The sequence below is a fragment of the Phodopus roborovskii genome, unplaced genomic scaffold (assembly GCF_943737965.1).
Source record: "Phodopus roborovskii unplaced genomic scaffold, PHOROB, whole genome shotgun sequence".
Classification (NCBI taxonomy): domain Eukaryota; kingdom Metazoa; phylum Chordata; class Mammalia; order Rodentia; family Cricetidae; genus Phodopus; species Phodopus roborovskii.
The window spans coordinates 19,583,185-19,648,632 of NW_026126407.1; the positions used below are offsets into that span (position 1 = coordinate 19,583,185).

The following is a 65,448-nucleotide window of genomic DNA, read 5'->3' on the forward strand; positions in this document are numbered from 1 at the left end:
GTGAGTCTTGGGGACAAAACTCGGGTCATCGGGCTTGGTGGCAAGCCATCTCACTAGCTAGGAAAACATTTTTAATTATCTTTATGAAGTGAGAATAACTAAGAAACACAAAAACAATATCATGGACCAATATTGTCAATAAATGTCACTGAAAAAATACTAAATATTATGCAAGGGACTCAGCAGTTCCCTAAAAGAATATCATAACTGGAATAGTTTAACACGAAGAAAATAATGATTTTCAAGAATCGCAATAGTTCCAAAGAGAGAAGTGATGGAACCATTTCTAAGAACACTAAAATGATATGTGACAGACCCTCCAACCTCTTGCTGGAAACAATAAAATAAATTGCATAGATATTTTCTGAACATATTATTATAAAAAATTACACAAATATATATTAAGATGAGTATATGTGTGTGCATGCATTTCAGCCTCAGATCAGCATGCTGCTTAGTAGAAAAACATTGAAAGCATCATCACTTCTGTTACCATAGCAATTAATTGTACTATTATTGGCATTAGTCAAAAGAGGAGAGGCTATTGGTGGTGACAATAAAATCTGTAGGGTTAGAGAGATGGTGGGTAAAGGGATTTGCTGCTGGGCCTGACAACCTGAGTCTGATCCCTTGATCCACATGGTAGTGGGTGGGAGGGCACTGACTCTGCATATTTGCCATGATGCTTGTGTATACACATGTACATGCATACAAGCAGACACAGTAAGTAAGCATAGAAAAAATCTGTTAGAATATGAATTTAAGATTATCCATAGATAATAAGGCTATATATCTGGAAAACAGTATCAACTAAAAATTACAGATAAGAATTCAGAATTGCAGTAAATGCAAAACTTATATAGAGTAATTAATGGCCTTCATGTATGTCTTAGTTACTTTTCAATTCTATGAAGAGATAACATGACCAAGACAATGTATAGAAGTGTTTATTGAGGCTTAAATTTTCAGAGAGTTAGTCCATGACCAGACAGACAGGCAGGTATGGTACTAGAGCAGTATCTGAGAGCTTACACTGATCTACAAGCAGGACAGAGAGTTAATCAGGAATGCCACTGGTGTTTGAAACATCAAAGCACACCCTGAGTGATAAACCAGATACAAGACCACATCTCCTAATCCTTCCCAAACATTTCCACCATCTGGGGACCAAACATTCAAATATACGAGCTTATGAGGGCCAATCTCACTCAAACCATCATACTGTATAATGTGAAGGACTTTAGGGGCTGAGGGTAGAGGGCACTAGTAGAGCACTTGCCCAACATGGGTGCTCCCCTGGGTTCTAATCCCAGCACTGCCAAAAGGATTCACAAAAAGGGCCTCCATAAGCTCCCACAGCAACATGAGCAGTGAGCTTGTATAGGCAGAACACAAAGCACAGTCAGGAAGGCATTGATTGGCCTCATCCAGGTTTATCTTATTTGAGCATGATGTTGCACAAGTGTTTGTGTGGAAAAGATCCCAGTGGGAGCCTATGATTGGCTGAAGCTTAGCTATTTGTGATTGGCCAAATTTTGGCTTATTGTCACAAAAACATAAATTGTCCCTTCATTAATAGTCTTAGTTTGTTTATTTGTGAAGCTAACATCACAGTTAGTGAAAAACTCAGAGCACATAGGGCGTTGGAGTAAACTGTCTCTTGATGGATTGGGAATAGATTACAAATGGAAGGGGCGGGGCTTCTCCTACACACAAAAGCTTTATGAGGCAATGACTAAAATATGCCTGTTCAAAAGTTGGCATTTCATCACCTATGAGAAAAACATTGAGAAGCACCCATTCCCTAAGAAGCTGGCTTGTTGGGACTGGCCAAGATATTAACAAATGAGTTTACCTGCTCCCACTTAATTTCAATGGTTTTTTACTTATTTTTTGCCTAATTTCTCTTTAGTTCTAACTTCTAATACTACACTGAATCCAAACTTTATCTTGATTCCTACTTTAAGAAAAATCTTTCTGTCTTTCACCATTTTTCTGATTTTTTTCCCCTTGAGTTGAAAAAAGATTAGGCTTATTTAATTTTATGTGTGTGTCTGTTTTGCTTGCATGTGTGTATGTTCACCGTATGTGTGCCTGGTGCCCAGAGAAGTCAGAAAATGGTATTGGATTCCCTGGCCCTATAGTTACAGGTGGTTGTGAACCACCATGTGGGGTCTGGGAACTGAACCCAGGTCCTCTGTAACCACTGGACCATCTTTCCAGCCCCAGTTTCTCATAAATGGCCCCTTACCATTTGATGAATCTTCTTCTAAGTTTTTCTTTACCATTTCATTTTTTATTGATATTCTTGGCTCTGCATGGCTTCTCAACCTTATAATCTACAACACTCAGAGGTAGTGGGATTGACAGCTCAGGGCTAGCTTGAGCTATACAGCTAAATCCTGTCTCAAAAACCAAAACCTAAAGCAAAATATAACAAACAAACCATACAATAGACTGTTGTATTCATCGTAAGTGCAAACTTCAGTGGTATTTGGGGACATTCCCGTCAAGTTGCTATCTGCTTCCACTACTGTCCAGTTCCTGAACTTTTTCATTACTGAGAGTGCAACTCTGAAAATATTAAAGACCTCATCCTACAAATGCGCACAGTGGATCACTTCTACTTTCTGCCTCTGTGTCATGGCATAAGTGGAGTGATATGACACTTATCTGGTTTTTATCTTCAGCTGTTTTGTTAAATGCCCTCTGTTCACACCTCTTGCTCACTTTATCTCTCTGTTTCTTCTTTGACTTCATCTCTCTTAAGTTATTCTTTTCCACTTCTTTCCTTACTTTTAAGCCTCTGCCCTTTCCTTATTGTCTTATCTATTTTTCAATCTTATCATCTTCCTTTGGGGTTTCCTTGTTTTCAAAGATTTTGTTTCACTGCCTAGAGATTGTGAAAATTATGCCATCTGCCATCTGAATGCTTTTTTTGGGGAGGGGGAGGCTTGTATCTTTTCTTTCTTTAGTTATCCAAGTGTGCTCTTTTCTGACTATGATTGGTATATGGACACAAACAGCCATATATCAAAGCTAGTATTTGCTAAAGAATATAATGAGTGCTAGGAGAGGCATCTAAGGTGTCTAAGACTCCAAGCCCAATATGACATCTTCAACACTATTCATAAAATCTGTTGGGTTTTGTTGTTGTTATTGTTGATTTTTCTTTTTCTTTTCTTTTTTAATTTTTTTTCTTTTTGCTTTTTTTTTGGGGGGGGGGAGACAGGGTTTCTCTGTGTAGCCTGGCTGTCCTGGAACTCTCCCTCTGTAGTCCAGGCAAACTCACGGATCTGCCTGTTTCTCCTGCCCAGCTAGTTGTAAATACCCATAGAAACACCTGCAAACTGAAAAGGCCATCACTCTCCTTTTTCCTTAGTGAAGTACAAATTGAAAGTCACAGTCAGGTATCATATCACTAGGTATCACTAGGATAGTAATTTTAAGATACTGATATAACCAAATGCTGGAGAGGCTGCTGTTAGAGACTGATGGGGGACTATAAATTGGTATAAACATACTGAAGATATATTTGACTATAAAAGTTAAACATGTATTTGCTATCACCTGGGAATTTTGTAGGAACAACTGAGTAGAGGAATAAAGATACATATATATGTAGGTTAACTTGGAAAAATTTGTATATGTTTAATAACTAATAAAATACAATCGCGTTACAAAAACACTATACTTCCATTTCCTCAGTTTCTGGCAGAGAAAAATTTCAAGGCCAGGGAAATGTACCTTAATGGTCTTAACCATTGAGGGCTGAGTGTTTGTCTGGGTGTCCAGGGCTGTCTTCCTTCTTTCTGGCTCTCCTTCCATGTCCTAGGAAGTTGGGTGTGATTTCTCAGGACCCATCTCTCTGTGAGAGTATATTTGCTGCTTAGAAATTGTCAACAAATTTCAATGGATAAATGGCCTTAATTTCTACCACACATATCAACTTTTAAGATGTTTGGATTCTTCCCACCCCATACTGGTGTTAATCCAAGGGCCTGAAGTTTGGGGTTCTCTCTATATTATTGGCTTTATTTTTATAACAAGTGTCAACTCAAACTTTGGATGCCTACAGTTTGGAAATTTATCAGCTCATGGACACGTGAGAGCAGAAAAATGTACTTTAAGCTTCAAGCTTGCAGTTCAGTCCAATCTTACTAAGACACTGCCTCGAGTTCTGCTTTCTTTAGTATCAAATTTATTCTTGGGACTCATTTCTTTTGGTTGTTGAAAATCAGCCACAGTGTGTTCTGGAATCAAATAATCTCTCTTCATGACTCTTTCATGAGAATCCTAACAAAAGTTCAAGGGAGAGCTTCTGGGTCAGGTTTGGCTCACCGGTATACGGCTGACATAATCTATGTGCTGAGGATGTGCTTCTGTCATTTCTGTCCTGAACAGGCTCTGAGATTGTGGTGGGCAGGGGCAGGGGCAGGGAATGACTCACCCTCAATAAAGAAAGTATGCTTTAACTGAAAAGGCCTTCTTAAATTACCAGATTGCCATCTTTCCTGGAAGTAGTTTGTGGGGAGATACCCCATACCCCTAATCTTGAAATGATGATGTTATTGATCCCTGGTCACTTAAGTCAATGAACATACCATATTCAAAACAAGAAGGGAAAATATTTCAGTTGGGAATACATATAATTCTAGTCCTTTTTTTTTTTTTTTGCTCCATAACAATATTGTTTTGCTGAAACATTTGGATGTGCGTTTTAAACATATTCAGCAGAATGCTCTCAATTGCTCTGCTGCCTATTTTATGTCAACTTGACACCAACCAGAGTCATTTGAGAAGAACGAAATTCAATTGAGAAAATTTGCCCACCAGGTTAGCCTGTGGGCAAGCCTGTGGTACATTTTCTTGACTGATGATTGATATTGGGGACCTAGCTTACTGTGGGAGGTACCACGGCTCCTAGGTCCTATAAAAAGATAGGCTGTACAGGCTTTGAGGAACAAGCTAGTCAACAGCAATCCTCCATCGCCTCTGCATCAGTTTCTGCCTCCGGGTTCCTGCCTTGTTTTGAGTTCCTGCCCTGGCTTCCCTCACTGATGGACTGTGATGTGGAACTGTAAGCTGAAATAAATCCTTTCCTCCCCAAACTGCATTTGGTCATGGTGCTTTATCACAGCACTAGAAACCCTGAGACAACTGGTTTCTCCAATATAGAGACTATTTAGGAGACAGTGCAGTCAAACTTTCAGTGATTGTGCACAACAGAATCATGATATATTCTGTTTGTTTTCTGAGACAAGGTCTGCCTTGGAACTTTCTAGGTAGACCAGGCTGGCCTTGAACTTACAGAGATCCACCTGCCTCCCAAGTGCTGGGATTAAATGCGTGTACCAATACAACAATATATTCTTGAGGAACCCTCATATCTTTTTCTCAGTAGGAAAAGCAGCTTGCTGCCACTCAGATCAACTTGCTTTTTGAGATATGGATTTCTGTCCCAGTTCACACTAAGTAGAATTCTATTACTTACATTTCTTAGCTCACAGCACAATATGTACCTCGATTTATCTTATATAATTCATGCTCACACAGTGCTTCATCCTTCTGTGGTGAACTTCGAGCTAATTGCAACATTGCAGCACAGTAGATACTGACCTTCGGCCACCTGCTTGCTATGCACAGGAAATTCTGGGTTGTGTGTGGGGAGGCTACTGATTTGTTTTGTAACATCAGAAGCCTGCTCCTCTTATATTTTCTCAGCTGCAGTCCACCAGTTTCAACCATGAAGCCTCCAAACAGAATGTTGTGGTGTTTGTTTTGACTTGTTTTACCAAGCGAGGGCGAAGCACAGTGGATGCCTTGCCAATTGTCTTGCTCCACCAAGAAGCACCTCAGATAAGCCTCAACTCACAGGCTATTGTGAAAGCCACACAATTGAGAAAGTTATCTGGGCACTCCAGACAAACGACGCAGAGTGCCAAAAATGTGCTAAAGTGTTCAGTAATCAGCAAGGGAGCCACTCTGACTAAAACTCATTAAGTGGGTGAATCCTACAAGCACACCCAGAGGGCAGGGCATGTAGGGCTTACAGAGGATGGTGTGTGCTTTGAGTTTATTCTCAGTGTGACAGGAACCTGCTGGGGAGTTGTGAGCAAAAAGGTCAGCATGTGTTCTGAAAATATCAATCACAGCTAGGTGAAGAGCAGGAAATAGCAAAGCGTTGTAGTCCGGAGAGAGAAACCAATCCAGTTATTTCACGCAGGAGAGAGATCAGGAATAAACCATCAGAAGGAAGAATGGGGTGGTATAAAGATCAGAAACTGCTCAAAAGGTTCTTGGCTGGAGATGCTATGACTGTCATCCTGTCTACCTGAGGAGCCACCTAGTGGGAGTGGTCTCCACTGGTCCCTCAGAGCTCCTGGGGACTTGCTTTGCCTGTACAGGCAACCCTTATTCACTGTGACCTGGACAGGGTCTCCAGCATGAGCCTCTTACCTTACATTGGATGTGGTCCACCCCTCCCTGGGTATACCTCCAGGACAGCCATACTCACAACACATAGTGACTGGACTTCTGTTGGGTCCCCAAGACCTCTGGAGTCATCACAGGTAGCAGAGGTGGGCGTTTATGGACATCAGATTATCAGTGTCTCATGGCCAAGGAATTCCTAGAGGCAGGAATACACTTATCTCCCATCCCACCATAGAAATGCCAGCATGTGCCACACTATTAAATACAGAGAAAAACAGAAATTTTGATTCTGGTTTTCCTGGTAGCCCATCCTCCCTCCCTCCCTCCCTCCCTCCCTTTCTTCCAGTAAAAATTCCTGGGAGGCCAAGGAGGGAGGAGAACCTCCTATGGGTCCCTGAAGTACATAGTATAAAAGGATAGGTGTAGCACTAAGAAGTTACAGATTCTAACCTCCAAGCAATCAAGCAAGGAGCCTACCAGGATGCTATTGCTATATATAGTAGATATATATTATAGTTTGAACCATCAATTATGGGATTCAACATATATTCTGAAGTTAAGATCAAAGAGATAGGGAACACTAAAGGAAGTATGTTTGGTGAAGAATAAATCAGAATTCTAATGAAATTAGCGGTAAGGCACCCATTTTAAGTCTAAATATTGAAAGACTTTTAGTCATTCCAGAAGATGAGGACAACCCTGAATGACCACCATTGCTGAGCAGCCCCAGACGGTCTGGATGCCCATCATTGTTAGAGAGGAAATTTAGGGGAACCTGGGTGGTACAGGTTCCCTCTCTGGAGCAGTTCTGCCAGACAGGAGAAGAGAAAAATTGGATTAAAAACCAGAGTGGGCGATGACAGTGTGTACACTGTATCCATATCCGTCGCGCCCGTCACCCTGGCCGGGTCCCTGGGATTGCCCCACCCTAGCACCCGGCCTGTGACTTCGCATTTGAGTCTTAGGAGCCAGGGTGGGGAGTTGCGAAGGGAGGCCGCTTTCGGCCGGGCGAGCACCCCCACCACTACACACAACCCGGGTGCCTCAGTTCCTCCTCCTAGAGGACGCCCCGCCCTTTTCTGAAGCCGGAGCAATCTTTCCGCCCGCGGACAGGGATCGTGAGACTCTGCGAGTTGTCGGGGGCGGGGCTTTGCAGTCACGTGAAGAGTTCCTGCCAATGGGCGTGCGTTGCGTCGTTGGCTGCAGAGAGAGCCCTCCGGTTCGGCTTACTTGGAGGCCTGGTCTGGGCGGGTAGGTGGGTGGGAAGTGTAAGCTGAAGGTGGCACTCAGCACCTGCATCTGCCCCGCGTCGCCAGGACTGTGCCGCCACACCTGCCCGGCTCCGCGTTCTTCACCGGCCCGATCATGGAGCGTCAGGTCCAGCGGCTTCGCCAGGCGTTCCGGTCCGGCCGATCGCGACCGCTGCGCTTCCGAATGCAGCAGCTCGAGGCCCTGAAGAGGATGGTGCAGGAGCGCGAGAAGGACATCTTGGCAGCCATCGCGGCGGACCTGAGAAAGGTGAGCGACCTCGGGGTGGGGTTGTAGTAGGTTGTTTTGTTTATCCAGGAGTAGAGAGGAAGTAGTTACTCCATACTCTCCGGCCCTGCTTAGAACCCAGACTGTTTTATTTGCACTTAAGTTGAAGTGTACGCTTTACCTGGTGCTCGCAGCTTCTCTTCTGCGAATGCTCTTTATAGACTTGCCCATTTCTACTGCGTTGGTAGTCCCTTTCCTTACAGTGTGCCCTTAACTCTCTGGATATTCTGGATGTCAGTACTTTGTCCGCTTGGTAGATTTAGATATTTTACTCCCTGTCTTATTTCTTAACTTTTTAAAATAGGTTCTTCTTGTAGACAGTGTTACTATTTTTTTAAAAAAATAATCGACACTCATATTTTCCTCCATAACTTTTGTGTATCATTAGATATGTGTTGCTTACACTCTAGTACACTGACAGTGACTCCGGGGACTCTGAGGTTTCTAATGAGGTCCTAGGTGATACGATATGGCCTCTTTAGAAACAAGCTTTGAATGCAAAGGTTTTAAGTAGTATTTGAGGTATAACATATTCTCCTGTACTCTCCAGCACTATTGTTTTTTCTTTTTACTTTCTATTTGTATTTCAGGCATAGTAAGACCTTTATTTTCAGATTTGCAATCCTCCCTTCCCCAATCAAAGACTATTGCAGAAGGTGGTAACAGTAGTTGGAGTACTTCTGCCTTCAGGGTACTTTTGGTAAAGAGGGGCTGTGATAGTAAACAAAGATAGGATAATGAAAATTAAAACCCTATGAGTCATCCATTCTCTACCACTAGATATTTTGTGTGTGTTTGTACATACATAGGGTTACTGAAGAAATACAGTAAGTCCAGATTTTAAACCAGACTGAGAAATGGGACACATATAAAGTGTGACTATGGCTATAAACCATGTGCTGGGGTGCAGTATTAAGATACTGCTCAAAAGCAAAATTGCCACAGTACCTAAATTGTGACTGAGGCAGGTTCTTATTAATCAGGGAGGTGTTGCTGAAAGAGATCATTTTTAACCCTAATTTTAAAAGGCTTGGGTCAGTAGAGAAGAATCAGAGGCATTGAATATCTTCGAGAGGTATATCCAGCAAGAGTATCCAGGGTGTGTCTTACTGAGAACAAAATCTGATAGCAAACTGTGGGGAGGGTTGCCTAATAACACCAGTTGTCCCTGCAGATAGAATTGGTGAGCCTGTGACATCCTAAGCCAGTGGTTCTCAACCTTCCTAATGCTTTGACCCTTCTGCTGTATAATAAATCAGCTGCCTGAACAGGAAACTTCTACCTACACCCTTTAATACAGTTCCTCATGTTGTGGTGACCCCGATCGTACAATTGTTTCATTGCTGCTGCTGCTTCTTCTCCTTCTTCTCCTCCTCCTTCTCCTTCTTCTTTTAAAGATTTATCCATTTACTCATATATGCAGATATCATTACAGGTCCTCTGGAAGAGTAGCCAGTGCTCTTAACCTCTACAGCATCTCTCCAGCCCTCATTGCTACTTCTTAACAGTAATTTTGCTACTGTTCCAAATCAAAATGTAAATATCTGATATGTGACAGCTGTGGGGGTTGAGACCCACAGGTTGAGAGCCATTGTCCTAAGCCAAGTGGACTGTACTCTCCTTGTAAGATTAACTGACTTTCTTTTTCAGAGTGAACTCAACGCATACAGTCATGAAGTTATTACCTTACTTGGGGAAATTGATTTTATGCTGGCAAATCTTCCTGAATTGGCCTCTGCTAAACCAGCCAAGAAGAACCTTCTAACCATGTTGGATGAGGCCTATGTTCAGCCAGAGCCTCTGGGAGTAGTACTGATTATCGGAGCTTGGAACTACCCTTTCGCTCTCATCATGCAGCCCCTGGTGGGGGCCATCGCTGCAGGTCTATTGCCAGTGGATATCTTTATTGCTGTGTAGAGAATCATACTGTGCCGTATTGGTTGTAATCTAATGATGGTATCTAGTTAAATACATTTACTTTGGTGATTTGCCATGGTTGACACCAGCAATTTATTGAGAATTCATATCTGTACTTCTGTTTATGAATGTGGAAGTACCTAGGAGATGGATCTGTGTAAGCCAGAGGCATCTGAGTCAGTAGTTCCAGGATCTTAGAGTCAGGCATCCATATTCTAATGTAATTTTAGTTGCTATCTCAGCCTTTAGAAAACAAGCCATTTGGTTTCATTTGACCAGTTTCTTTATTCAAGTAAAGGTATTTGGTATAAAACTAGCTAGAGTATACAGCAGATCTCAACAGATTGATTTCTTAGTTTGTCAACAGTTTATGTTGACCTAGCCTGTTTGCTCAGTGATTCTAGGGCAGAGAGAAAAAAACATGGTAGAACTGCAAAGCAATAGACATCTGGGCAGAATGAGAGGCTGGGAGAGCCTATTGTCAGTGACCTGAAGATACTGAGATCTAATGGGTTAGCATTTGGGAAGGAAAACATGAAAAGAAGGAGGACACGTGATGTGAGGTAGGACAGATGTAAGAGCTGCAGAAATAAATGAAACTTAGCATGCACTCTCCACACGTGTCATTTTGGAAGCTGTTAAAGTTATTCAGGAATTGGATGATGATGTTCTGCTATTCATTTGATTCAGGAAATGCTGCGATTGTAAAGCCTTCAGAACTAAGTGAAAACACTGCCAAGATCTTGGCTAAGCTCCTCCCTCAATATTTAGACCAGGTAAGAATATCTTAGTCCATCTTCAACACATCTGTTTATGGTAGAAAACACAGATTTGACTCTTCTGCTAGTGATGTCATTGCTGGCTACAGATCAGTCTGGTTTCCTTAAGTCTCCAACAATTGGTTTAATAAAAGAAGCCAGGTTCCATCAATTGTGGCTACATAGTTTATTAAGGCCTGTGGCTTTATATGTGTCTCTTACCTTTTTCTACCATTTGACACTTCCTAGGATACAATTTTAGACATCATTCTTTTAGTGAGATAGTTAATGAGAAGCTAGCATGTTTTTGTCACTATCTTTTTTTTTCCTAGTGGAACATCATGTGTGTTATTACATGAGTACTCTGCTTTTTAAAGGCATGTCTGTGGCCAGGAAGAAAGTGCCTTTCTGAACTAGCACTCTGAGTTGAATAGGCACTGGGAGCATCGAAGGCTGACCAGGGAGATTGATACCCCACTTTTGGATAGGGGATTAGATTCAGAAGTTCTCATGATCTCTAGAGAGGAAGTTGATTGCTTCGTGACTGCTGGGTTCCACAAGCAGTTTTGCAGGGGAGATTATTCATTTAGCTTTCATCAAAAGGCAACTTTAAAACACCAATTTGTATTGTTTATTAATTTGTAATGTCCCTGAGACCAACTTTAGCACTTAGAGTCATTTTATTGTCCATATTGTCTTACCACTGTCATCATAGTTCTTAGAACAATTTGGTCCTAATAGCTTGGTTAGGAGTGCATTGGTGGTTCAGTGGCAGAATTGTTGCCTCCCTAATAGCTTGGCTATCCAATCTAGCAGGACTAAATGGAAAACAGTAAAGTGTCATGGATTGAGTAGGACTTGAAACCAGAAGATAAAGGATTAGGGTCTCCATTTGCTCCTCACCAAGTTGACTGTCCAAATGGGGAGATAATGATTTACCTGCTTCACTTAAGTAGTTGGTGAATTTACCTGTGGATTAAGCATAGAAAAATTAAAACTTAAAGTACATTAGTCAGTTGAACTACAAAGTGACTAAGAACTAACTAGTTTAATGAGCAAGAGATCAAATGAGGACTAGAGGTTGATAAGGCAGCTTATCCATCATCATACAGCTTAGACACTTGCAAACATCTCATGTTTTTCTTGCCATTTGTTGTCATTACTTTTTGTCCCTGCTGTTATTATTCAAAGTATCTTCTCTCAGAGTGGCTACTTAATGGTAGCATAGTACATGTGATGGGCATTGTGCAGATCTACTTCAAAAGCAAGTGCCCTCAGCTACAATGCTCTGTGTCCTGTTCATTGGGCAGATACGGACTTATTTGCCCTGGGCTTAGACCTACTATACTTTGTATTGTGTAGAGAGAGAACTTTGGAATTAAGACGTGTAACTGTAGGGCTGGAGATGCAGCTCGGGAGGTAGAGCGATGCCTAATGTGTGTACTAGGCTCTGGGTTGGATCACCAGCACTGTACAAAACAGCAATGAAAGTCCCTCACAATACCCTCCCCTCATCTTCCGCATTTTCCCTGTTGAGTCCAACTGTTTGCTCTCATTTGTGCTTTCATTGCCAAACTCATGTAGAAAATATTAGACTCTGTCTCTGAGTCAGTCTGAAGTTGATGGTTCCTGGTCCCCAGCAGATCCTTTGTCCTCCATTTGATCTGTCCCTCGCAGGAAATGATCTTCATCTTTTGGTTTTACTGAGTGCTACTTATTTGTGTTGAAGAATTGCTGACATGAGATAGTTAGATTGATTTGACAATGCAAGAATCTGTTTCTCTTTCTTGAGGACCTGTATGCGGTTATTAATGGTGGTGTCGCGGAGACCACAGAGCTCCTGAAGCAACGGTTTGATCACATTCTCTACACAGGAAACACTGCAGTTGGAAAAATCGTCATGGAAGCTGCTGCCAAGCACCTGACCCCTGTGACCCTGGAACTCGGGGGAAAAAGCCCATGTTATATTGACAGAGACTGTGATCTGGACATCGCTTGCAGGTGGGACTGGCTTTACTCTCCTGAGGTTAACCATTAATAAATAAATATACAAAGCCTTATCAGATGATCAGTTAATCTTTGTCATCAATGTGATGACATTTAGAATTACTATGGAAGGAAGCAACTCTCTAGACATGTATGTGAGGAATTGTCTAGATTAGGTTAAGTGAGGTGGGAAGACCCACCCTAAACATGGAGTTCTGGGTGGAAAAAAATTTTTGAGTCAAACTGAGCATAAGTACTGGTTGCTCTCTCTTCCCTGGCTGTGGGTACCATGTGACCAGCAGTGTTATGTACCCACTGCCTTGACTTCCCCGCTGCTGTGACGCAGTACCCTTTAACTGTGAGCCAAAGTCACCTCTTCCTTTCTTTAGTTGCTTTTGCCAGAAGTTTTGTCACAGCAATATGCAAAGTACCTAATACATTGGGAAACAAAATAACGATGAAAGATGACTGAATTGTATAGGTATTCTGGTTTTGTTTTTGCTTTTTTCTCCCCAGACGCATAACCTGGGGAAAGTACATGAATTGTGGTCAAACCTGTATTGCTCCAGACTATATCCTCTGTGAAGCCTCCCTCCAGGATCGGATAGTGCAGAAGATTAAGGAAACGGTGAAGGTCTGTATTCGATGTTCTTATCCCACTGATGAAAGCCAAAATGCTTTCAGACAGCATCTCTGTTCACGTTTACCCCAACCCAGACAATTCCAGCAACATATGTGTCTGAATTAACTTAGTGTGTGTCTGTGGGAACAAGGCCAAGTTGATGCAAGACCACTTAAATTGTGTAGTTGATTTGTTGATTTAAAAGTAAAAAATGTTTTCTGTGCTTTTGAGAGAATGCTTCCAAATCACTTGAAGAGAGAGCCGTTGTTGCTGAAGACAGTTATCAGTTGTCATGTGTATGGAGGGCCAGATGGCCAGTCATCTGAAGGAGTGAAGTAAATACCTACTTAAAATGTACCCTGTAGAGCAGTATTTCTCAACCTTCCTGATGCTGCTACCCTTTAATACAGTTCCTCATGCTGTGGTGACCCCCAACCTTTCATTGCTACTTTATAACTGTGATTTTGCTACTATTACCAATCATAATGTAAATCTCTGATATGCAGGCTGTCAGATATTTGACCCTTGTGAAGGGGTTGTGACCCACAGGTTGAGAACTGCTGCTGGAGAGGGTTATCCATCTTTTAGGGTACGTAAAGGAACTAATGAAGACTGTGCTCTGGTAATAAGCTAAGGCTTGAAGGAGATGTGGGATGTTCATTGTTAAAGAATGTTTGACCAAGGGTACTGAGTTCAGGTACAAAGACTAACTAGTAAGCCACCTTGTTGAGATAACTTCTTGTTAATTGAAAGGATGGAGCGTACCACAAAGTAATTAATGTATGAAGAGAGAATGAAAACTGTACCAGGTAGAGAGAGAGGGTAAGTGAGAGCCTCATTAATTATGAAGCCTGAGGATCCAGGAAAGGAGAATGTGAAAGTTGTCTAGATCTGAGAGATAGGAGTGGGAGGGAGGGTTGAGGTTGCTGGGAGACTGAACTCAATTGGAAATATGATGATAAATTCCAGAGGATCAGTGATCCCTTTACCCTACCTTTAAGAAGTTTGTGCTATGACATGAGTTCTCAGCCAGATAACATGCTGGGATAATTAGGGAGCCATTTAAAAATAAGTCTGGAGAGATCGCTTAGAGGTTAAGAGCACTCACTGACTGTTCTTCCAGAGGTCCTGAGTTCAATTCCCAGCAACCACATGGTGGCTCACAACCATCTATAATGAGATCTGGTGCCCTCTTCTGGCCTCAGGGGATACATGCAGGCTGTATACATAATAAATAAATGAGTAATCTTTAAAAAAATAAAATAAAAATAAGTCTCTAGCCCATATCATCAAAGATCATGATTGATATGATGTGGTCCCCACCCCCAGCTTGTTCGTCTGTGAATCAGTCAGTTAGGAAACCTGGCTGTGTTGGTGGCCTTGGACTTGGACAGAACATGCATTTCAACAGGCTGCCCAGTGAGTTCAACCTTTGTGGTTCAACATTAGATTCTGAATTCTCACAGGGCTGTCAGCTTCCCAGCAAGTCCACATTACCTGTTTGTTTTACATGGTAAATACTGGTTATCCTTATTGAGGGTGTTTTCTTTTGGTAATTCAACAAGACTGTATCTTTATACATTGAATAGTTTTGCTGTTATCAGTGACTGGTGAAAATACCAGTCCAAAGAAGACAAAACCAACAACATAGAGCAAAGGTTAGCAAACTTCCTTGGTAAAGGCTAGATTAGAGTTAATATTTAGCATTCAAAGACCAAAGAGTCTCTGCAGTAACTGCCCAACTTACCTCTGGGAGAGGCCAGCTGACATGCAAGCCAGTGGCCTCTTCCCTGACATCTTCCAAAAAGGGCTATGAGGGGACTTCGAGATCTATAGGCACCTGAAGAAAAGTATAGGCAGAAGGTGTGTGTGTGTAGAGGATTGTGTGTGTCTGAGTGTCTACTTACTTGTTAATTCTTGACTTGTCTAAAAGCTCAAAGTTACTACTACTGTACTATTACTAAATAATTTGAAGAGTGGGTGTTGGGTTATATGAAGATATAAACCAGGTCAACTTTTAGACACCAGTATTTTTTTGAACTTATTAAAGAAATTGAAATATGGGTTTTGCGACAATTAAGTAACTAACTCCTGCTATTTTTAATAGGACTTTTATGGGGAAAATATAAAAGATTCTCCTGATTACGAAAGGATCATCAATCTTCGTCACTTTAAAAGGTTACAGAGTTTGCTTGAAGGACAGAAGATAGCTTTCGGCGGGGAGACTGATGAGGTCACACGTTACATAGGTAATGGAAATTCGCCCTTTCCCATGGGAAGTAGCAGTTTGGCATTTTTACCAACATTTACTAATCCTACATAAACTGTAAATATTGCTTTTTCTGTGTACTGTTTTTTAATGCATATGTGCATGTAACTTTAATACTGTCTTGTATTTTCATGTATATTACTCGACTCTTTTATTCTAAAGTCATAAGAGACAGAGTGGATTTTACATAATTATTCCCATTCATGGATAAGAAAGCAGCTCATAATCCCACAATTAATTCATGCCAAGTCTTTCCAGAAGTAGTGCTTTGACCTGCTGTGCTTATCTTGTTGCTTGTCACATTTCATTCTTTGTGTACTTTGCCTTTTGCCATGACTATGTCTTGTATCAAGTTTCATTTTATATGGAACCTAAGGGTCCCATGCATGCAATGCCGTCCTCCACCATTGCGCTCTATCCCTAGCCCATGTTACATTGAATTTAATTTGTTTGTTTATTTTAATTTTTCATCCTTTTTGGTGTGTGTGTGTGTGTTGTGTGTGTAGGTATACATAGAGGTACCATAGTATCTTAATTTTCTGTTGCTATGATAAAGCACCATGACTAAAAGCAACTTGAGAAGGAAAGGGTTTATTTCATCTTACAACTCTCAGCTCATACTCAATCACTGAGGGAAGTCAGGGTAGGAACTCAAGGCAGGAACTGATGTAGAGGCCATGGATGGGTGCTGCTTACTGGCTTGTTCCCCATGACTTGCTTAGTCTGCTTTCTTAAACAACCCAGGACCATCTATCTGGGGTTGGCACCACCTAGAGTGGTCTGAGCCCATCCACACGAATCATTAATCAAGAATACGCGCCACAGGCTTGCCTGCAGGTCAGTCTGGGTAGGGGCATTTTCTCACTTGGCAGTTCCCTTTCCCAAATGACTCTAGCTTATGTTAAGTGACATAAAACTAAGTAACACTATTGACCACTTGTCAGCTTGATGCACACACACATACTATTTATTAAGCCATAATGTTCCCCTCCTGGTTCATTCCCAAGATCTCACATTAATATCAAAGTCTCATCGTCTTTAAAAATTCAGACATTTTAAGTTCAGTTTCATTAGCTATCCAGAGTTTCTGTAAAACTCAACTCTTTCTAAAATGGCAAAGTTTCTCCAACAATCCAAGTTCTCTCAGCTGTGGGTTTCTGTAAAATCAAAATAAATAAAATCACATACTTTCTACTCCAGGAGGGAAGAATCAGGACACAATTATAATTGAGTTTCAACAGTGTAAAGCTCAGCATCTGGGACCCACGCACCATCCTCTGTTCCAAAGGCCTTAGACGGCCGAGCTCTCCAGCTCTGTCTTGCACAGCACAGCACAGCACAGCCTGTCTCAGGATCAGGCCAGCTCCACTGAACTGTTCTCAGCATTTACTTCCAGGTTCACACAGGAGCTCAGTAAGCCTTGAGCAATCAGTGGCTTTTCCAGCTCAGACTCCCTCCACAGTCCTCCAAAACCAGACCTCGGTCTGACACTGTAATATGCATGATGTAGTACCAGGTTCTATCTTAGTTACTTTTCTATTGCTGAGCTAAGACATCATCACCAAAGACAAAGAGGAAAGGGTTTATTTCATCTTATTACTTATTACTCTTAAGTCCCACTCCATCACAAGGGAAGGCAAGGCAGGAGCCTGAAGGCAAAAAACTTAAGCAGGGGCTATGGAGGACCACTGCTCAATGACTTACTGCTCATGGCTTGCTCAGCCTGCTTTCTTATACATCCTAGGACCACCCGCTCAATGTAGCACATCCTCCTTGTGTGCTGGGCCCACCCACATCAGTCATTAATTAAGAGACCTGCTTACAGACAATCTGATGGAGGCATTTTTTCGGTTGAGGTTCCTCTTCTCAAATAACAAAAGTTGACACAATATGGAAGACGGGGGACAACTTGAGGGAGGCATTGCCTTCTATGTGGGCTCCAGGGTTTGAAATGAGGTTATTAGGCTTTAGTGGTGAGTACCTTTACTGGCTGAACCATATCAGGGCTCTTACTTTAATTTTTAAATAAAATTCTCACATTTGGTGGGCAAAGAAGCTACCACCAAATTAATCTACTTATCTTTTCTTATCAGCCATTAAAAAAACTTGAAAGGATACAAATAATTAGAAATTCATAGAGAGTCTCCTGGTTTGGATGGTTCAGTGGTTGTTAATACCATCAAAAACACAAAACAGAAAACCAATTCTTTCTTGCTGCTCTTCTCATCTCCTAGGTAGCAATGTGACCCATTTCTGGGCCAATCAAAGACAAGATGAAGGAAGAGCTATTGAGATTAGCTTGGTCTAGTTAGGACTTCTCCCTGAGCTCAATGGTAGATTTGAAAGCAGATTTTGGGGGCAGGTGAGGTTTCTGTGAACCAAAGCTAGGTCTGGCACACTGTGAGAGGATAAGCCAATAGGTATGCCTAGTGGATGGCTGACTAGTGAAATAAAGAGAAGATAGAGTTTTTTTTTTTTTTTTTTTGGTCTGTCTTAAATTTGACCATTAATGGTACTTTATTTTATTTTTTAGCCCCAACCATACTTACTGATGTTGATCCTAATTCCAAGGTGATGCAAGAAGAAATTTTTGGACCAATTCTTCCAATAGTGTCTGTGAAAAATGTAGATGAAGCCATTAATTTCATAAATGATCGTGAGAAGCCCCTGGCACTCTACATATTTTCTCATAACAATAAGGTAAGCTTTATAGAGAATAATTCCCTCTCAAGAGTCGGGTTTCTTTATTGCTAGAGAACATAGATGGTTATTTACATACCAGAGTTGACTGACTGTATTCACAGTTTGCTGTCTTAGATAATGGAGCCTTGGGTTATCACTGTACTCCTTCCCTTACTCCCTGGAGTTAGAGCTGAATCCACAGGGGTGAATGTCACAAGGCTTCTGAGTAACAAACACCTCCTGAATAATTAGAAAACTTACATGTACTAGTGTGTAATGCTTTTGTGGCGTAGACCCATAGAGCCTGCCCCTGTGACACAACTGGCCTTCCTAGCCACTCAGTCAGGGCTGGGGAAGTCAAAGACCTCTGGCAAATCATATAAATGGTTGTGAGAACTTGAGTTTCTGCTTCCCAAAGGATGACAGCCCTGTACCACTGGACAAGGAGCTTTGTCTTTTCCTATGTGCTCTGTCATTCATGTTACTAAGTGGCTTGCTCTTAGCAGATGACTGCTTCCAAGTGGCCATGTAGGTTCAGCATCCTTCTGGAAAAATAAAAATGAGAAGGGAAGAAGGGACCAGCCGTTGTGAGGAGTTCACTGACCAGGTGCCATGTGCAGTTTCTGATGGAAGGTGCTGTAGTCACAGGGTGGCTTCAGGAGCCTGCAGTGCTGGTGATGTTCTCATGGCTACAGGTACTTGAGATACAAGAGCATGATTCAGCAAGGTCACTAGCAGGATGCATCTGTGGAGAGCGCTTCCCTGAGGCCACTGCAGTCCCATTTGACGTTCACCTTGAATTCTCAAGGCTTACATTACTTCAGTGTTATTGAGGGATTTTTTTTTTTTTTTTATCTTAGGACAACTAACTATTTTTTGAAAAATAGAATAATTCTAACATCTTTTGCACTTCATATCTGTTAATCATTATAATTTAGATCAGGAATTGAGAAATAATTTTTTATTTGTTTTGTTTTTCAAGACAGGGTTTCTCTGTGTAGCCCTGGCTGTCCTAGAACTCAATGTGATTAAAGGCGTGTGCCACCACTGTTCAGCTGAGAAATTATCATTTTAATATACCATTTTATTTGCCCTGAGGATTTCATACATGTGTACAATGTAGTATGATCACATTCATTCCTCAGTCTTGCCCCTAACTCTAATTTGCCTGTTTACTCATGGGTGTGGGGTCATCCACTAGAGCATGGTTGGATATTAAGGTCCATATCTATAGAGAAAACTGATTCTCCCTCTCCCTCTCCCTCTCCCAAAATCTGTCAATATCTCTTCAGCTACAGCATAGGGACTTATGAGTCCCTTTCCCTTCCATGCTGGCGTGTTGACTAGCTTGATCTTATGTGGTCACTTACAACTGTTGTGATTTCAGGAGTGCAGTGGTCTTTTCTGAAAGACTGTTTTGCTGCTCCCCATTCTCTGACTCTTAACAATCTTTTCACCCCTACCTTGATGATCCTCAGTCCTATTTGAGGCTGAGCATTCTGTAGATCTGAGAAGCATATTAATTATGGGTATGGAAATGCAAATTTAGAGGGTAGTTTGACACTAAGTCCACTTAGCAAATCTAGTAATAGGTTCATCATTAGGGCCTCTGAGCTCCCTGGCCATGAATTCTCCATCAGATTTATAATGCCAGGAATGTTTCCTCCTGTGGAACTGGAAATTAAATCCAAGCAGAAAGTGGTTAGTTACTCCTATAACATTCATGCCATATTGCACCTACAGGCATATCTTGTGGTCATTATTACAGTTCATAGGATTCACAGCTGGGTAGACTCTCTCCATCCCCCCAGCCCCCTGTAGCCTGTTTAGCACTTCCTGGTATTGTGAAAGCTATTCAGCAGGGCAGAAGTCTTTTGGTCAGTGCCACTTGAGAGAAGTAGTCATTTCTAAACTGTCTCTTGTTAGTACTGTTTTGGAGTGTAGATCTTGATGGTGATCAAGGAAACAGGCCCAGAGATTCAGGGCCACCCTCTTTATCTAAAGACTGATGTGCTGAGGACCAGAAGTGTTTAACATTTTAGATTTTTTTTTTTTTAAACATAGTATCTCACTGTGCACCCTAGGCTGGTCTTAAACTCATGCTCCTCCTGGTCTCAAGTGCAAAGATTCAAGTATGTGCTACCTACTACCTGGCTTGACTACGGGTTTTTAGATTTTTGGAATATTTGCCTATAAATGAACTGTCGTGGAGACAGGAGCCAAGCAAGTTTAAGCATCTTCTGTGTTTCATGAATCAGTATACACATAGCCTGAAGATAATTTTAAACAATATTTTTAGTAATTTATGGCATAAATTTTGTGTCTCCCCAAACTTAAAAACTTGCCCCAGCACACAAAGCCAGGATGCATGTCCTTAGAGCCCACAATGAGTGCACTTCCAAGATATAGGGTGACAGAACATTAGCTCTGACATGGTGCCTTTGGTGTGTTCCTCAGCTCATCAAACGGGTGATTGATGAAACATCCAGCGGTGGAGTCACAGGCAATGATGTCATCATGCACTTCACCGTCAATTCTTTGCCCTTTGGAGGTGTGGGTAAGAATGAATGTCTTAGTCACTGTTCTATTGCTGTGGTGAGACACCATGACCAAGACAATTTAAAAGAGAAAGCATTTAATTGGGGCTTACTTATAGTTTCAGAGAGTCAATCCATCATCATTGCATCAGGGAGCATGGAGGCAGGTAGGCAGGCATGGAGCTGAGCCATAGCTAAGAGTGTTTATCTGATCTGCAAGTTGCAGGCAAAGGGACCCAGGCTCAACCTAGAATGGGCTTTTGAAACCTCAAAGCCTACCCCAGTGGTACACCTCCAAAAAGACTAGACACATTTCCACAAGACCATGCCCCTTAATCCTACCCAAACAGTTCCACTAACTGAGGACCAGACATTCAAAATTGGAGCCTATGGGGGCCATCCTGGTGGCCCCCAAATCACTGCAGTGACCTTCTCCTGAATAGAAATATTCCAGAAGCATGATTCCTGGATTTCTTGTATGGGCTGTTGAAAGTTGGGTGCTGTTTATTGTGTAGGTCCCTGTGAGCTTGTCCTCTTCTGAGAATCCTTCCAGCCACCCAGCTGGTGGTGACATTTTCCTGATTCCCTGTCCAATGCCATCTCCGGTGAATTACTCTCTTTGTCCTCATTACCACAGCAGTCATAGTGGCTGTCTTCACTTACTTTCCTTACTTTTGCTACCAAATTAAGGAGGCTTAAAGACCAAGAATCATGTTTCAAATTAATTAGTAAGACCTCTCTTTTTAAGTAAGATATAGGAAAGAAAAGTTTTGAATGCTAGGAACAGAGTATTTCCTGATATCCCTTTGGGTTCTACTCCAGGTGATGTTGAAGGGTAGTCAGTGCTGCTACCCTAGCTCCTCAAGCCTCTTTGGAGAGGGACAGCCTTTCCTTGCATGTTGCTTGATTTTAGGAAGAGAAAGTGACAATCCCCTATTCTCTAGATGATGGGCAGATGTCATTTTGTTCTTGGGGAAGCATTACGGACAGTTTGGTCCTTTCTCCTGGGTCCTTCCTACCATGGTCATGGCTTTTGCTGGCCACTCTTCTCTCCTCCCTCACTGTCCTCCAGTTTTCTCTCTGGTTTCATTATCTTTCCAATGAATCGATCAATCTTGCTTTCTGAAATGACCCCCTCCATCAAAACAGTTAAGTCACCTGTGGCCTGACCCCAACCAACTGTCCCCTGGCTTCCAGTCATTCTGCCTTCTGCCATTGCCTCATACATGCCATTGCACTGCACAGGGCATTTTGCACCTGCCAGTCTATTGTATGCATTGTGAATTATACAAGTGTGGTGTGGCTCCCAGGAAGACAAAGATTTTTCCTTACTTATTCTTACCTAGTTACTGTGTTCTTGGTTGCTCTTCAAGGACTTAGAGGAAGCAAGTGAGAGGAGCCACGGATAAATAAGGCTATGTGGACTGATGATAAAAAAAAAAAAAAAGCATAGGCATAGCATTTAACATCATACTAATCTGGGTTCACATTTTAGGTCCCTCCTTTAGCAGCTATGTGACCTTAGACAGATCAACTAGGTCTGTAAACTCCTTTTCCTGTCTGGAAACTAGATTAGAGGTACAGACCACTACAGGGCTGGGGTGGGAGTCCCCCAAAGAACTCACTGAAACTCTTAGCACACTTCTGACATAAAGGGCAGCGCAAGCCTAGAAGGGCTGCAGATCCTGGCCCTGTTCATGGAAAGCGCCCTGGCTGAGAGGGCAGTGGCTGTGCTGGGGGGGGCAAGTGTGTAGGATTTCTGAGAAGAAAAGCAAGTAAGTTAGGTGTCTACACCCCCAGCAGAGCACACTCAGGCTTTCTCAGTCAGTGTTGAAATGGGAAGCCCGTATAATGAAATTTGTTCCATCTGTTCCATTCATTTCAGGTGCCAGTGGAATGGGGGCCTATCATGGGAAGTACAGTTTTGATACCTTTTCTCATCAGCGCCCCTGTTTATTAAAAGGGCTAAAGGGAGAAAGTGTTAACAAGCTCAGGTACCCTCCCAACAGCCAATCCAAGGTCGGTTGGGCCAAGTTCTTCCTGCTGAAACAGTTCAACAGAGGAGGGCTGGTAATGCTGATGCTTGCATGCGTGGCTATGGTTGCAGCTATGATTGTCAAGGTGAGTCCCAGCCCCTCATGAGGTACCAATCCTCCTGGTCCTTCTTTCTATCTGGGGGCTGCTGTAGCTACATGAGTCCATCTGTAGAGACACTCCATCGGCTTCTGAAGTCCCATTCTGATGGCCAGCTACCTGTTTTTCATAAACACAGTTGTTTCCTTCTTGTCTTAGCTGTTTTTCTGCTGCAGTGTCTAAGTTCAGTAGTTCTGACCAAGGCTGAATGGCCTACAAAGTCAGAATTCTTTTAGGAGTTTGCCAACTTTTCTAAGAATAGAATATACTATAGAGCTTGCTAAAAGGCCCTGCTCCTCTGGATATATTGGTCTTCACTATTCAGTGTCATTTGTTCTTGAATGTGCATGAAGTCATTGTGATATGAAGGAATGGTGGTGGTGGAAAGAAATAGGCAAGGGGTATAATTTTATTAGGGGTATTTTTCCTCCAAAGTGGATTGCAAGACAAAGTTTGTATTGGTCCCCAGGTCATCCTAGAGGTGGGATTGCAAAAAGACACTTGTAGTAGCCTCCTTCTCTGGGTGGTGTATACATCTCTGGGATGAAGGAGGGAATCTGTGGGAATGAATGTCATGATAGAATGGGGAAGGATTTCCTCAGACAGCTAACCAAGGAGCTGTGTGAAAATGTCTGTGAAGAATGGATGTGGAGGAGAGGCAAGAAGCAAGCATTTGGTGGAAATGCCATGTTTATATATTATGTATCTTGGTTAAATTAAAAAGTTATTCATCTCACTAGCACCATGCTGGTGGATTGGTGATAACAGCTGCATTTGAAATCATTTGGGTTTTCTCAGAAATACCAAGCTCTGCCGAGGGGGAATGCCCTGTTGGCTTCTCTGGCAGTTCACAGACTGCGCTGGTCCAGTAAACACTCATGATCAAATCTCAGCTGTCTGTTGAGAGTGAGGTAGGAGCTTCCTGTTTTCTTTCTGTGCGTGAGGTGGGCCAGGTTGGGTTCTGTTTGGTTTGAGATGTTTCTACAGCTGCAGTTTTAGGGTTACTGACAAAGGATGTTTTACTTAAATATATTGGACACTGGCCCAGAGATAATCATGTTAAAATTCAATTTGGGCATCATTTAAGAGGGACAGGGAGGGTACTGGTAATCTGAGAGAAATGTATAGGAGGGACATCTAGGCTGGCTCTGTATCCTATCTAAAAGTGAGTGACCACGTGATGAGCTGCACTGTCCACCTGTCGCTTCAGGGGGGTGTGCCAGGCAGTTCCAGCCCACAGTCACCATTTAGACATTTAACTTTTTGTTTCATAATTTGAGGATATTTTTTGAAAGTCTCAGAGTTGTTTCGTTTTAATTAAAATAAAACCCTACAGCTTAGGCATCCCCAGTGGCAGGGATTTTTCCTTTTTTACATCTTTCTGAGGCTGGAGATTTGGTTGGAGGTAGGCTTGGGGTCTGGTCAGTAGCCTTTTTCATTCAACATTGGTCTCTTAGCCTCATGTGCACATTTTTGGTTGGTTAGACTTTCTTAACCTCTGGGGTGACATGGAGGACCAGGCTTGCCTTGACCCCAAGAAGGCCCACCTAGCCAGTTCCACAGGCACCGCACAAGGGTTTGGCAGACAAGTCTTTCTTATCCAGGCCTTTGGTGGGAATGAGAGCACGTGGGCTCTCCTGAGCTTTTGCTTGGCTCTCCCTGCAGAGTATGGAGGAGTTGCCATTGCCCAGGCGGTTTCGGCTTCCCCCACCCCATTGCTGCTGACCAGTACATTCATTTCCTTTTTAACCAGCATGGGGTCAGGTGAAGGCGATCTGGTTTTGGCCCTAAATTGCCTCTTTGTTTTCTTCTCTGACCTTTTATCTTCTTTGTATCAAATCACATTTTATTTTAAAGAGTGACTCAAAATGTAGATTGTGTTGCTTGTTTGGGTCTTTAAAAATATTCTGAAAACATTTTTATGGCCTTGTTTTCCTTTTGGATGTTTTATGTGCTCGGTAAGCTTGGCACCTGAGCTGTGTCCCCAAGCACAAGGAGCTTAATTTGAAAGATACATGGGATGAGCAGGTCAGGGCCAGTGGCACGTGTCACTTGATTTCTCGGCACTTTGTGTCATGTCTTTTGAAATGGACCGTTACTTGCATCCACCCACACATTGAGGAGTCAGTCCATTGTAACTACCGACATTTGTCTAAAGTGGCTTTTTTGCACTCCATGGATTACTTACATTGTCAGGTATTTTCCTTTCATTTTATTTATTTACTGGAATTAGAGTGAATTTAGAATAAAGGTCACAAAGGAAAGTTCCAGCAAAGCTTGTAAGCTACAGAAAGTATTATGGCCTGTCTGGGCTTTTTGGATTTATGTATTTTTGTTTTATATGTATGAGTGCTTTGCCTACATGTGTACCGCATGTGTTCCTAGTACCCGCAGAGACCAGAAGAGGGCATCATTCCCCTGGACCTGGAGTTACATGTAGTTGTGGGTGCTGGGAACCAAACCCTAGACTTCAGTAGCAGCAGCAAGTACTCTTAACCATCTCTCTGTCCCCTGGCCAGGGTTTTAAAAGGTAGAGAAATATCAAGGTCAGTTAAAATTAAGAGATGCCATGGGCCTTTACACAGTTGAATGTAATGTTTTCATATGCAGCACTACTCAGCTAGGCTGGATTGGCTTTATCACTGCTCTTGAACTTTAGAAATAAACTTGAGCTTCCTACTACAATGGCAGGATAATACATGTCTCTGCTCTTGTCTCTTGGTTTTGGACAGTGTGCAGTCTGCTCACACCTGTCTTACTGTTATTAATGAGGAAAGGTGTAATTCTTTATTTTGAGTTGAAACTGCACTATGGCTTCTTAGGGACACATAGCTCTTTTTTCTTTTATGACTTTGGAGTCTCTTAAGAAAGAAAGAATTTGTGAGAGTCTCAGTCCCAGACTTACTGTTCTAAGGCTGTTGTGGTGGTTTCCTCATAGCAGAGTTAACATGAATTCCTTTCTTTTCTCTCCAGGGATATCTGTAATGACTTCCTCTACTAAATGGTTGCCAAACCAATACTTTTAAAATCGTACCCAAGCCAGGAAATTCACAGATGTACTGCAATCAATTCTAAGTTGTTGCCACTTACCGCTAACAAAACTCACTGTTTGAGCCAAATTCCAGCGTTTGTCAGCAGTGAAGGTACTGGGGGGATGTAGATGCTGGGTCGAGAACATGTCATACCAAATCCCAGCTCCATCGGGGTGTGTCAAGGAGAACAGTAGCTATTGCATCACTTATTTGCTGAAGTTCGTAGCACTGCCTAAGCCTGCATCTTCTGCTGCTGGGCGTCAGTAAAGCTCTCAAGTGTCAACAGGACCCAGGCTTAACACCTGCCCTCTACCGCCTGGAAAGGTGGGTTAGGTCTTCCCAGCTCCTGTTAGGGGTTGAAGTATTAAAACTGGGGAAGTGGATATGTCCACCTCATCCATTGTGATGAGACTCTGACCTTCAGGAGCCGGCTCTCCATTTAAGCATCCTTTCTTGTTTGTTGCGTATCACCATAAGTGTGCGTGGTGCGTGTTTGTGACAGTCTGTTGTGACTGTCCATGGTGCCTTTGTGATGACTTAAGCTACACTAGGCCTCTTGCCAAGAAGCAGTGCTTTCTTTGTGAATACCACTGAAGCATCTTTGGTCACAACTGTTCCAGAGGCTGAGGCTAGAAGACCCTTGATCCCCTGATCCCCAGCCTAGGCTTCATAGTGAGGACCCCCCATTCTCTATAAAGATCCCTCAAGATCCTGAAGTTTAATGTCACACAGATCCTCAAGGATAAATCTTTTCTTGTTCTCATAGCACGATGCAAGGAAATTGTGCTTTTAAAATTTTAGAGAGATCCCTTTCTGAATAAATCTGGCCTACAGATCATACAGCATGGACCAGCTCCTGTCATAAACAGGGGGATGTTAGGATCTGAGGCTTCCGAACGCATGGGACAGAGACTGTTGGACAATGCTGTGGGCTTGTGGAACATACTGAAAGGGACGGATGGTGAGAGGAGATGGTGAGCACGGGGTGGGAGGTGAGGGGTCATTATTCTCATTCAGATCCTAATGTGGCTGAGCAGGAAAGTGGCAAAGGAGATAGATCTGTGTAGAACTCAACACCCTGCTGCCGGGGCCTGGCTGTGCCTAGAGCTCCAAGCTACAAAGTCCCCACTGCCTTCCTGGGATCCAGATTAAGACTTGACCTACTCGATGAGAATGTAACTTGCTTTATTGAATGTATAGCCATCTTTACTGAATAACCTGTTCTATCTGTCTGAAGGGTGTTGTCTCTTCTAAAGTATGAGGTATCAAAACCAAATCATTGACCTGTGTAGCAAGTAGTTGCTCAAGTGGCAATTGTCCTTAACTAATCATAAAATATTTTGCACAAAATCTCAATGTAAAACTTGCACTTATTATTATATTTAATTATAAATCATAACTTTTAGTTAGACTAGAATACTTACACATTATACTGATCTTCAAAATAAATATATTTCATAAATTGTTGTGAAAGTTAATTTTGACCTCAGATATGGAGATAAAATCCCTTGATTACAAAATTTCTCTATAAATCCATTTTTTTTCATTTTATCCCTCAAAGACGGTATAGCTAATTCTGGTTGTTACATTTCTTCATTTTAAATTCTTATCCAAGAAAACGTCTCAGACTTCATGCTGTGTTCCGTAAGTACATATGAGAAGACCCCATTGGCTTACTCTGAATTGTACATGTTTTAGGAGAGAGCAGTCCATTCTAGTAGTTTCCATTGAAACAGACAAAACCCATTGCTGCCTCAGCCCCAAAGAGATTAGTGCCACTGGCCTTTTGTGTGGATGGGTATGAATGGGGTGTAGCCTACCAAACTTGGGTGGGCTCAGTGCATTTTGCACTCTGTTTTCTGCTTGCTTCCTGCTAGAGAGCTCCACGTGGGAGGTTGAAGGACATGCAGGTAGGGTCTCAGTAAAACAGTGTCACCATGTGGTTACAGGTGTCACTGAGCTGGGAGTCTAATTGCATAGCCCTGGATCCCAGATCCCACTGCTGGATCCGCTAGAAATCCCAGAAATTAAATGGAATGGGGGCCATGCTAGTTAACTCGGCATATAATAAACTAATGGCCAAAGGAAAGACTATTAATGATTTGTGTTTGAAAAACTATTACACTAAGGTGGAGCTAACCTGTTGACCATCCCAGTTCAGCCTTGCCAGCCGCATCCATGAATGCTTGCACCGGTCTATGGCTGAACGAACTATCCCATGCAAAGGCTACTGTGTGATGCAGTGTGGGCATCTCATGGAGCCTCTCAGACAGTGGGCTGAAAGTGAAGGACCCAGTGGGTAAGTGCCCACACTTCTGTGTCATGCTGAAGTTGAATTTTTCTGTGGCACCATTACAATTGATGAGGGTGTCTGCCCTGGGGAGGGCCACCAAATACTGGAGGATCAGTGGAGTAACATCTGTGTGAATGAAGAAGGAAGTCCAGTTCAACCAGATTCAGTAGACAGTGTTGGTTCAAACATCTAGAGCCTGACATTGGGCAGCTTATCTTATTTAAGTATAGTATAACCTGGAAAAGAATTTCCTGGTGTAACACAACCCTCTGTGTACAAGGAGGCATAATTACCTTGAAACTCTTATCAAAGTACATATCACTTCCTCCCTGATGATGGGTTCTATAGATAGACTACATGTATTATCATAAGGGCTTGTGGAGGATCTGGTGTGGTCTTGGTCACTCAGATAGCACAGAGGATACCTGAACTATTAACCACTGCCTTCTGGGGGAATAGGTTATACATCTCTGCTTTGAAGAGACAGCCCTATGTGTTTAACACTCCTGGTTTCCCTAGTGTTATCTGTGAGCACAAGGACCTCTGCCCCCAGCAATACAAAACACTGACTCTACGGGGAACACACCACACAAACACACATTGTAGTGTTTGCCTGAATACCTGTGACCCACCTACTCAGCTCCACAGGACCTACATGAGCACCCAGAGAGGCCTTGCTAGCAGTGGAGGGACATTCCATGGAAGGGTCCTGCCTCAGTCTGCTTTTCCATTGTTCTACCCACAGCCATTAGGTTTTGTACTTTATTGTTGTGAGTAGAAGGATAGGTATGAGCCTAGAAGTTCAGGTGTCTCTTGGTTTGGGACAAAACAAAGATCCTTTTTAATGTGGAGGGAAAAAAAATTAAGAGGGAACTAGCAAACTGAAAAATTATAATGATGGGGGAAGTTCAAGCTACTCAAATCAGTGGAAAATATGGACCACTCACAAAAGGAAAACCAGTGACCCATCAACACATAAAAACAATTTAATTTTACAAGCTATAAGAAAAATGCATGTCAGAGCAACTTATTTATAATTGGGAACATTGTAGTAGAGTAAATTAAAAAAAAGTTTAGTAAATAACACCCAATGCCATGGAGGTTTTGGCTGGTGAATAAGGATCAGCACAATTTCACCAGGTTTCAAAGACCACTCATCAAGAAACTCTGCTTCCAATAGTGCATCGTAAGGAAATTATCACAAAAGGTCAGAAGATTTCCTATAGGAATGTTACTGCATAGCTTGTGGGCGAAGCTGGGCCCTTCTGCAAGCCCTCCATGACCCAGCTACACCCCACCCTGCACCTCACACATTCCATTTTCAGTAGTGGATACTCTAAATATATATAGAATGCTAGATAAGTCCTGGAGTTGTCATTATGGCAGCCTTCCTAATTATATTAAGAGACTAGTTACATATTTTAAAGACACTCTTACAGAGGACCCACGTTCAGTTCCCTTCACCCACACTCAGAAATCTACAGCTGCTTGTCACTCCAGTTTTGGTGTCCTTGCCTCTGTGGGCGTGCGTGTGCACGCGCGTGCACGGGCGCGCGCACACACACACACACTTAACAATAAAATAAACCTCTTAACAAGCAGATTATAATACAATAACATCTACCACCTCTACTTCAATGTGTGTATGTATATCCTTGAATTAATTCTAGAAAGATATTATGCCTTTTTTTCTGGTTAGTGGGATTAAAGGTGATTATAATCTTTCTACCCTATGCTGTTATACTCCAATAAACAATTTTTTACAAATGGGGGGGTGCCCCTGATCCTTTTTGGTGCTAGGGATGGAAGCAGGGCCTTCCTTGAGTGTGTTAAACCACTCTGCCTATGAGCTACACCTCAATGCTAGGTGTCTTTTCAAAGCTCCAGTTTGTACAGGTGAGAACATAACTTCATTTTTGGCCTGACAGCCATGCTCACACCACAGGAATTCCCTACAGGCCAGTGTTCCTGCCAACATATGGAGAAAAGCAGAGCTGGAATTCAGGGGAGTCGTGATGTTCTCCAAAAACGGGTAGGGAAGAAGCTCTGGCGGTGGCTGTGCCTCAGGCTGAAGCTGGGCAGGAGTCCAGGTTCTCCTGGCCTCTCTTTTAAAGAGGAGTCTCACCAGACCCTACAGATCTGTGACCAGGACAGTTAGAACTCGGGTTTGCAGCTTCCAGATGCAGGGACCAGAAGGCAGGGCCCAAGGACAGACCGCCCGGCCTTATGGCTAAGGAGGGAGCTGAAATCTAGAGTGGCGTCTAGTTTGTAAAATAAAACAAAACACCCACAAGACCCCATTTCTTTCTTCCTCCGTGTGTGTGTGTTTGTGTGTGTTGTTGTTGTTGTTGTTGTTGTTGTTTTGTTTTGTTTTGTTGTTGTTTTTCGAGACAAGGGTTCTCTAGCTTTGGAGCCTGTCTTGGAACTTGCTTTGTAGACCAGGCTCAAACTCACAGAGATCCGTCTACCTCTACCTCCCAAGTGCTGGTCTAAAAGGTGTGTGCCACCACTGCCCAGCAAGACCCCATATCTTACATATATTTTGAAAATAACCAAATGACATGTCCCTAATCTATGAACAAGGCAACCTAGTGAGAGGATGCTTCCTTCCTTAAGTCATTGGATGTGAAGTCAGATGCCAGTTCCCCACTAGAACCTGTGCACATCTCATCAAAAATCATCTACAAAGCGGGACTATGTGTCTGAACACAGACCCATATTCCTTTATGCACACTTATCCTGTTAAAAATTGTCTGGCTGCCTGCCCCCTGCTGGTCATAGCGGGAGCAGCATGTGGCATGGTGCTTCTTCCTCTCTCCTTGACCCTTTAAGTTACCCAGCCAGATGCTTTCTCCTCTGCCTTCCCCCTGGAGATTTACAGGGTGCAGACAAGATGGGCAAAAGCTCTGGGTCTCTTGTACCTGGTTGTGAGCACAACTACAGAAACTCCCAGGGCCAGAACAAATGCGCCTTGCAAAAACCTGTGTTAATGCAGGAGGTGCTGCTGCCCTGTGGTCCTAGCTGCCCAGCTGGGACTCTACTGTCCACTGCTCCTCTGCAGCATCTCTGTGAACAGAAGTGACCACTCTTGGGAAAGCATCCCCCTTGCCTTATTTTGTCCAGTAAGGTCCTCTCTTGCCCCATGGCCATTTTTTGCTCTTTCACACACAGATTTTGTGTGACCCCTGATGACAGACAATGGGGCATTATGGAAGGCTCATAACAACACATTGTGTAACCAATTTTAGTCTGGAAGAATGAAGAAGAGGGCGTAAGGGAGGGGGCAAGCTGGACAGTAAGGAAGGGATGGGTCCTGGATCCACTCCATCAGTGAAGGAGTGGACAGCAGAAGCCAGTGACACAGTTTGAGAGGAGATAAAGAGATACGCAAAACAGGAATGCAGGCATACACTATACCCATCATGCTATGTTATCATGCAGCTGCCTTGCACAAGCACCACTTTCCTGGTTTTGCATAAAACTACAAAATGTGTCAGGGTTGTTTGCACACAGAAATCTGAACTAGGTATGTCTACAACCTGTGCACTAAATAATAAATCTTAGCCTGTGGATGTAGCTCAGTTGGTGGAGTGCTTACACAGAAGCAAAACAAAAAACAAAACAAAAAAAAAAAAAAAAAAACCCTAGGTTCATCCCTAGCATTGTATAAATAAGGCCTGGTGGCACATCCCCATGACTCTAGTACTTGGGAGACAGAGACAGGAAGAGCTGAAGTTCAAGGTCATCCTTAGTTACAGAGTGAGTTTGAGGTCAGCCTGGGATACAGCCTTTGTCTCAAAGGCAAACAAAATAACCACAATATAGTAAATCTAACAACTGTCACCCTCCAAGATGAAAGGGGACAGGTGTTATTGTGATTACTGCCACAAGACATGGTCCTCTGGGTCTCAGGCCATCATTTGTGGTTTCATCTGTTAATCCCACTGGGTGAGAATGAGACCACCACCACAATTTTTTAGACCGATTTGAAGCAAGCATTATAAAGTACTGGTGAGGACGATGGACATTGGCTAGGTCCATATCTGAGATTCCCAGAGTCTGACATCAAATTACATTAGTCAGAGGCTTATAAAGGCAAACCCCACCTTATAAAGGCTATGTACTTCCCACCTTTGTCCAATCAGGGGCAAGCATGCATCCTGATGTACTTCCTGCCTATGTACCTCCCACCCATGTGTGATCAAGCACATCCTGTGCAGTTTGGGCGACCCACCTTGTTTACAGAAGTAAAAACAAATGGCTTGTTATCTTACATAAACAACAACAGTGTGCCCCCCCCCAGCATTCCAAGAAGTTATCTGTCCTTGGGCAAGTGGGGCTTTACAGTTAGAGGCACATATAGATCTCTTCAGCACAGTGATTTAAATTTAAAACATAACTTTAGCCATCATACATCTCCTGACACTGCCCCCAACCCCACCCTGCAACACACACACACACACACACACACACACACACACACACACACACCTTTAGCCAGTTCTTAGGTGCTCAGCTGGTCAATGCCATCTTCTGAAAGGGTGACTCAACTCTCCCATCATCTCCAAAGACCTGAGCCCCAGGGCCAGTGGCTGGGAAACAGACTGTTCCTTGTTGTCTTTGTCTGGCCCATTGCTTCCCTCTGTTCTAGGGAAGGGTACTACTTTAGAGTCAGAAGTGATGTGACAAGTGTGGAGGTGTCATCGAGCCAGTGTGTGGGGTACAGGCAACAGAGTTAGTCAGAATCTGGGATCAGTTGTAATGAGAATAGTTGTTTACACTGCTTACACCAAAGTGAAAGCTACTTGGTGCAAAGGACCCACCATGGCTGTCATTTGGGGTCTAACTCATCAGGATGCTGCCTCAAGTGGGGCCTAGCAGCCCAGGACACAAAAAGTTCTCGGCTAAACATCCTTAAAATCCATTCCCACAAACAGATGTCTGTCCATCGTCCATTCCTCCTCCACCCCACACCCCACCCCCTATCTGGGGGTAGGGAACTCTCCCACAAGCCTTCAGGATTTTAAAACCCAGGCCTAAGTGGGTGGAGCCTGGGGAAGAGGGGGCTAGGTGACTTCTGATAGAATGCAAAGTTGATCCCTGGAGCACAGGCATGCAAAGGAGAGATGCTTCCTCAAGGATGGGGCCATGGTCCTCTGAGCATCCAGCTTTTCCCACATGGAGACTTGCCTACACTGTAGTTTCTCTCCTGCTCCTCCATTTTTGGTGGGGCTGGCAATTAACCTGCAATAAACTAACCTGACCAGGTTTCTTTCCAGTTAGGGACCTGATGTGCAATGGCTACAAACAGCAGCCTTCTTGGGAGGGCCATGCAGCCTGATGTTTACATGGGTTTCCCTAAGGGAGCCTGGAGACAGTTTTCTGGTGGATATTAATGTCTGCTCTCAATGGTGTACCCAACCTAGGTTCCTGACAATTATGTAGGTGCCTTTGGGAAGCCCCAGGTCACAGTGGCTAGGGTTCACATTGGCCAGCTCATCTTGTCCATTTGCACCAAGCTGAGGAATGAGGAATGTGTGATCGAGTCTCGACATAGAGCCAAGTTCAAGTTCCCTGGCTGCCAAGGTTCACATCTCAAAGAAGTGGAGCCTCATTGAGTTTAATGCAGATGAGCATGGAAACATGGTATCTGAAAATGGGTTCGTCTCTGATAACTGTGGGGTCCATGTGCTGCTGAAGTCTTCCACTATGCTATGTTTACACTGCCCCCCAACCAAATCCCGTTTAGTAATAAATCTCAGACTGGGGGAGGGTGCAAAACAGCTTTAAATTTTGAACAAACCTCTGCCTTGCCTGAGAGTCTGGAAGTTGTCTACTGCCCTGAAAGATGTCTATCCAGCCTTCACAGTCTTCGTGCACTGTGGTGTCAGGTACCACAGCAAAGCCTGAATGCAGCTCACCTCTCATCAGCAAGGGCTGTGACACTGACAGGCTCTCTCACGAGACAATGTTCCCAAGACATCTCTATATGGCAGATGCAGCTCTTTGAGGGACACAGTAAAAAGGAACTTGAGGCGATGGCAGAAGATCAAAGGGAGGTCAGGGAAGGGAACGTCATTGTGAATGGTATAGACAGCTGAGCAGCCAGCCTTGGGAGAGAGTTGAGTAATTGGCAGGAGCCCAGGAGTTAACTCTACTCTATAAACACCCTCAGCTTCACAAACAGATTCCTGGAAGCCCAAGACAGGAGCTAAGCTATGATGGGAATGCAAGGGCAAAGCATGGAAAGGAGGAAGCCTGGACCCACCTGGAGTGGCTCAGTGTGGTCCCTCTGGAGGACAGGATGCTGTATAGGCAGAGTAGTATCACCCATACGTCCTGAACCCATTGTTACTGCACAGCATTTGCCCCAAACATGGCATCTTAAAAGGAGTCACTTATAACCCTGTGGGCTGCAAGAGCAAGCTGGGGAGTGAGTTTTCCCCTAAAAGTCGCTGTATTCTGCCTAACCCTCCTTCCCACTCACCCCTCTCTGCTGAGCTTTTGTCTCTATGGCTCTGTCTTTTCTGAAATGCCATGTAGTTGGAGTCACACAGGACAGCCTGTCCAGGCTGCCATTTTACTGAGTAGTGGGGTCAGGCTCTTTTGTGTTTTCTTGATGGCTCAGCTCTCTTTCACTCAATAACACTCCTTTTAATTTCTTTCCAGGAGCACATGGCAGGAATGGAGTGGGGGCCTCGCTGTCACAGCTGAGGGCTTTGCTGCTAGCTCTGTCCCTCCCCATGTCCACAGGCCTTAGAGTACCCAGCATTAGGTCAAGGACTGGGCTCCAGGAATTTATAGGGCACAAGGCCTGGGACAGCAAGGTGCACAGTGAGGTCTTACGGAAGAAGGAGGGAGGAAATCAGGAAGGCATGGGACCAGGAAAGACAGAGGCTATTGTCTGTATGTAAGAGGAGTGGGTGAAGTTTGGGGCATTCAGGGATTTAGCAGATGCTACTCACTGCACAGTGAAATACAATGTGTAGCCCTTTCTATCTGTCCTTTGCCCTGAGTGGGAGCTGAGTGACCAGAGGGCCATAGGGTAGTGAGGAGGAGTCCTAGGGAAGGGGTTTGATGTCTCGATGGAGAGGGGGAAGGGGAAGTGGCAAACCCAATGGCTGTGGGCCTGGGAAAGCATGAGAAAGGTTAAGAGGCCCTGGCTGGATCACCTGTCAGAGCCCAAGGAAGGCAGTTACTTAAGGGGTAGGTACCTGGCCCTTCCTGCAATGGGCCCTGCCTTCCCCGCTGAACCTTGTAGTAATGGCTTCCTGGCATCTAGCCCATGCCTCTCGGTACTTGCCGCTGTCACCATGAGGGACCATTCTTCATGGTGTCCCTTCTTTATGAAGATGTCCCTAGAAGAGCCTCCTAATGTCACCCTGGCCACTTTTGTTAGCTCCAGGATTTTGTGGCTTTGGGTCTTCCTTGTGAGGGTCCAGGCAGGCACCAGATAGTGAATCAACTGTAAGGAACACAGAAGCTCCAATAACAGATGAGAGTAGCCCGCCATCCAGCTCCCAAATAAATCACACGGAGTCTTACTCTTTCTTATGAATGCCTGTCTTTAGCTTGGCTTGTTGCTAGCCTTAACTTTCCTTAACTTAAATTATCCCATCTACCTTTTGCCTCTGGGCTTTTTCCTTTTCTTCTGTGTATCTTACTTTCTCTCTTGCTCTGTGGTGCTGTATGGCTGTGTGGCTGGGTGGCTGGGAAGCTTGTGGTTGGGTGGCTGGGTGGCTGTGTGGCTGGGTGGCTGTGTAGTTAGGTGGCTGGGTGGTTGGATGGCTGTGTGGTTGGGTGGCTGGGTGGCTGGGTGGCTGGGTGGCTGGCTCCTAGTGTCCTCTTTCTCACTCCTTCTGTTCATCCCCCACTTAAGAACCCTAGCTACATATAGGTTCTCCTTACTACTTCCTGTCAGTTAGTTGCTGATTCAGCCTCTGACCACAAGTTAATTTTATCTAATCAAACAAATATGACACATCTTTGCATCATTAAACAAATATTCTAGCCAGGCAGTGGCACACACCTTTAATTCCAGCACTCGGGAGGCAGAAGCAGGCAGATCTATGTGAGTTTGAGGTCAGCTTGGTCTACACAGCGAGTTCCAGGACAGGCTCCAAAGCTACTGAGAAACCCTGCCTTGAACCCCTCCCCCCAATATTCCAGAGTACAAATGAATGTAACACGTCTAAATCAATATTACACGACACAGTACCTCCTCCATCTATGAGATGCTGGACCATGAGGAGGAGTTGGTGTGACAGGACCAGAACTGAAGCATGCCACCGGAAATGAAAACCTGAAATATGGCTGTGATCAAAGAAGTGTAGGCAATGGCCCGGTACTTACGGTGCTTTGGAGACCAGAGGCCTTGAGCCAGACCACTGAGCGACTCGTGAGCATTTACATGTACAACATCGAGGGCAAAAAACATGCTGAGAGATGCGCCGCAGTTTCCAAAGCCACTGCAATGAACACATTTGCAATTGAAGGGTAGGAAGGGTGGAGGAGCAGAGCAGTACATCCGCGTAGTATGTACTGAGCTACCGTCAGAGGCCATGTTGATGCCCATGGGCCATGCTGCTGCTGAAGCCCTGTTTGGGCCTGTAATGAAAAACTGCCTTTCTCACAGTTACAAAGATCAAGAGTTCAAAAGTGAGGGTCTGGTGGCCAGCGAGGGCCCTCTGGATTGACACACCATGATGAACAGTTAGAGGCGAAGAGAAAGACAGTAAGGGGGGGAGGCAAGTTCCCCTTTCATAAGGAACCCACTTCTGTAATAATAAACCCAGACTCCTGAAGATCACACCGATCCATTCGTGAGAACAAGTTCTCATGACCTAATCACCCTATAAAATTCCTCCTCTTTGAACTACTCTGACTACAATTAAATTTCAACAGCTCTCTAGCTGAGTCAGATGGTAGATGGAGTTTCTCTAGCCTAGCCAGCTCTGCTTAGTTGGCCACAGTGTTCTGCTATAGAGTATAGCCTCATAAGAGATCTCAGACAACTCATCAGAAAAGTATATGGTGAGCAACTAGTAATGCCTGCTATGGGCATGGGAGGTGGGATATGGGTGTGTGTGCTATGTAGGGACCTCTCTACCTAAATTAGAGAGCTTAGTTAGGAGTAAAAAAGAAAAATGTCTATTCTGTCTTTCTAGCAGCTGTTGGCCTGAAAAAGAATTCAGTGTCAAGACACTGTAAGCACAACTCTTCTGCCAGAGCTGCTAGCTAAGGCCAGAACTTTGGTATACACCCTTGGCCTTCCCATGGTAGGTGACTGGAATGTCTCCTAGTTTCTAACCAGCTAAGTCTCCAGCAGACACATGAGCCTTTGGAAGCAGAGCTGTGTTTCTCAAGCCAAACAGTTACCAGCACTGCCATTCACTTCCTAGAAGGTAGCATGAGGACTTGTGAGGTCACATCTGGCACCTGCTCCCAGATGACACTCTGATCATAGTACCTGGGATCAGATCTGAGCAGCATTCCCAGGAGGACAAGAGCACTGACTCTGTGGAATTTTGATGCTTACTCCAGTCACTATTACTTGAGGTAGAAAGAAGCTGCAAGCATCCTCTTCATCCTCTACTTAGAAGCTCAAGTCAAAGCAGAGGCAACCATCTCCCCACTTACCCTGTCCCCTCACCACCAGACTGAAGTGCCTCCTACTCCTGTTCTGCTAGGGGAGCAGAGGTGACAAGCCCACACCCACAGTGGGTATGCTTGGACGCTGCCCATACACTAGACAGCTCGCCCATGCCAGATTCTAGATCTTGGAGAGAAAGTGGCCGAGTGAGAGACTGCCAGCAGCTTCCCATCTTGCCAGGCTCGCTATGGGCCTGGGCAGATGCTTTGCATGTGGCTGCCTGGCTTGCCCAGACAATTCCTGTTGCCTTGGGGATTTAAGCAGCTTAGACCAAGCCCAGCTGATGTTTTCAGAACTTCCTATAAACAAAGGGAAAGATGCGGCTTATGTAACACTTGCTGGATGGTAAAGGACAGCAGCCTGTCCAAGAAGTGCAAGAGTCTGACCAAGCAGTTTACTTTCCTTACACTGCTAAATACAGTAAAACTTTGGGAAAGGGTTTCCACAGGACAGTTATCACAACAAAGCGTGAGGCATGGCTACATGGAAACTCCCTTGCAAAGCCTCTCTTTAGACACACACCTGTGCCATTTACTGTAAGAATGGCTTCTTGTTCGCAGAGAGACAGTGCTCAAGGCAAGGACCTAAGGAGGAAGGCTTTATAATAAGTGTAAGAATGGTTTTTACTAATTGAGAATGCAAAGCACATGGGACCTCTCTCATAAGAAAGGGTTCTATTCACAGAGAGATAAAGCCTAGGATTAAGGTCTGAACAATGCTCAGGATTTGGGGGGATTCAGATGAGGACAGGTTCCATAGAATAGCAAGATCAGCAAGTTGTTAGACAACATCCATTCGCATCAGCCTTCCGGGTGAACAGGCACCATTCATTTCCTTCCCTTGAAGAAAAAAACCTGCGTATTTATGTGTTCTGGGTTTTCCAATACTTCCGTGAGCTGTGCCTTCTATACACAATTACAAAGACAAAACAGAACAGAAAAAACATAACCTGAGCATCCAGACACAAAAGGCAGCAGACAATGGACTGAAGGAGATTTGCTGAGACTGTGGCCCCTGGCCAATGGCTTGCATGCTGTGGTGGACTGCTTTGGACAACCCAGAGATTGAGCTTGCTCTCCCTGGGAATACATGAGTTTTGAGAAGTCTTGGCTGTTTACATGCTTGAGAAGAACAATAGTTGGAAGGATTGAGTCATAATTGTGCAACTGTTTTTAGATTAGTACCCAGCCCATGTATTGCAAAAATAAATTGAAATAAGATGTTGGGCCTAGACCCTGGTGTGTGTGTTTTGTTCTTCGGTTTGGACCTACTCTAAAAGTACTGTTAGTCAAGAACTGGTCCTCTTTTGAGCTTTATAATACAACAAATTATATTATAAAATTTCTTAAACAACTGGATATGTAGCAAAAGAAATCTAAGTTGGCATATCATAGAGACACACACCAGCATGTATAGCATAATAGCTAAGATAATGAACCAGCCTAGCTCCTCATCAACAGATTAATGGATTTACATATACGCCATGAAGAAAAAAGAATTTATGTCATTTGCAGGAAAGTGGATAAACAAGATCATCATGTTGATAGAAATAGGGAAGACTCTCATATGCAAAATCTAGATTTGTTTTAATTGTCTTAATTTTAATTTATTGAGAACAGGGAGTACACATGCACACATAAGTACACACGCATGAGTGCAGGAATGCAGGCCAGAGGATACCTTGCAGGGGTCGGCTTTCTTCTTCCATTACATGGGGTCTGGAGATTGAAATCAGGTCATCAGCTTTTGAGGCATGTGCCTGTACCTGCTGAGCCATCACACTGGCCCATATATATGTATGTATGTATGTATGTATGTATGTATGTATGTATGTATGCATGTATGTATGTATATATATAGAGAGAGACAGAGAGAGAGAGAGAGACAGAGAGAAAGCAGATAGAGGCTCTGTATGTGGAGGAACAGGTTTAAAGGAGTATACTAACGGCAGAGGAAGACAAATACAGTGTGTTTTCTCTCATTTGTAGAACCTAGACTACTATATATCCTGTTTTCTTGCATGAGAGCCCAAGGGTTATTCAGTAGGAGGAAGGCACACAGTGGGAGGGCACAAGAGAGAGGGATTGAGATGCATATGAACAAATATAAGTATGGAGTTGCCATGGTGAAACATACTTTGTACGCTAAACTTTCTAAAATTATACTAAACTAGTAACAGTAAATAGGAAAAGGAGGAGCGGAAGCAGTTATGGTCTGTTTGCTCTCTTGCATCCCTCCAGAATACATAGGTGACGACACCTCTGGGGTCCCACATCTCCTTTTCTTGTCAAGTGTTTCTACCTCTGTTAACAGCTGGTCATGTACAGAACTGAGGAACCAACAACAGCAGATGCCTAAGGCTGGCACAGTGACAAGTGGTGTTTCTTGCTGAGCCTCCCTTTATTTCCTCATGGATAGCTGGGTCCATGTTCACACTGCATATGGTATGAAGCCATGTGCTGAGAGTATACGAAGAAAAAAAGAAGTTTCATCATCTCTTGTAGCCATGTGATGTAAGCGGTGGGATGAATTGCATGTCTGCACACGAAGGGAGGGAGGGAGGGAGAGAGGGAGGGAGCAAGGAAAGCAATGAAATCTTAACTGCCAGCAACTCAGAATGTTCCTGGTCTTGGAATCTTCTAAGAGACTGGTAAGGTAAAATGAGGCCATATGGTGCCAGGTGGTGGTGGCACCGTGTCGGAGGCAGCAGCACACCTTCAATTCCAGCACTTGGGAGGCAGAGGCAGTCAGATCTCTGTGACTTTGAGGCCAGCCTGTGTATAGAGTGAGTTCCAGAACATCCAAGGACACACAGAGAAACCTTGTCTAGAAAAATAAACAAACAAACGAGGCCATGTGGGTGGCCTTAATCTAGTCTAAAAGGTGTCCTTAAGAGAGGATTTCACTCCCATGATGTTCATGCCACTGTTGCATCCGTGGGCTGGTTGTTGCTGTAGCTTGCAGGGTTCAGGGCTGGGTATGATTGATGACTACTTTTCTCCTCCTGTAGTGTACCTAGTGCTTTCCAGCACCATGAAAGCTAGCAATAGAGATGAAGCCCCAGGTCAGAACAGCTGGTTTCTCCACATTCTGCGGCTCAAGTATGTGATGTTTTCAATAACAGACTCTTACCATAAAGTTCTGGAGGGAAAACAACAGCAGTGACGGTGAATAGCCTGTAATGTTTGTGGTCTCTGGAACCTCACCAGCCAACAACTCAAAGAGAGTAACCTGTCCCTGGCATTGGGCTTTTTATTAGACAGTCTATAGTGTCTAGTAGGGGCATTGTCAGCCCACTATAGAATAACTTCACTTTGATTCATTTCTGGTCTATTAATCCTCTTTCTTTCTTCCTTCCTTTCTTTCTTTTTTTAAAGAGAGAATGGCCTTGGAAATTTGTTTAATGACATTCTCTAATTACACTCTAATTGGTTTACTGTCAAACCACACTTATACATGATATACTGAGTCATGCTAGTATTACAGTACTTGAATAACACAACTTGTTTGGAACAGCTTGGCAAAAACAAGGAGTAGAATATGCATTGCTACACAAGCTCAAACGAGTTCTAAGAAAGTTTTTAGACTTTGATTCAAGTACAAAAGAATATTTCATATTTTAAGACCCATTAATTGTAGAGCTTCCACCTAGCTGTCATTTGGAATTGATTAATGTACAATGTAATGATGTGCTACACTGCAATTATCATAAGAATAATTTGCTATGATTTTACAAATGCCTTCCAGTTGTTGAATATCAATTATTATCATACGCTCATGACTGACATCAGTATTTGGTAGTTCCTTTTTAAAAGACATTTTCAAAGAGTGAATATGTAAATTTTACTACCAATCAGCTTTAACTGGTGTGCCTTCAGATTAATTTTAATAATTGACAGCACTGACATTTTACTTCCTATTTAAACAAGATATTATGTCTACATTTTTCTGTTATTAACAGGCTTCCATTTCTAAAATATAATAAATTACTTTAATATGCTGGGAATTTCATCAACAAAGAGTTGCAGAAGATTGCATCTGTTTTGTTGTGTGCTTCTGTAATACCTAAGGTTCCCTTGATTCAGGCTCTAAGCAAAGAACAGAACTCCTGCTGTGTACTGGCTTTCTGTTCCACCTCAACATAGGCTCTCCATTGGTTCTCTTTGGTTGCTATGTACTGAAGTGAATACAATATCTAGGGCTAGAAATAGAACTTGACGGTATAGTGCTTGTTTAGTATGCACAGGGCCCTAGATTTGTTCCCCAGCACCACATAACTTGGTTGTGGTGGTTTCTGCCTATAATCCCAGTACTGGGGAGGACCTGAAGGTCAAGTTCATACTCAACTACAAAAGGACTTCTAGACCAGCCTTGGATCCATGAGACTCTTCTATAAAAATGCACAAAAAGCAGGTATACACTAATAAAACTTAAAAAGAAAGCAATCTTCAGATCAGTAGACATACATGATGTATCTATCAGAAGATGTATTAACTTGTAGTACCAAAGGCACCAATCTGATGCAAAGCTCTCTAGAGCAACTGCTTAGGTTACATTACTATAATTCATTATCTTTTGCCATGGCTACTCCATTATGTAGGAGTCTGTGATATCATGGGTCTACCATCTTGCATTCATTAGTGTTCCGAAAATCAACAGGCTGTTTTTATGGAGGATGAGAGACTCACTCTAAGGAACTGTCTCATGCAATTGTGGGGGTGTGATCAGTATGGAGTCTGACAGGGACACCTTGAAGGCTAAACTTGATGCAAAGTGTTGAAAGTTTGTGGCCAAAATTCCCCTTTCATAGAACCAGGAAGAGTAAACACAGCCAATGAGATGAAAGGCAGTTTGATGGATTCTTTCTTGCTTGGGGGAAGTTGAGGAGACATCTCTCCAATCCTGGTACCTATTGTACATATTACAGAAGGGAATGTGCTTTATAAGAGTCCACAGATTTCAATAGAAATCTCACCTAAGACTGCTACGAGAAATATCTACAAATGACCAGAAGCATTATGGATCAGAAAAGCTGACAAATAAAATTAACCCTACGTACTCTCTGTTCTGAACTTTTTAAAAGACATGACTGAGCTTTATAAATTCCCCCTAGATATGCAGTACTTAAAAAATTTCTATCTTGACAGTGGATAGGGTATTTTACAGAACTTTGCTGTGTATGACAATTTAGGGTCCATAAGTCAGGGAACCAATGTGAGAGGTCTTCAAACTACTAACATATCTCATTGAGAAAGCTGGACACAGTGAGTCACACACTATACCCTTTAGTTCATTATCTTCATTTGCAAGTGTTCATTGTAATGAGTGATTGTTCTGGTTCGAGGCCTCTGGCTTCTGCTGCGCTATAGATAATGGGCCATCACTGGGACTCTTCTTGGATATCCTGTTACCCTGTGTTGTGGAGATCCTACAGCTTTGGATCTATAGGTCTGGCCCCTTCACATGCTCCAGCAGTTGGGGTGGATGTTAGGGTGGGCCTACTCATAGCCCTGGTTCTGGGCCTGAGTGGTAGTGAGGTTGATCAGTCTGCCAGCTTTCCCTCACCCTCACCACCAAGGTAAGCTTTCCAGAGCAGCCAAGGCTAGTTCACCCAATGCTGTAGGTTCTCTTGCTCTCAAACCCTCGAGGCTGGCTCACCCACACATACCGCAGGCTAGCTCTACTGTGTTGCCCAGGTGTGGTATAGGCCCCTCTCTCCTGAGTGCTGCAGCTGGTGAGGGGCAGGGCCAGCTCTTCTGTTTTTATGCTCCTAAGGCTAGCTTTCCGGCCTGTCACAGCTGGCGAGGGGCAAGGGGGCAGAGTGCATCCCTTGCTCACAGCAACACATGGCATTAATCCTCTTTAAGTCTTTAAACCACTGTATTCTGTCTTCTCTCTCTTGAAACCCTTCTCCCCAAGACCTCTTGTGTCTCTTGAAAACTTTCCTGACCTCTGTGGGTATTTCAAATGAAGCGTGCTTTTCTGAAGATTCAAAACTATATCCACAAATGAGAGGAAATGTGGTTAGTCTTCCTAGGTCTAGGTTACCTCACTTGGTACAAGTGTCTCTAGACCCATTCATTTACCTATGAATTTCATAATTTCAGTTTTTATTGTCTTATAAACTTCACTTTAAAACCTTGCAAATAAATGAAAATATCACACACCAGAATAGATGAGACCGGAAGTCTTCTCTACACTCAGTGAGCTTCTGTACAGTTAGAATAGGCATTCAGGATGTACATAGACATTCAGGATGTATACTCTTCACATTAAATTTTATGCTTTCAGCATTGAGTATGTTTTATGCACCTATCCACCACCAGAACAAACAAACAAACTTATCCAAGATAGAATTAGAACTAGAAAAACAGTTAACTTTATATCCTTTCATACCTCGTGTCTGTCACCTGCATTCAGTCCTTACTCATCCACTAGTAATTAGTCTCTCTTCTCTTTTCTTCATGTTACCTGTACCTACATGTACATCTGCTTCCATGCATACATCTTTCTGAAATTGTGTGACCTTGTTTAATATATATTGTAAGTCCACCCATTTTGTGAAGATATTTTTACTTCATTTTTCTTTAGAGCTGAGTAGTATACCATTTTGTACACATATCATATTTTCATTATCAATTCATCTCTTGATGGGCATCTAGATTGATTCCAGTAATTTGCTATAGTACATTAAGCAACAATGAACATGGGTTGCAAATATCTCTGTGGTAAGGTATGGAGTTTTCTTGGTATATGCCCAGGAGTTAAATAGCTGGGTCATATGGAAGTTCTGCTTTTAATTTTTTTTGAGAAATCTCCAAATTGATTTCCACAATGCCTATATTAATGTGCCCCCATACCAACAGTGAATAAGGGTTCCATTCTCTCCATATCCTCTCCAACATCTGGTGTCAGACTTATTGATGATAGACAATCTGACTATCAGGTGAGGTGACATCTCAAAGTCATTTTAAATTGCATTTTCCTGATAGGAATATGGACACTTTAAGATGGTTATTAGCTATTTCTGTTTCTTTTTTGAAATCTATTTAGTTTACTTACTTATCTGTTGATTGACTGATTTATTCCCTTGGTATCTGCAGTTTTTTGTAAGTTCTATACTTTTCCAAAGTATAGATGGTTAAGATTCCTTCCCATTCTCTGTTAACTCTGTTGCTCATTTCCTTTGCTGTACAGGAACTTTTTCCTTTCATATTGTCCATCTGTGGATACTGGGATTCATTCCTGTGCTGTGGTGTACTCTTTAAAAAGGTCTTACCTGCCCTAATATCTTGAGGGGTATCCTATGTGTTTTCTCTTAAATCTTTCAATGTTTGGGGTTTTAAATTAAGGACTTGAATCTGTTTTGAATTGATTTTTGGACAAAGTGAAAGACATAAATCTAATTTCATTTCCTGCAGGTAAAAATCCAATTTTCCCACACTCTGTGCTGGATAGGATATCTTTTTTCCATAGTATGTTTTTGCCTCCTTTATCAAATATTAAGTGGGCATAACTTTGACACCTTATTTCTGGGTCATCTATTCTATCCTGTTGGGTCTATCTGTCTATTCTTATGCCAGTACCAAACTGACTTTATCACTATTTGTCTTTCTTAATAGCTGAATAATATCCCATTGTGTAAGTATACTACTTTGTAATTGAATTTACATTCTGCTCCATGAAATAGAATCCATACTTGGCATTATTGTCAAGGTCAAGAACATATGGCTACATAGGCCAGAGCTTCTTGGGGAGAACCTATTATTATTTTGCTAAGTGGACATAGTATTAAACCAAATCCTAAAGACCTATTGTCATACCCATTGTCCTAGTTAGGGTTACTATTGGTATGATGGAACCCCATGACCAGAAGCTAGCTGCCCCTAGTAAGACAACTATGGTCCAGTGAAAGGCCACACATCCTGGAATATGTGAGCATCACAAATTGACTTGATGAATCATAGAAGAGACCTTTTGGAGCAAGGCTCTACCCATCATCTGTAGACAACTATTCTCCCTTTGAAAGACAGCTATTGGGCTTCTATTGGGCCCTAGAGGAAAGGAACCTTTGACAATAGGTCACAGAGTTACTAATTAAATCTCCTTGCTTTGCCATTCATCACTATGTGTCTTTTAATTAGTGTGTTGGGACAGTGGCCAGGCCTGGTCTAGTATGCTGCTGTAGGTGACCTGTCTACAGTATGGGTTAAATAATGCTTGCCTATGCTGTCCTTCAGGGACTCAAAACTGCTTTTCTTGAAACCATACACTTGGGTCTGATGAGTGATCATTAACAAAACTGTACCTTGGACCATGCTAGCCTTACCATGCACTGACAATGCATCACAAGAAGAGGCATGAAACTTGATCACACATACATAGACCTTCAGTCATATCTCAAGCCTTAATCACTCATTGGAAAGGTGGATTTGAGTATTAGGGCTCTGCCTCTGAGCTCAGCCACCTCATAATGAACTTCCTCTGGCAAAACAATTGGTGATTGGAGGACTGGGTAGTGGGTGGGACAAGTCTGGTTCTGTAACAATGGGGGTTGTTGGTACTGACCACTTTGCTGTCTCAGAGAGACCCCTTCCATAGATCAATTCTTAAATCAAATCCGATTTGAGGAGAGTATTGCCACCTGGTTCCAGAGCCACTTGGTCATCAAGGCTCAGCTTCATTTATTTCTTTTCATCCAAACACCAGGAATGGAGCTGGCATCCCAAACATGGCACAGGGAGGTTAAATGTCATCCTCAAACTATGGCCTCCTACCTCCCATGAGCTAATGTTGAGGAGAGAGCTTTCTAGGCTTATCAGGGTGACTAAACCTTGAAGGACTTGCGTTCATGGTATAAAAAGAAGTATTGTGTGCATGATTTTCCTTGAGAAGCTTTATTGATCTTTTGTCCAGCAAACAGCAGAATGTGCAGGGGTGAGGTCAGCCATCTGGGAGCTGAACACATGCACAGGGCAGCAGGTGGGTGAGAAGCCAGGATGAGGCACCAAGAGCAATTCTCCAAGGACAGGACAGCCAGCAGAAATGAATTAGGAGCAACGGTTCTCTCAGCGCTGGGACATCTGCAAGGACAGGAAACAGACATAAGAGCCAAGTCCCTGCCCCTGTCCTATGCAGTCCTCCACATCCTCCAATGCCACAGGGCCTTGCCTCTCACCTTGGCTGGGCTTGGGGGGTACCTGTTCTTGAGGACTCTTTCATTCAGTAGACCCCTTATCAGGCAAGAACGGTGGTGGGAGAAGGTCTCGAAGCTTTTCTTGCCATGGTAGGCCCCCATGCCACTGTTCCCTAAATGAGAGGCCAATTCAGGGCCAGGATTCCAGCCCATCTTGTACTAACAACTCTTTTGATCTCTTGTCCTGAGCATCCTGGGGGGTAGCCAAACCTTAGAGTATCCCCTAGGCATCTAGGCCAGGCCAGAAGAGTACCCAGGAAGAGTGTCTTCCCAGCCAGGCCACTAAATGGCCATATGATCCCAGGCTTGGGACCCCTGTAAAAGGCCAGAGTGATCAGGACTAGCATCCCCACACCAAACTTACCTACGCCCCCAAAGGGCAAAGTAGGCACAGTGATGTGGACGATGACATCATTGGCTGTCACTCCGCCACTTGATGTCTCCGCAATCATTTTCTTGATCACCTGTGTAAAAAAAACCCAGGTAGCCACCTTGTAGTCCTGCATTCTCCCCACCCTTTCTGAACATATCTTGGAGCCCGGAGAATAGGGGCTAGTGAGAGCAGAGCCCTAGTCACCAGTTCCATAAGTGTTAGCCCCTTCGGCATCTCCAGCCCTCTACAAATACCAGGTGACTCAGCACTGTATGGGGAAATAGCAGTGGTTCCACCACCCTGTGTCAATGACTACCTCATCCACAGCTGTAGGAAGATGGCCCTGTCAGGCAGGTTAAGTGATTTGCCCAAGGTCACACATCTAATGAATGAGGAAGCTGCAGACTTGAACCCAGGCCCTGTGGATCTCTGGGTCCTCTTGCATGTGAGTGCTGTGTCTGAAAGGCCAGGAAGCTGGGAGGGGGACTCCGAGGCCCACCTTGCTGTTGTTAGAGAACACGTAGAGTGCCAGGGGCTTCTCACGCTGGTTGATGAATTTAATGGCCTCCTCCAAGCTTTGAACACTCACGATGGGCATCACTGGCCCAAAGATCTCTTCCTGCATCACCTGGGACTGGGGGTCCACGTCCACGAGAATGGTGGGAGCTGAGGCAGGAAGTGAGCTAGAGTCTGTTTGTGCTGATCCACCCCAACCCCCAACACACACGTACATACAGGCCAGTGCCAACATCTAGTTCCTGCTTCCATTCTTTTGCAAATGAAGTTGCCAAGCTTACATGGGGCAAAGACAAGACCTGAAGTGTTCTTTTCATCCCTGCCTCTCCCCAACCCTCGTGTCCTGAACTCTATCATGGCAGACCATGGGGATATCTACAGACCAACCTGCAGAGGAGAGCAGGATCTAAACAGTGAAGAGACAGCTATTAATCTGCTGACCCCATGTGTCCATCCCAGAACTCTCCTGCCTCCTTGATAACTGGGGACCAAAGGAGCTCCAACTGAGGTTGCCTCCCAGCCTGGCCTGTCTTGAGCTCTTGGGGCCTCTGCTGTCTCCATTCTCTGCTCCCTTGGGCAGATTGGAGATGGAGATGAAGCCCTTGTCTCTGCCTTGTGGAAGAGGTTTCTGGGGCTGTTGAGGAAGCAGATACTGAGCACACCTCTTCTGAGGGCCCCAGAGCTTTCTGCAGGCCCACCTGGAAAGCCTACTTGCTGACTATCTGTACCCACTTTCTATAAATTTGCAGTAGACCCTGGCAGTCCAGACACAGGCAGAACACACACCTATGTATCGTGAAGCTGCATCCCAGGTGCCTCCATGGGCCACTTTCTGGCCCTCAATCAGGCCTACGACCCGCTGGAAGTGACGGTCATTGATGATTCTCCCATAATCACGGGACTGCTTAGCATCTTCCCCATAGAAATCCTGAGAAGAGATGAGGCCTCAGGGAAGACCTGGTCCTTCATGACCATGATTTCCTAGCTCTAGGCAGTGACTGCCTTTGTGGGGTGGGAATCTGCGTAGGCTCTTCCCCCACCCCATCATGCCTTGTACCCTTCCCAATTGTCTGCAGTGTGTGCACATATTTCTTCTGTGAGTAGAAGAAAAGTACCCAGTATTTCTCAAAGTCCTAAAAGTTGATTGAGGCAAAACACATCCCCTATGCCTTACAGCTCCCTGCTCCCATCTGCTGGTTATACTCACCTTTAGTGACTTTTTGAGCTTCTCCACGATTTGGCTCTGAATGGAAGGGTCACAGAGGATGTAGTCTGGGGCCACACAGGTCTGGCCACTGTTCATAAATTTTCCCCAGGCGATACGCCTGTGAAAATGCAATCTGTTAATCATGGAAGCTGCCTTAAGAATATCTACATGTTCAAGGCCAAGGCACTGAAGCCTGAGTTATGGAAGGCAACCCATAGGCTGGGTGCTGCCACGGTAGTCCGCCTAAGCAACCACTCAGATGCACTGAGCAGCACCCCCACACACACACACACCATAGAGGTTGCTGCAGCCAGAGTGTTTAATGTCAGGGGAGTCAGGGGGAAATTATGAGGCTATCTGAGATGAGTGGTCTTGTCTCTGATCACATTCTCAGAGCCTTGCATAGCCAGGTGACACCTCTACTTGTATCCTTCCTTATATAGGGGTACGGAGGTGGCCAGAAGCCTAGCTAGTACAAATGTGAGTCCCATCCTGGACTCTAAGCAAGTGGCCCTGTATTCCTGGTCTTGCTCTCCAGACCTCAGATGAGTTCTCCTGCAGCAGCTTGTTAAAGTTCTCCAAATCATGAGTGCCCCATAGTTGCTTTTCCTGAAGCTTCTGCTTGGAGCACTGCCCTTCTGATGCCCACAGAATTAGTGTTCTCTCTGGAGGCCCCCCTAGGAAGATGTTTATGTATGGTGTTCTCCCCTTGAACTTCTCCCAACCCCAAACTATAGGCTCCTTAGGGGCAGGGACCATCTTTATTACTCAATGCAGAGCTTGGCACCATCCTGTGTTGAAAGGTAGACAGCATCCCAAGCCTCTGTAGCCAGCCAAGCCCAAGCCTCCTCACCGGCAGGCCACATCTAGATCACAATCCTTGTCCACGTAGCAGGGGCTCTTTCCTCCAAGCTCCAGGGTGACAGGAGTCAGGTGCTTGGCCGCAGCTGCCATGATAATCTTCCCCACAGCGGTGCTCCCAGTGTACATGATGTGGTCAAACCTCTGTGTAAGCACCTCTGTGGTTTCAGGGACACCCCCATTGATCACTGGGTACAGCTCCTTCCAGCAAAAAGACAGAGGAGGCTCAGAAAAACCAAGCCTCTCCTCACTCGACACATAGAGTGGGCACTAGGAGACTGGCAGCCCCTTAGCCCTCCAGCTCTGTACTTTTCTCCTAGCTTAAGGGCTCCATTTACCTGTCTTTAGGAGATAGGCCCCTCCCACATGCTGTAATAACCCACTGTCCCCCAAGCTTTGAAGACCTGACCCCCATTCTTGAACTCTGGAGGGCACCTCACCTTATCCAGGTACTGAGGGACAAGTGTGGCTAGCATGTCTGCTGTGTTCTCACTCACTTCTGAGGGCTTGAGGACTACTGCATTTCCTGCAGAATACAAAGTCAGGGTCATCCTCCGGAGACGTCCTCGAAGACTCTTCCCGCCCAACCACCAGGCCTAGAGATTTCATTATCTCATCTGTACCTTTGGAAGGCAGTGGGAGAGGCTAGACGCCAGTGCATGCTGTGAGTACATACAGGTACATACATAGGAACACACTGCAGAAGCACACACAGATACACACATGAGCATCTGCTACAGATACACCACCTGCCCCTCAGCAGTGCTGGGAGACTGGGGGAGAAGAAAGGACACACAGAGAGATGTCCAGGCTAGATGACAGGTCAGCTCTGGCCTCTCCTGTCACATATTAGCAGAGAGTCCTTAACCCCCACCCACCTCACCCCCACTCCACAGGTATAGAGAGAGGCCATCCTGCAAACTCCTGTAACTGTCCCTCCAGAATGGAGCCCTCATACCTGCAGCAATGGCACCCACCATGGGCTGGATGGTGAGGTTGAAGGGGTAATTCCAAGCACCTATGACAAGGACCACACCCAGGGGCTCCGAGTGGATGTAGGATTCATCCTGCTGGGTCTGGTGAGTCTTTTCCACGGGCTCATCCTCAGCCCACTCTGGAAGTTTCTTAATTGTGGTGTCAATCTCCTCCAGCACATGTGCCAGTTCCTCATTGTAAGCGGTCCATTCATTCTAGGGAGAGGCTCCATGTGAACTTGAGGCTCAGAGCCAAGGCTCTGCTGCCTTGGTGAGTTGGCTGTTCAGTGGGGTCTATAACAAGGTGGTGGGGTACAAAGCAGGCCAGAAAGGACTCAGTGCTGAAGGATGGCTATCAGGGCAGTAGGTCTGGAAGGTCCCTCTTTCCCAAGGTTTGGAGGATGGGGTCCGTGTGAGGTAGCTGGGGGGGGGGGCGGGACCCAGAGCTGGTAAAGGAATGAATGAAGCCAGGGCTGGCCAGAGGAATGGGTTTGAGGGTCATGGTGAGGGAGAAAATGTGTTGTCTGGAAGACTTATAGACCACAGAGACTTGAACCTGAAAAAGCTTGGGAGATCACAGTGTTGAGTAGATATCCTCCACCTGAGGAAGATGTGCCCAAGAGTAGCAGACAAAAAACCAGAACTATGACAGAGGGAGGCAGGAGCGGGGCTGCTGGGGACGCCAAAGCCTCCTGGGATGGTAGGTAGGACAAGAAAGAGGGAGTGCAAATGTGCATCTCTTTCCAGAATCTAGGGAAGTCAAAAGAGTGAGTTTTGTCCTTCTTGCCCTAAGGTGGGAAGCCTGAAGGTGAGTGAGCCCTGACCTCAAAGGCTTATGGAATTGGAGGCTCCTGATTTTGCTCAGAGCAACCCCAGGGAACAAGAAGGAAGGAGGAAACCTTGTAGAACTGGATCCTAGCCTTGCTGGTCCTTGGTGTGACGAACCAAGCAGACCAGGAAGGGACTGAAGACAGAGGGATAAGGCAGATTTGCAGTTATTTGTATGTGTGTGGTGGTGGTGGTGGTGGTGGTGGTGGTGTGTGTGTGTGTGTGTGTGTGTGTGTGTGTGTGTTTGAAATGGGGTCGATAAAGAAGCCAGACCATAGAGTGTTTGGGGAGCAGTGCAGTCCTCGGTGAAGTGCTGGGCGGCAGGCAGCTGATGCCCTACACTCAAGGCACGACTGTCCCCCAGGTCTGTTGTATCTCTGCTAGTCCCCTTTTGTAGCTGTTCCCCTGCCCCCACCCCGGGACACTGTACCTTGTTAAGGTCAGAGGCCAAGGCAGCGATGATGTCCGGTTGGCGCTCGGTGATCATGCGTCGCAGCGCCTCCAGTTGCTGGATTCGGAACTGCAGTGGGCGAGTTTTGCCTGAGTTAAAAGCCTCGCGGGCCTGGTTCACTATGTCACTGATCTTGCTCATTGCACCTGGAGATAGAGAGCATTTTGCAGCAGAGGAAGCTGGATGACCACATCCTCGGCTCCGGGCTGTGCTTCGGCACTAGCACCCTGGCACTGGCTCACCCCTCAATGCTCCACCACTATATTAATTTTATTTGGATAAAGACTTCTCCTAAAGACTAGAAAACACATTCCTCCTGGAAGGTCCCCTTTTCTGGCCAAGATGGCTGGGCTTTTTTGATGTCTTTAGACATCCCAAGTCAGATGACACACCCATTCTAGGCAGAATCTGCCATAGGGTGGAAGGGGGCGCCTTTCCCAGCAAGTCTCTGAGTCAGGCTTACTTGCAAATTGGGACAGCTTTTTGGATTAAGTTGGATGCATATGGACCATGATTCCACTCCCAACCTAATCAAAGAAAAACTAGAACCAAAAATCCCATACACCCTTCCTGGCTACACTGTAGTGCTTGAATGTGCTGGTTGCTTGGCTAAGCTGAGCCAGGCTTAGCTTTTAGAACAATATGTCCACAACAGTGTGATACAGGCCGATACTAGCAAAGGTCTTTCAGGCTCTCAGGTACTTGTGCAAAATTGCAGAGGTGATTCCTGCTTCCAGTAAATAAAGAAGCTGGTAACTTGGGGTGGGTCTTGTGGTGGAGGGTTTGACCAAATCCAGCAAAAGCCTCTTGAAAATATTTGTGGGGGTTGGGGAAAAAGCTCTGCAGTTAAAAGCATGTACTTCTCATCCAGAAGACACACATATGATTCCCAGCCCCTCATCTCAAACTCCAGCTCTAGGGAGATCTGATGCCTTTGTAGATATTTACACACACACACACACACACACACACACACAGAGAGAGAGAGAGAGAGAGAGAGAGAGATACCAATACAGCCAATACAAATAATAAAAATAAATCTTTACATTGAAAAACATATAATTAAGAAATTTTTTTAAAGTATTTGTAATACTGGAGATCCACCCAGGAGTTTCTATTAACTGCAGCTCCCTAAGCAACAAGAAAGTGCTTACTGTTTGCGTGTGACAGACATACTAGGAACAGCCTAGCATGGGTGGCATCCTGTGGTGGATTGTCTAGAAATAAGCTAGAAAACTATCAAGCACATTCACAAAGGCTGTGCCTGCCACACATGTGTCGTGGGGAAGAAGGAAACACGTTACCCAAACAACAGGTGTAGTATGCATGCATGAGTGGAAGAAAAGTGAGGATAGCCCCAGTGTGAGGGGAGGGGAGCAGCTAAGGGAGTAAAATAATTGGCGATCTCTCTCTCTCCTCCTCCTTCTTTCCCCCTCTCCCAGGACCTGTGCTCCTAGCACTGAACACACCCCAGCTATGGCGATGTTGCTTTTCGTTTTTCATGGCATTTGACGTTTTGCAGTGAGCTTGTTTTCCTGAACGTTTGTTGCATCTTTGAGTGGAGACTATATCGTCATGGTGAAAAACTGAACAAAAGAGGTAACAGATAGAAGCACTCGCCTTCTCCTCCCAAGAAGCTGTCATTCTGCTGCACAGAGAGAGGGCCATTGGTGCCAATCCCTCACACTCCTTTCAGAGATATTTGGCCCAGCACTGCATAACATTTAACACTGAAGTGTGGAGGAAGTTATTCCCACTGTACAGAAATATAGCAAGTTCCCCCTCCCAAGCCCATCCCCCATGTAATATTACATAAATAAAGTATTTAATAATGCTAGATGGGGGTGCATGAACTTGCCTGATTTTGCATTCAGATTCCTTCCACCACTTCCATCACCCATAGGTGTCAACCCTTAGATTTCCTATCCTGGGGAGAGGCACTTTGTTGGCCTCCAGGCTTCAAATCTGGACACACCATGTCCCATTTCTTATGATCTACCAGGAGGCTGGGTAATTTCTTCATTGGGACCCCTTGGCCCAGCCAGTCTGTGGGCCAGGTCTTTCCTGCTGGCCACAGCTTCAGCCATGCAACCCTGCAGCAAGGTTGTACTTCCCTTTTCACCCTTGTGGTCTAACCAGGGCTACACAACATCAGCCACAAATCACTGAGGTAGGTAACCCAGGAGGGGAGGACCCTCATGTGAATGGGGCTGGTCTGAGTTCACCCCTCAATGTCATCTCCAAAAACGAAGTGGCCTTTGAGAAGCTAGGTCCCTGGACCCCCTCTGTGAGCCAATTAACCACAGTGCTGTTCACAGAGCTACTGAAAAAGGGATGGAAACATTCAATGCTGCCCCTGGCACCTGAAAGGCACATGAGCTGGGTTTCCTTCTCAGAACCAGCCCGCCTTGGGGTTAAACCTTCCTTCTAAACATGCCCCCACTCAGCACTTCTTCACACTCCCCTCAGTTCTCATAAAAGCTCCATGGTAGAGCTGGTCAGATGGCTCAGTGGGTAAAGTACTTGCTTTGAAAGCATGAGGACCTGAGTTTGGATGCCAAGAACCCATATAAAGCAGATGTGGTAGCACATTTCTGAAATCTCACAACCCCTGCTCAAAGATGGGAAACAGAGACAGAAGAATCTCTGGAACCTCACAGGTCAGCTATCTGGTCTACCTGGATAGCAGTCAACAACAAAGAGTAGAGCCTGCCTTAAACAAGGTAGAAGGTAGGGACTGACAACAGAGCTGTCTACACACACACACACACACACACACGCACACACACACACGAGGAAAAGGAGTAAAAAGAGATAGAGAGAGGGAGAGATTGATTTTTAAATGGACCATAATGGCACTCAGAAAGGTCAGATATGCATCTGTTCCACAAATGAGGACAGCATGACTGAAAACCATTCAATGTGCCACCTCTGCCCCTCACAGGTGACAGGCACTGAAGTCAGGCTTTGAACTCACAAGCATCTTTCTCCAAGTTGTGTGTACTCACCTACACAGCCCTGCTGCCTTTCTAGGGAATAGAGAAGCTTGACTGTGCACACCAAGATCTCTCACCCAAAGGCCACCTCTGTTCCTGTGTTTTGTGGGTCTCTGGAACTTTCTTGGCCCAGTGTTGTAGATGACAGAGCTCCAGGAATCTGGTGCTGTACATTCAATGCACCCAATCAGGAAATGCTCGCCTAGCGGGGTCTGGACCAGTTGTCCTCAGAATGGATGAAAGCCTTGGACTCTTAAGGCCCTTGCTCCAAGTAGACTGTACTTACATGCTCCCACCTAGAGAGGAAGTAAGGAGAATGGGGAAGATTACCTTCTACACAGCCTCCTCCAGCAGCTGGGACTCCTGGAATGAGCAAGAGCCAAGAGAGGACACATTTAAGGACCCTTCTTCCCGCCCACTTGGTCCCTCAAGTCCTTGCCCAGGAAGTTCGCGTGATGAGCTAAAACAATATTCAAACGTGGGTGCAGCATAATCCGGACCTCTCCTCCACAGAGGTTTTGAAGATTAGGTCTCAGGCTGTCTGTTTTGTTCTATTCTGAACTGCAAGATGGGCCTGTGAAAGTTTGTGTGGGCTCTTAGCCAACCCTCAAAAGAAGCCAGTGTTTGCCCTGGGCGTGGGGGCCATTGAGTGATTCAGCTTGGCACAAACCTCATGCATTTCTAAAGTGTTTCTGTCAGATGCTATTCCATGAGTCCCCTGTTATGTAAGTTCTCCAGCAGGTGTGTTACAGTCACACATGTCAAAAATTCACATCCCACTCTGTCGCTGCCATGTGCAAGGAACGAGGGTCCCATGAGGCACAAACCTGTAATATGGCTGGTTGAAGATTTCTACAGGAGTCCCCAGTAGTATGTGGATCTGTTCTCTCAAAGATTAATGGAGAATGTGGCCAGGACTCACCAGAAGTGCCAGGAATTTCCTCTCTGTGATCACCCGGGGAAGATGGAAGCTGGAAGTCCCTTCCTCTGTGTTTTAAGCAGTGTTCTCTGAGCCCCTGGTCTGCACGGATCACCACACCAGCCACATCCCACACCTGCGCTGGCACCAGGACTTCCTGGTGCCCCTTGCCACCAGGCTGCCTTGCCCCCTACCCCACTTTGTGGTTCTCTCCGAGGAAAACAGGTCCCCACCATGGCTGTGAGCCACAAAGACTGTGCTCTTGCTCTCCCATGAATCTGCACACTCCATGGCTCTGCTCCAATGTCCTATCAAATAGCATCACTTTGTCCTCTTCAGTCTTTCCCCACAGGCATGCGCTGTGTCTACAGTTATGGGTAAAAAGATTATAATGGAATTGGAAATTTCTATTGTCTCGTGGCTTTGTGTCATAGCAGCAGTCGTAGCATTACAGTCCCTAATACCTGATGCTACCAATGACTCTTAATGGGTATTGTGTTTTCTATACACTTTATCATTATTTCAAAGTGCATTTCCCTAACCATAACAAGAAAAGGAAAGGGAGAAGTAAAGCAGTGCACCATGTGAGACCAGCAGCTGCCCCATGGATATCATGATTTCTACACAATTTCTTCTTTTTGACCTAGTTTTGTGCCGTTTGTTCATGGTAGCCCTGGGAGCAGTGCCTAAGCTGTATAGTAGGTCCACACCAACTATGTGTGTTTAAGTGTGTTTTGTGATGCACATACAGAGGCAAAATTGCCTGCTGAAAACATGACCTTGTCATTAATCAACACATGGTAGTACTTACACTGATTGTCTCCTTGTCTCCATCACTGGCCCTCCCTCACCAAACAGCTGGATCCACTAACCGCTGGAAATGCAAGGAGTGGATGCTTAGTAAACATCTGTTGGATGGTGAAACAGAGAAAGCATTTAAAAATAATATGAAATAGTAATGGAAGTGTGCCTAGAATGCCGAGATGAGGGGCAGTCCTGGGTGGAGAGGGTTTCCAGACAGGACAGCAGGCCACAAAAGATGCAGGACACAGAGTTGTGTATCTTCTGAAGATTGTCACTGATACAGTGTAACATGTCTCTGGCCTTGAGGAGGTGAGAAAAGAGACCACACTCCAAGGCCCAGAGCCCTGTGGACTGGGCTAGGCCATGGGATGGGGAGCAGCAAGTAGCTTGTCAAGCAGACACATTGATCGGGGTCATCATTTTTGCTTATGTTGTGAGCAAAGGCCTTGCTACTGTCTGGCATAAGTCAGGTAGTCTCAGAGCCATTTAAATTGATGAGAAACAAAGTCTCCAGGGTTGTTTCATCTTCTTTTTGGTTAAAATTTTGTCTTGGGGCTGGAGTGTGACTCAATAGAGGAGCACTTACCTAGTATCTAGTGTTGTAGAGAGGAATGTTTTGCTTCTGGGATACCTTGGGGTGTAATCCCTGCTCTTCGATGCTAGTGTTTGCAAGCCCTGATAATCCATGCTCAACACCTGATTCCAGCTTGGGCTGTCCTGCTCTGGCTCCTGGGCCTCCACAAGACCATCCTTCCTGATCACTGTCACTTGCCATGACACCTCCTCCAACCACGCTACGTGGACTTCTGTCAGTGAAGGCTTGAGTATGTCTCTCCTTCCAGTTAACATTAACTGGTGCCCTTTAGTTGCTCTCTGGGAGAAAGTCCAATCTTGGAGTCCTGAAGGCTTGACGCCTCTCATGGCAAACATGAACCCCTGGGTTACACCCCCAGACCTGATTTATGATATTTTCAGTTTATGTTGGTTGTTAGCTTGCTATATGGGGAGGGCCATCTGTATATGTGTGTAATGGGAGGCTTTCTCCATCTAGTCTGGGTCCTACTGGTCTGGTTTTTCTCTCTACCCACTGGATCCTGCAGCTATTTAATAAAATAACCACTCTGAAACTTAACATCAGTTACAATTGTTTCTCCAGTGTCTTAGGCTTTTACAGGCTAGCTCTCTCTTTATTATTAACCCATTACTATTAATCTACGTATTAGCATGTGGCCTTGGCTTACTAGTGATGCCCGGGCCTCTTCACTCCTGGAGGCTACATGAAGTCAATCTTTTGTCTTCTTTTTCCTTGCCTCTTTGTTTGGAATTCCCGCCTAGCTAAATTCTTCCTGTCCATTGGTTGGAACAGCTTCATTCATCAACCAATAAGAGAATCACATAGTCACAGCATTCAGGTGATATACCCTATCATTTCCCTTCTTCTGTCTAAATAAAAATGGAGGTTTTAACTTTAACATAGTAAAATTATATATAACAAAACAGTTATCAAGCAAGAATTATAGTTACATTTACATTTGGCAAAGTTTAAAGAATATATTCTATCCTATCTTTGTGAGTCCAAAGTTTTATATCTAATTTGTCTTTTATTATAAAAGTCAGGGAACACAGATGGATGGAGAAAGTCTCCCATTGCATATACAGACATCAACCATGAGTTGGAAAAGCTCTGGAATCAGACTAAGTAAGCAAGACCTGTGATGAGACCCTGAGGCACCCTGTAGGCAGTTCATACTTCCAGACAGAAAAGCATCTCCAATGGGTCAAGAGAGGCAGAGCTTGTATGAATACTGGGGCCACTCTTAAGTCCAGCCACCCATTTACAGTGGCTTGGCAGGCACCCAGCTAAATGGAAACTCAGCTACTGCTTGTTTGAGAGAAGACCACAAGTACACCAGTGACTGCCAGCCCAGACAAGCCACTGCAGAGGCCAGTGTTGGCAAGACCCCACACCAAGCCATGGTTGAGCAAGGAGCCACCTTGGCGTGGTTCGTCCCCTAGCTTCATGGGTAAGGGACCATGGTCCCAAACTGGGACACCACCCCAATGCCTGACAATGTGTAGATAGACAGCATGCAGCACACCCTTGAAATGAACACACAGCCATGAAAGGGAATAACGGATGAGCATGAGCCCCAGCATAAATGAACCTTAAAATATAGCATCAAGTGAAAGGAACCAGATGCACAAATCCATACGCCTTGTGGTTCCCTTACAGGAAATGCTCAGAAAAAGGAAATTCACAGAGAAGAGTGATTAACAGACCCTGGAGACAAAGAGGGTGACTGCTAATGGGAATGTGTTTAATCACAGATCATGATGCAACTCCACCATTTGGGGGCAGAAGCAGGAGGGTCACTGAAAGTTAGAGGCCAGCCTTGCCTTCATAGAAGATTCCAGGCCAGCCAGCACTATATAAAGGAAAAGAGAGCCTGTCTTAGTAAGGGTTGCTATTGCCATTATGAAAGACCATTACCAAAAAGCAACTTGGAAGGAAAGGATTTATTTCATGCACAGTTCCATATCACAGTTCATCATCAAAAGCAGTGAGGGCAGGAACTCAAGCAGGGCAGGGACCTGGAGGCAGGAGCTGATGCAGAGGCTTTGGAGGAGTACTGCTTACTGGCTTTATCCTCGTGGCTTGCTCAGCCTATCTTCTTAGGAACCCAGGACCACCAGCCCAGGGATGGCAACACCTACAAGGGCTGTGCCCCCCCATCAATCACTAATTAAGAAAAAGCCCCCACAGGCTTGCCTGCAGCCTGATCTTCTGGAGGAGTTTGTCTTTTCTTTTCTTTTTTAGGTTTATTTATCTATTATGTATACAGTGCTCTGACTGCATGTGTCCCTGCATGCCAGAAGAGGGCACCCGATCTCATTACAAATGGTTGTGAGCCACCATGTGGTTGCTGGGAATTGAACTCAGGACCTCTGGAAGAGCAGCCAGTGGGCATTCTCTTAACTGAAGCTCCCTCTTTACAAATGACTTTAGCTTGCGTCGAATTAACATAAAACTACCATACAGAGAATCATTGTCTCAAAACATCGGGGGGGGGGGAGGAGAAGAATGGGTAGATTGTGGTTATTATATTTTTTAAAGCCTGAAAAAAGTGAATTACATACTACAAACAAGTGAATTGTAAGGGGGGAGTGTCTTAGGCAATGTTCTATTGCTATGATAAGACACCATGACCAAGGCAACTCTTATAAAATAAATCATTTAATTGGGGCTGGCTTACAGTTTCAAAGGTTTAGTCCATCGTCATCATGGTGGGAAGCATGGTGGCACACAGGCAGACATGGTGCTGGAGAAGGACCTGAGAGTTCTACATCCAGATCTACAGAGACCGGAAGAGACAGAGCCGCTGGGCCTGGCTTTGGGCTTTGGAACCTCAGTGTCACACCTCCTCCAACAAGGTCACACCCACTCCAATAAGGCCACACCTCCTAATTCTCCTCAAGTAGCGCCACTCCTTGATAGCCTACGAACGCGTGGGGGGCATTCCCACTCAAACCACTATAGTGTGTGAACTGTATTCTCACAACTTTAATTTTTTCTTTTAAACTTTTATTTACTTGTTTTTCTTTTGCAGTGCTAGAGATGGAAACTGAGGCCTTGCCCAATTGTTTCCATGTTCCAGACTAGTTTATGATTTGTGGTGATGCTCTGCACTCCATCGTCAAGGCTGTCCTTAATTGAGGGCTGCACACAGCACCATCTACACAATACTCTCCCTGTGCCCTCCACACTGGCAGAACGTTCCCACCTGAATCTGCACCACCTGTGGGAACAAGAGAAGATCTGGAGGCCTCTTCACTTTCTATTATCTGGTGACAGGCTGTCTTGAGCTAAAAAAGCTATGGGTTTTCAGAGAGAGAGAGAGGGGAGAGCAATGTGTGTGTGGGTGGGGGGGGGTGCTGTTCCTAGTATGCTACAGAACTTCCTAACTTTCACCATACCTAGAAGTTGCCACTAGCGGGAGGTCATGGCTCTCAGAAGTCAGGTGGAAGTCCAGCCCAATGGGGCAGAAAACATAGTAGAAGGCTGGAAAGGGCAGTGTTAGGTCTTCCTGAGTTAAGCTAGCCTTCAGGGCAGGATACGGCAAAACGCAAGTCACTGTGAGTTAGGCACCTGCCACCTAGCAACAGGAATGCCTGCCCCACCCAGGCAGAGCCTACCTGAATCACAGCCTGACACAGACCCAGCTGCAGAACTTCCTGCTTCCATACAGGTCACAGCTGGCATGCCAGAAAGCCATGCCAGGACACACTTGAGTTGGCACTAGTGGTCTCTCTGGGTTTTGGAAGGCTTCTGTAGATAATAACCAACATAACGAGCATGCTCTTGTCACCTGCTCCAGTAGGAAGAAGCATCAAGCTTTATTTCTCTCCAAGAAGGACACAGGTGAGATTTCAGAGATACACACATGTGATAAGATGTTTTGGCTCAGCCTTGCTTTCACACTTACTTGGCTCAACATCTCATAAATACTCTCCTGTCCATACCCACCCACCACTCCCAATGCTTATATAACACATAGACCATGAAACACGTGACACGTGGGGAGTAGTAAGGAGTCTGGAGGTGCTCGAGAAATGGCTCAAGGACTGGAGAGATGGCTCAGGTGTTAAGAACACTGGCTTCTCTTGCAGAGGACCAAGATTCAATTCCCAGCACCCATATGGTGTCTAAAAACTGTATCTAATTCCAGTTCCAGGGGATCTGATGCCCTCTTCTGACTTCCAGAGGCACCAGGCACACATGTGACAAACATACACCCAGGCAAAACACCTATACACACACACACACACACACACACACACACACACACATATATATATATATGTGTGTGTGTATATATATATATATATATATATATATATATATATATAGTCTGGCAGGGGATATCTTGTTTTCACAATGGTCTGGGAATACCTCTGTGGATGGTGTGAATGTGTGTTTAAGAAAGCATTTCCCTGGCATCCATGTGCCCTTGAAGGAGCTATGAGAAGCCCACCCTTCTTCCTTTCTCTTCTGTTTTCTGGCCACCCTGCTCTGAGTAGCTGCTTCTGCCACATACTCCATGCAGCCTGTGTAGCCACTGGCCCAAAGCAACAGGGTCAGCTAACCAATGACTGAAACCTCAGAGGGAGGCCGTAAGCCATAGTCAAGCCCCTTTACAGGTTGATTTACCTTGGGACACTTGTGAGAGTAACAAAAGCCTGCCGGGCACTGCGGGTACCCTGTGGTGACCTGATGGGCACCACCGCTAACACCATGGCTCAGCTGATATAAGGGGAAACAGTGAGGTGCTCTCTCTCATACATGCTTTTCTATACTTCCTACTCTGGGGTGTGGGAACACTCGTTCCAAGAAGGCCAGATGGTATAAATGCACCTCTTCTACTAGTATTGACCACATGTAATGCATACTGTGTCTCCAGTTCATTGGAGCCCAGTTCACAAAGGCAAAGCTTCTACCAAAGTTCTTGAACCTACTGAAGATTTGATGCTTATATAAGGGTTTCCTGGGGGTGTTTTCATGTTTACTTCTGCAGGGTATGACTGGATGCTGTCCCACCAAGGCTGACCCTGAGAGTCTGTGGCTTTGACTGTAGGCTGCTGGGGTGTGTCCTGCGTGACAGTCTGGGTAGGGCTTTCTCAGGCATCCTGTCAGTTTGCATATGTCAGTAGCATCCCAACCCTCATGTCCTCTACTGGCTTCACTCTCTCGTGTGTGAGGTAGCTGTGTGGTGTCTTCTGTGGTAAATATTTATATAGCCAAACACACTTTTTTTTGTTCCAATTTAGATCAGGAGGGTCCTCCCTGATGCTAAATTGTTCCTCCAATTCTCTGGTTTTCCTGAAAGACTTCAGCTGCTCGACTGTCTATTTTGGAATTCATCACATATTAAGTGACTGGAAATCCGTGTTCCTTTCTTGTAAATAGACAGTTTGCTGTACTCATGGCATCTAATAACACCACCCACCCAGACTGTGGCTTTGCAGTATGGCATGGACTGTTCTGAGCACATTGCAAGTGTTTAATGTACTCAGTCTTCACAGCCACCAATGAGATCTGAGCATTGCATATCTCATTGGCAGCGGCTTCTTGGCAACACCACTGCCCAGAGTATTTGAAGGCTGAGCTGGCTTGCTGTCCTTCCATGCTCACATGTGTTGTCTTCATTTCACAGCCCTAAAGAAGTTCACATTTCAACTGAACTTCCTAGTATGTGTGCAAACCCCAAGGGATTGGGGGTGAGGAGCTAGGATGTCTCAGGTGTTGACCAGGGTCAGTGTGGGAGACTGCCTCCATGTATATTTGTTTAGTTTTTGTTGTTTTAAATTTAATTATCTTATTTTATGTTTAATCCAGGCAAGCAGATCATTCTTCAGTGACAAGGTCCTGAGAGAGAGGACCATATCATACAATGGGACCAGTTCAACAGGAGACTGATAAGGCAATGATGAACAAAGGGAATGAAGGGTAAAACGGCCAGACAAAGAAAGGCACTCTAGCCCTGGAATTACAGCCAGTGAAAGAAACACACTCTGGTCCTAAAACCAGAGCCAAAGAAACATGCTCCAACCCTGACCAACTCAGCAGGAAAACCAACCAATCCCTGAGCTTGAAATCCAGGGGAGGCATGTGTGATGCTGAAGAGCCAGGCTCTCGCATCTACCAATCAGTTCTCACCGGGCCACCACACCTTTTCACCAAGTCCTCATGGCTTAGTGAGGCTGAAAACCCTTCTTACCTTCAGGAGAGCAGGGACAATAGTACCTGACAACAAAAGATGACAGGTGACACTTAAAGGTGCTTTGTGGCACTGGTCCCATACACATTTTGTCCACAGCACATATACCCTAAGTGACTGCTTGAGAACACAAGACCCATCTATTTCACACAGGGTCTACCTGCATTTGTCCTGTGAAGGAGGGATCATGTCATGGCACTCTGAGGTGTCTTCCCATGAAACTCTACCCAGCATGGAGGGAACACTGCTGCATTCACATTGAAGGGTGCATATGTGGCCTCCCTGTAATCCTTAGGGGAATGTTTGGGAAACCAAGGCCCAGAGGGGTGTAAGGACTATCCCAGAGCACAGGGCACAGGGCATGGCAGAGTCCAAAGAAGAAGTTAGAAACTGACTTAGAAGGTCAGGACTCAGTCATCTACAATGTCGATTGTTTTAAAAAATAGAGTCCGTAGATTTTGGGGACTTTTGGCAATCCTTTCCACATGAGACATTTTCCCCTCGACAACATGCATATGCAGACACACACATACACACTCACACATGTGTACACTGCACACTGACACCCCAGCTGTAGGCTGAGGTTGATTCAGAGGAACAATGAACTCTGGAAGCGAAGGAAAAAAGAGAGTGGCTGGAAGCAGCTCCCAGTCTCCAAGGACCATGATCAAGAGCCAAGGAAGAATGAGGCAGAATCACTAGGATTTCAGGTCTGGGGAGTCCCTAGGGCACTCACTATTCCTCCTGATGTAGGCCATCCCCATGGCAGCCAGGAAGGGACAGATCCTAATATCCAGTGTTCATCAGTCTGGCCACCTTCAGCTAAGACAAGCCTCCCAGAGTAGACACCTAGAAGGTCTCAGCCTTCCCCACATGCTGTGGGGTTGCTCACATGCTCTGCAAGCTTACTAAGTCACTGATGCCCTTGGTGACTCACGGCACTGAGAGACTTAAAAATGCTCTGGGGGACATGGTAGACTTAGAAGGGGGGCAGAGGATGGTGAAGCCCTGAGCATGCTCAGATAGGATGAGGGCCCCCTTATTGAAGTCTCAGGGTCTCATGTGGTGGACCTGGGCAGGTCATGGCCTTGGTTGCAGTAAAAGGGTTTTGAGAGTGAACTGGACCTGGGGCCGAGAAAAGAGACAATCTCGAGGTTCCTCTAATGTCCCTGTTCTGATTCTTTGTCCCTTAAGAACTTGGTAAGCTGAGACCTTGTAGTCCCTCAGGCAAAGGCCTGCTTCCTGGCATTTTCCCTCCAGGAGTGTGTGAGCACTAACGGCCAGTGTCCTAACGCCTGTAAGCCCAGCACCAGACAAATCCATGTATCCTCTGGCCCCTCTCTCACACTTTCCTACAAATCTAATACTGCTATAGGCACGGTGAGGAAAACTTAGGTTCTTTCTCATCTGGCCAAACTGTATATAATTCTATTTCTCTTTACCAGTCTCTGTTTCCTAGTTTCTCTTGAACTAGAGGGAAATTGTGGCAATTGCCTGTAACCTGAGTGGTCAGGAATGACTTTGGTGAGGTAGCCAGGAGCCAGAACTCCTGAACTTCAGATGACGTAGTCCCTCTTAGTTTCTAGCAGGGATTCAAAAGGCTACCAACTGTGAATTAGTCCCATAGACGAAACACTTGGGAAAATCCCAGCTGTGTACACTACTTGTTACTGCTCTAGTAAGCAGTGTGGACCT

The 65,448-nt window shown here is 44.7% G+C and overlaps 2 protein-coding genes and 1 non-coding gene across 5 annotated transcripts; 2 read left to right on the forward strand and 1 right to left on the reverse strand.

The window, feature by feature from the left end:
* The first annotated feature begins 7,722 nt into the window (after positions 1-7,722).
* Aldh3a2 (aldehyde dehydrogenase 3 family member A2) lies at positions 7,723-27,369 on the forward strand. Of its 3 annotated transcripts, XM_051180475.1 has the most exons (11): positions 7,724-7,953; positions 9,622-9,853; positions 10,579-10,664; positions 12,439-12,647; positions 13,149-13,266; positions 15,362-15,503; positions 18,057-18,223; positions 20,663-20,762; positions 22,628-22,863; positions 23,674-23,786; positions 25,849-27,369. In XM_051180475.1, exons 1-10 carry the CDS (start codon positions 7,801-7,803, stop codon positions 23,755-23,757), a joined length of 1,527 nt encoding a protein of 508 aa, XP_051036432.1. In that variant the 5' UTR covers positions 7,724-7,800; the 3' UTR covers positions 23,758-23,786; positions 25,849-27,369. The 3 variants fall into 3 exon arrangements, with proteins under 3 accessions (XP_051036433.1, XP_051036432.1, XP_051036434.1); XM_051180476.1 differs by lacking the exon at positions 25,849-27,369 and having other exon boundaries at positions 7,723-7,953; positions 23,674-24,086; XM_051180477.1 differs by lacking the exon at positions 23,674-23,786.
* A 6,075-nt stretch (positions 27,370-33,444) lies between these two features.
* Positions 33,445-33,580, forward strand: LOC127219934 (small nucleolar RNA SNORA70). The gene has a single exon (XR_007834349.1). It is a non-coding gene; the product is annotated as a small nucleolar RNA SNORA70 (small nucleolar RNA).
* A 13,153-nt stretch (positions 33,581-46,733) lies between these two features.
* Positions 46,734-52,414, reverse strand: Aldh3a1 (aldehyde dehydrogenase 3 family member A1). The gene is made up of 10 exons (XM_051180478.1): positions 52,238-52,414; positions 50,964-51,195; positions 50,446-50,531; positions 49,998-50,206; positions 49,145-49,262; positions 48,724-48,865; positions 47,921-48,087; positions 47,413-47,512; positions 47,031-47,161; positions 46,734-46,935 (listed from the first exon to the last, which is right to left on the reverse strand). The coding sequence occupies exons 1-10, from the start codon at positions 52,397-52,399 to the stop codon at positions 46,921-46,923; spliced, it is 1,362 nt and encodes a 453-aa protein (XP_051036435.1). The 5' UTR covers positions 52,400-52,414; the 3' UTR covers positions 46,734-46,920.
* Between the last annotated feature and the right edge of the window lie 13,034 nt (positions 52,415-65,448).

Bases quoted from the DNA above. Each gene is read 5' to 3' on its own strand.
- Aldh3a2 (XM_051180476.1), top strand. From the start codon at position 7,801: ATGGAGCGTCAGGTCCAGCGGCTTCGCCAGGCGTTCCGGTCCGGCCGA. The intron at 9,854-10,578 runs GTCTATTGCCAG...CATTTGATTCAG, and splicing joins GGTGGGGGCCATCGCTGCAG to GAAATGCTGCGATTGTAAAG. The intron at 12,648-13,148 runs GTGGGACTGGCT...TTTTCTCCCCAG, and splicing joins GATCTGGACATCGCTTGCAG to ACGCATAACCTGGGGAAAGT.
- Aldh3a1 (XM_051180478.1), bottom strand. From the start codon at position 52,399: ATGAGCAAGATCAGTGACATAGTGAACCAGGCCCGCGAGGCTTTTAAC. The intron at 50,207-50,445 runs GTGAGGTGCCCT...TTTTGCTGGAAG, and splicing joins TCCCTCAGTACCTGGATAAG to GAGCTGTACCCAGTGATCAA. The intron at 48,866-49,144 runs GTGAGTATAACC...ATCTCTTCTCAG, and splicing joins AGCTCAAAAAGTCACTAAAG to GATTTCTATGGGGAAGATGC.